General features: G+C 37.8%; 6 protein-coding genes and 2 non-coding genes across 10 annotated transcripts; 7 read left to right on the top strand and 1 right to left on the bottom strand.

Annotated features, from left to right (window-relative positions):
* Positions 1-11,997: 11,997 nt before the first annotated feature.
* Positions 11,998-13,265, top strand: LOC106364003. Of its 2 annotated transcripts, none has more exons than XM_013803652.3 (5): positions 11,998-12,133; positions 12,356-12,427; positions 12,529-12,627; positions 12,716-12,905; positions 13,005-13,265. In XM_013803652.3, exons 1-4 carry the CDS (start codon positions 12,106-12,108, stop codon positions 12,820-12,822), a joined length of 306 nt encoding a protein of 101 aa, XP_013659106.1. In that variant the 5' UTR covers positions 11,998-12,105; the 3' UTR covers positions 12,823-12,905; positions 13,005-13,265. The 2 variants fall into 2 exon arrangements, with proteins under 2 accessions (XP_013659106.1, XP_048603920.1); XM_048747963.1 differs by having other exon boundaries at positions 12,069-12,130.
* A 5,848-nt stretch (positions 13,266-19,113) lies between these two features.
* On the top strand, positions 19,114-21,013 carry LOC106365861 (hypersensitive-induced response protein 2). 2 transcript variants are annotated; one of them, XM_022696083.2, is made up of 6 exons: positions 19,114-19,169; positions 19,648-19,848; positions 19,943-20,063; positions 20,145-20,236; positions 20,324-20,420; positions 20,502-21,013. In XM_022696083.2, the coding sequence occupies exons 2-6, from the start codon at positions 19,660-19,662 to the stop codon at positions 20,858-20,860; spliced, it is 858 nt and encodes a 285-aa protein (XP_022551804.1). In that variant the 5' UTR covers positions 19,114-19,169; positions 19,648-19,659; the 3' UTR covers positions 20,861-21,013. The 2 variants fall into 2 exon arrangements, with proteins under 2 accessions (XP_022551804.1, XP_013660821.1); XM_013805367.3 differs by having other exon boundaries at positions 19,118-19,316.
* A 7,149-nt stretch (positions 21,014-28,162) lies between these two features.
* On the top strand, positions 28,163-31,795 carry LOC106350124. Its single transcript, XM_048748821.1, has 5 exons — positions 28,163-28,339; positions 29,766-30,256; positions 30,417-30,882; positions 31,042-31,139; positions 31,213-31,795. The coding sequence occupies exons 1-5, from the start codon at positions 28,163-28,165 to the stop codon at positions 31,793-31,795; spliced, it is 1,815 nt and encodes a 604-aa protein (XP_048604778.1).
* Positions 31,796-35,976: 4,181 nt separating this feature from the next.
* Positions 35,977-40,285, top strand: LOC106350125. Its single transcript, XM_022696378.2, has 5 exons — positions 35,977-38,489; positions 38,588-39,119; positions 39,193-39,292; positions 39,380-39,769; positions 39,849-40,285. Exons 1-5 carry the CDS (start codon positions 36,368-36,370, stop codon positions 40,053-40,055), a joined length of 3,351 nt encoding a protein of 1,116 aa, XP_022552099.2. The 5' UTR covers positions 35,977-36,367; the 3' UTR covers positions 40,056-40,285.
* Positions 40,286-40,461: 176 nt separating this feature from the next.
* LOC111202355 lies at positions 40,462-43,748 on the top strand. Its single transcript, XM_048747962.1, has 6 exons — positions 40,462-41,277; positions 41,788-42,075; positions 42,153-42,282; positions 42,365-42,661; positions 42,727-42,954; positions 43,044-43,748. Coding segments are annotated over exons 1-6 (1,209 nt in total). The 5' UTR covers positions 40,462-41,275; the 3' UTR covers positions 43,308-43,748.
* Positions 43,749-49,693: 5,945 nt separating this feature from the next.
* Positions 49,694-49,801, top strand: LOC125582651. Its single transcript, XR_007320108.1, has one exon. It is a non-coding gene; the product is annotated as a small nucleolar RNA R71 (small nucleolar RNA).
* A 6,585-nt stretch (positions 49,802-56,386) lies between these two features.
* Positions 56,387-56,493, bottom strand: LOC125582671. Its single transcript, XR_007320127.1, has one exon. It is a non-coding gene; the product is annotated as a small nucleolar RNA R71 (small nucleolar RNA).
* Positions 56,494-67,978: 11,485 nt separating this feature from the next.
* Positions 67,979-70,739, top strand: LOC106436097 (probable WRKY transcription factor 36). Its single transcript, XM_013877052.3, has 4 exons — positions 67,979-68,661; positions 69,214-69,765; positions 69,856-69,969; positions 70,284-70,739. Exons 1-4 carry the CDS (start codon positions 68,596-68,598, stop codon positions 70,662-70,664), a joined length of 1,113 nt encoding a protein of 370 aa, XP_013732506.1. The 5' UTR covers positions 67,979-68,595; the 3' UTR covers positions 70,665-70,739.
* The last annotated feature ends 67 nt before the right edge of the window (positions 70,740-70,806 follow it).

Here is a 70,806-nt window from a genome sequence, read left to right as displayed (position 1 = left end):
GGACTTCTGCGTCGATGAGGTGGCATGCGGAACATGTCTAGAGAGATGGTGAGGTCTTACATCCATCAGACGCAAGAGCGTGGAAACATTTCAACAAGGTATACACAGATTTTGCTACAAATATTCGAATGTCTATCTTGGGTTATGCACCGATGGATTTAGTCCATTTGGAATGTCTGGTAGACAATATTCTTTGTGGCCAGTCATTCTTACGCCGTACAATTTACCGCCGGATATGTGCATGGAACAAGAATTTCTATTTTTGACCATATTAATCCCTGGGCCGAAGCATCCAAAACGGTCTCTTGATGTTTTTCTTCAACCGTTGATAGAAGAGCTAAAGCAATTGTGGTCAGAAGGGGTGAGGACGTACGATTGTTCCTTGAAAAACAATTTTACGATGCGAGCAGTTCTGCTGTGGACGATAAGTGATTTCCCTGCTTATGGGATGTTGTCTGGCTGGACAACACATGGAAGATTATCTTGTCCATATTGTCTTGGATCGACGGATGCTTTTCAACTGAAGAATGGTAGGAAGAGTTGTTGGTTTGATTGTCATCGTCGCTTTCTTCCACTTGCCCATCCGTACAGAAGAAATAAGACATTGTTTCGGCACAAAAAAATTGTCAGAGACGGTCCTCCTCCATATCTCACCGGCCAGCAGATCGAAGCAGACATTGATTATTACGGAGCTCAGGAAATAGTTAAGGTTGGAGGAAATTGGAAATAGTTAAGTTGGAGGAAATTGGCATGTTCCTGGAAATATGTCTGATGGGTATGGTGTCTCTCACAATTGGCATAAGAAGAGTATATTTTGGGAGCTACCCTATTGGAAGGATCTTCTCTTACGCCACAATCTGGATGTCATGCATATTGAGAAGAACTTTTTTGAGAACATCATGAATACATTACTTAACGTCCCTGGGAAGACAAAAGATAACAAAAAGTCAAGGATGGACTTACCTGATATTTGCTCAAGAAGTGAGTTACATATCAAGAGCAATGGAAACGTTCCTGTTCCCATCTTCCGGTTGTCATCAGAAGCCAAAACAACCTTGTTTGACTGGGTTGCATCAGAAGTTAAGTTTCCTGATGGTTATGTTTCAAATCTGTCAAGATGTGTTGAACGAGGTCAAAAGTTCTCCGGAATGAAGAGTCATGATTGTCATGTGTTTATGCAACGACTACTTCCATTTGCTTTTGCCGAGCTCCTTCCAGCAAATGTCCATGAAGCACTTGCAGGTAATTATAATTTTATAATATATATACATATGTTATGAAATGTTATTAATTTGATTACTTTTGCAATATACAGCCATCAGAGCATTTTTCAGAGATCTTAGCACACGTACGTTCAAGGAAGAAGTCATCGAACAACTTCATCAGAACATTCCGATCATATTGTGCAACCTGGAGAAGATATTTCCTCCTTCATTTTTTGACGTCATGGAGCATCTAGTTGTCCACCTACCGTATGAAGCATTGCTTCGTGGACCTGTTCACAACGGATGGATGTATCCGTATGAGCGACAGATGAAACATTTGAAGGGGAAAGCAAGAAATCTTGCAAAGGTGGAAGGTTCAATAGTTGCGGGGAGTTTGACAGCCGAAACATCTAACTTCACATCATACTACTTTGCTCCAACTGTTCGTACGAGAAAAAGAGTTCCTAGAAGATATGATGATGGTGGAGTACCGACATCATATCCAATTGATGGTGTTCCTGACATTTTCTGCGAAATTGCACGGTTTGGTGGTAAAACGAAAGAAGTATGGTGGTCATGTGAAGAGGATAAACATAGTGCCCACACTTATATTCTGCTCAACTGCGAGGATGCAGTGACCCGTTACTTTGAAAGGTAAATATTTTTGTGAATGTTAATTATATGAATTGAAGTTAATTATGTATGACTTGATTATTTGTTTAATTTGCAGCATGTTTGTATCTCAAGTTGAAGAAGCAATACCAGGAATATCTGCAACTGATGTGGACACACGTAAAGATAAGCACTTTGTCAAGTGGTTAAAATCACAGGTACGTAATATATCTCATACATTGATTAATTAAGTAAGTGTTTTGATACTTCAATATTAATTAAGAATATCTGCTTTTTGCAGGTTGATTATGACGATCCTTATTATCCCGTATGGTTTCACGAATTGGTTCAAGGTCCAGTTGCAAAGGTCACCACATCACCTATGTATTTCACACGAGGATTTACCTTTCACACATACGAGTATGGGAGACATCGGGCAACGAGTAACTACGGAATATGTGTGAAAGGTGAAACAGACTTTTACGGGATCTTGCAGGAGATTATTGAAGTGGAATTTCCGGGGTTATTGAAGCTAAAATGCGTCCTCTTCAAATGTGAATGGTTCGATCCTGTTGTGAACCGAGGGATTCGGTATAACAAATTTGGTGTTGTGGATGTCAATTTTGGGAGAAGATACAACAAATTTGAGCCTTTCATTTTAGCTTCACAAGCCGAGCAAGTTAGCTTCCTTCCTTATCCTCGGCTTCGAACTTCCGGGATAAACTGGTTAGCTGCTATCAAAATTACACCTCGTGGACGCATTGTCGCTGGAGAAGAACCGCCCTTGCAAGAAGAAGACGCTATCAATGAAGTTGAGGTACCAGAACAACCAACTGATGAAATCCTTTTGATCGACCCGCAAAACTTTCAATATGAAGATATTCCCGAAGATCCGACAGATAAAGCACGTGAAGACGAGTTCGAGAGAAGCGACGATGATGATTGTAATGATAGTGATGAGAACGAAAACGATTTAGAGTGATGTAATATTGATGAGAACGAAAACGATTTAGAGTGATGTAATATATGTAACAAATGTTGTATTTCTCTATTGTAACGTATGTTTGAAGAAATATTATTTTTTTACCATCTTAATGTATGTGTAACAAATGTTGTTTCATATAATATGTATTTCTTTAGTTTTTTTTAAATTATTTGGAGTTTTAGGGTTTTAGAGTTTAAGTTGGAGAAAGAGCAAGAAGTAGTAGAGAAGAAGATATGATGTTAGATAATATGTGACTTTGGGGTTTAGGGATTTCATTCTCGGTGTTTAAGGTTAACCGTTGTAAAATCGTCGTAAACGGTTAAATCTATTCCACGTAATTTCGTCGTAAATGGAAAAATGCGGGCCTGGTAACTTCGTCGTAAATGGAAAAACGCGAGCCTGGTAACTTCGTCGTAAACGGACGTTTCGACGTAATTTCGTCGTAAACCGAAAAACGCGGGCCTGGTAACTTCGTCGTAAATGGAAAAACGCGGGCCTGGTAACTTCGTCGTAATATTACGTCGCGTTTACGACGAAACGTTTTCTATATATTGAGACGCCGAGAACGAGGCTGTCTCGTTCATTCCTCCCAAACTCCTCTGCGCTCCCTCTAAGGTACACTCCCTTTCCTCTTCTATTTTTTTAAAGTTAGTTTAGGTGATTAATTAGTTAGGTAATTAGTTTAGGTGATTAGTTAGATGACGGAATACTATAGTTTAGGTGATTAGTTAGGTAACGAAATCATTTTTTAATTATGTCGTCATAATTGATTAAATTTATTTTAATTTTTTTTAGATGGCTCCTAGAAGGAAACCAGCAGCACCTACTTATGCCCAGTCGTTTGGCGATGGTTCCGGTACATCTTCTTCCGGTCCATCGTCTTCCGATGCAGTTCCAGACTCTCAGACTTCTCAGAGAGTTTTTTCGAGTCCTCCTCTTCCACCGCAGATGCCTCCACCTCCTCCTCCAGCGGCTGCACCTCAGCCTGTCCCAGAAGGTGCAGTTCATCCGGATTTGCGTGTGCCTTCATATGCTCCATTCGCGAGATAAACGGTGGAGGATTTGCTTGCCCAGCCTGGACGGGAGGGTTTGGATGTTCTAGACCCCGATAGACCCCGAGGAACTTATTGGTAAGTTATTAATTTTTATTACATTAAAATTTAAATTATTTTTATTTTCTAACGGTTAAATTGTTTTTTTTTCAGGTTTGGGGCTAACAACCGTGTTAGCCGGAGCGTTTCGGCGACGATTAAGGGTTACTACGACGGGGCATATCCGAACTGGAGCAAGACACCAAATCACGTTAAGATCACGTGGTTTAAATGTTTTGCGGTAAGATTTTTAAATTTAATTAAATTTTCACTTTTAAATATATATATATATATATATATATATTTTAATATTTATTATTAATTGTAATTTTTTCAAAATTTTTGTGTTTCAGCAAAAGTGGCATTGGTCTTTGGGAATCACCGAGAGGGTAAAGGCGGAATTCGTTGCAAAGGCAAAGATCCGCCTCTGCAACACATTCTCCGATTGGAAGGACAAGTGGGAGATCTACGGGTATGAGGGAAAGCCCATTGAGCTCACGACGGATGCGTGGGATGACCTCATCGCCTATTGGGAGCACCCCTCTTCGATCAAGAAGGCCAATTTGTGCTCGGCTTCTCGAAGATGGTCATTTGCCCATGCTTCACAGAACCGGACAAAATCCTCATGCAGGAGTCCGTCTAGAAGCTGTAAGTTTTGTTTTAAATATATATTTTAAAATATTCAATTAATATAATTTTTACTATTTAATTTAATTTTTTTTTGTAGTTCGAGAAGACGGAAGTCTTACCATCTCTGTCTGACCTATTCAAGATGACTCACGCCACATCCGACAGAGTTTTTGTGGATCCTGCATCTGAGAAACTCTTCCATGCAGTGGCTGGTCGGATTGAAGAACGGGAGACGCAACTAACTCAGGAGTCTCCCGATGGATTACCAGTCACATTTTCCACCGAAGTGGCCGACAGAATCTTCGAAGATGTACAACTTAAAATTTTTGTTTACATTATTTTAAATATTCTAACATAATTAACTATATTAATATATGTTTTGATTTTATTGGTGGCTCCTAAAAAGAAGGGACGGATAGTCGGTATAGGCTCTGTTAACGAAGTTGCAAGGACAACTTCGTCATACACTTCGAGACGGGATGAAGAAACTGCTCAGATGAAGGCTCAAATGGATAGCCAGCAGGTTCGTTTAGACTCTCTTGAGGATTTGCTAGACGTGATGGCCGTGGAAAACCCGGTTATGCAGAGAATGTTGAGTGAGAGACGAGCCGCTCTTGGGTTGCCAGTATGAGATCCCAAGAGTCCGATCCAACCCCTCAACAGCCGAGCAACCCCACCAACTACTTCGAGGATATGTAGTTTGGTTTTATATTTCTGTTTGTATTATGAATTTAAATATTATTGTATGAATTTTAAATGTCTTTTTAAAATATGCTTTTCAATTTCATATTTCGTTTTAAAATTTAAATTATTTTAAATTCTGAATATTAAATATAAATCAAAATTTATTATATACTAATTAATAATAATATAATAAGAATCGATGTAAACTCCTCGTAAACATTACATGGAGTTTACATCGAATGTTTACGAGTGATTAACATCGAAAGATTTACGAGGGTTTTACATCAAAATGTTTACGAGTGATTTACAACTAAATTATTTACGTGTGCTTTACATCAAAATCATTACGTGGGCTTTACCACGAAATCTTATGTGTCGTTTACGACGAATTCTTTCCCTGCGCTTTACGAGGAATATATTTCGTCATAAACGTAACGAGTCGTTTACGACGAAACCTCCGTTACGACGGACGTTTAACAACGAAACGTCTTTCGAGGTTAATTCGTCGTAACACCCCGTTTACGACGAATTTACAACTAATACTGTCCTAGTAAAAAATATGTTTTCTTGTAGTGTATATGTATAAATTAAAAATGTAAAACCCTAGAAAATATAATAAAAATTATCTAAAGATTTATTATTACATTTTTATTAGATAAGATATAATTTTCATTATATTTTCTTGTTTTTTACATTTTAATCTTTTAGCAATTTTATTAAGGGAAATTGCCAAAAATACTATTTTCAAAGTACTACTTTTCATGTTTACACTAACCACTTTTACCCTCATCTTTAATGAAGGGTAAAAGACATTTATAACCTTTTAATTTACTTTGACAAAAAAAAAACATAAGGTTAACTAATCTAAATTTAAAACATCAACTCTAAACCCTAAATCATCAACTCTAAACCCTAAATCATCAACTCTAAATCCTAAATCACGAAACAACAACTCTAAACCCTAAACCTCGAAACATCAATTCTAAACCGTAAACCCTAAACCTTCAAATCTAAACCCTAAAACATCAACTTTAAACCCTAAACGTAAATCCTAAACCCTAAATCTAAACTTAAAACATCAACTTTAAACTCTAAATCATCAACTCTAAACCCTAAACCATTTAATATCAACTCTAAACCCTAAACTCTGAAACATCAACTCTAAACCCTAAACTCTAAACTCTAAACCTTCAAATCGAAACCCTAAAACATCAACTCTAAACCCTAAACGTAAACCCTAAACCCTATATTTTTATGAAATTCGAACCCTAAACCCTAAAACCCTAAACCTTCAAATCTAAACCCTAAAACATCAACTCTAAACCCTAAACGTAAACCCTAAACCCTAAAACCCTAAACCTTCAAATCTAAAACCTAAAACATCAACTCTAGGGTTTTAGGGTTTAGGGTTTAGGGTTTAGGATTTAGGGTTTAGAGTTTAGTGTTTAGAGTTGAAGGTTTAGTGTTTAGGGTTTAGAGTTGATGTTTTAGGGTTTAGGGTTTAGGGTTTAGAGTTTACTTTTTAGGGTTTAGGGTTTAGTGTTGATGGTTTAAGGTTTGGAGTTGAAGTTTAGGGTTTAGGGTTTAGAGTTGATGCTTTAGGGTTTAGGAAGGTTTAGGGTTTAAGGTTTAGAGTTGAGGTTTTGAGGTTTAGGGTTTAGAGTTGATGTTTCAGGGTTTAGGGTTCGTATTTCAAAAAAAATAAGGTTTAGGATTGATGGTTTAGGGTTTAGGGTTCGTATTTCAAAAAAGAGGTTTAGGATTGATGGTTTAGGGTTTAAAGTTGAGTTTTAGGGTTTAGGGTTTTGATTTCGAAATAGTATAATTCGGAAAAAAATTAAAAAAAATATTTTTAATATTTTTAGGTTTTTATTTATATAAATATTTATTTATTATATCTATAAAGAACAAGAGCATAAGAGTCTTTTGCCACTTATTGAAGAATGTATTTTTGAAAATATCCCTTTAGTGGTGGTAAAAATGAAAAGTGGTAGCATAAAAGTGGTAAACATGTAATTTCCCCTTTTATTAAAGGTATATATTTAGATAGTATTTATTATATTTTCTAGTTTTTTATATTTTTAATTTATACATATATAATGTTGATGTTAAAAGCACATCAAACTCATATATTTACAAAAAAAATTAAAAATGGTAATTTTGAAAATTTAAGTTACTAATATTTAGATAATATTATTAAATTTTGATTTTTTTTTTATTTCTTAGATTTTCAATGGTAAAACCCTTCAATTATGTTTACTTAATGTAGAAATTCATAAACTAAAAATTTACCGGTAGTATTAGTAATTATGACCTGTTAGGATTTAATTCATTAAATAAAGTTAGTTTGGGGGGGGGGGGTTTCCGTTAAATACTTAGTTCGAGGGTTTTTACCCAAAACAAATTTAGTTGAGAGGTTTTAACGTTAAAAATTCTTATATATTTAATAAAACTGTTAGTAATAATTAAATGATAGTGGCATGACTTGTCCTCATAATTTGTTTCGATGGGCTTTCAATTTCCTAGAAATGGTCTAAAATTTGAGCATCTAATTGGTTGATTAACAGGTGGTGACAATAATCAAAATATTTCAAATAAGAAAATGGCATAGCACCGTAAATACTTTTAAAAGGTAATGGCAGAGTCCTATTAAGGATTTTGCTTTACTAGTATTATTTTGCTTTAATAGTATAGATTAGGATGAGTTTAAATAATTTTGATTTATGATTTGGAACCAGTTCATTTTCGGTTTAATTAGGTTATCAATTGGTTATTTTCAAATTAAAACAATAAACTAAAATAAATCGACTATGTGTTGGTTTTAGTTTCGACGTTAAATGTTATGTGGTTTTATGGTTCGAGAATTTTGATTGGGGAGTAATAGGATATATAACCTTAAATATGTGGAATTAGGACAAAGTTGAAAGGCCGTGTGTAATTGTTGAAATATGATACTTTTGGTAGCAAAATAAGCATGTTCCCAATTTCTTAAGAATCTTATTTTGCAGTTTTTTTTATCACAACAACAGGTGTTTAACTTTTAGATTTTGAATTTCTGGATAAAAGCTAAACTTTAATAGGATAGAAAGAGACTGGATAAGAAGTTTTCCATGAGAGAGGGCGGTTATGGAGGTTAATGGCGATTGTGTACACGATTGACTCCTCTCTTTTGATCAAAGTGTGACTCTGGTCATTGGAGTAACGTTATTTCCAGTAATGCTCCTCCAATCTATACATCCATATGATGATTTCAGTGTTGACAATGGTCATAGTTTTGGCCTTTTTCCAAAGACACGTTCTTAGTGTTCTTATATTTTTCCTTATTCTAACTAAGGTTGTAAGTGGTCTTGGCTTGACAATGATGATTATTCACGATGTGCGAACGTCTCAAGCATCATCAGGGACAAGTTGGACGCATCAACATTTGGTTTATAACCGGTTATTAAAATTCAATCATGTTGTCGGTGTGGGACAGTTTTACGGCAGTCCCGCTCTAACATCTCCATATCTGTGGTGGTAAAGAACCACTGCAGTGTCAGTTCTATAAGGTATTATCAATTTTTGATTACGCAATTGTTTATTCATCGTTATAGATAGTGCCTTGGTCGAAGTTTTTGGGATCCAAGAAAATTACAAGACTTGTTAAAGAATCTATATGATGAGTTCAAGAGTAGAAGAACAACTTCAGAAATGGCTGAAAAATATTTTAGAATCTATATTTTGATACAATATATTTAGTATTGATGTATAGATAAATATAAAGTATTGTTGAAACCATGGAAATCACTATCGAAAAAACGACAATACAGAAGGGAATATGTATTCTTTTTGTTGTATATGACGATATTTTTACAAGCGTTGAAAGTTGGTCTTTCCAAATTTTAAGTTCTATAGTTAAATTAGCATATTGGATTTTCAACCAAACAAATATCTATAGCTCTAATCTTGGATGAGGTCAATGTAATACATCAAAGGAAATTGTTATTGGTGGTGCGACAAAAATTTAAAGCTCGCAAGTAAATTAATTGAGTTGATACTCCATTAATAAAGAAGACTTCAAAAAATATTATCTTTATATTTTATTTCACTTGATCTATTGTTGTCTTCTAGCCATTTTCATTATGCTATTTGCTTTTTTTTTTTTAAAATTTTCAGATGTATGGTCTATGTATTATCTTTTAACAATTTTTTTTTGTCAAACGGTTACTAGCATTACTTAAATTTAAAGGTGGATCATGTTACAATAAGACGTTCAAGACCTGATCTTGTCAGGGAATCAGCTTGACTGTTTTATAAGCAAGGAATAAAACTAAAAGATAACGGACAGAAGAGAGTGGCAAGGTGTCTAATATCCTTTAGAACAACTGCAATCTCATTCACATCCATCCCTAACCGTAGGGCCGAAATCAGGATTTGAGAGTCCGAGTAGACTTGTATACACAGGAGGTCCATGTTCTCAGCTGAGTTGAGAGCGTCACGCATGGCCAAAGCTTCTGACATTAAAGCAGGGCATACCAGGGGGTGATTAGAGGAACCTCGAATGATAACTTCTCCTGCTGCATTTTTGATGATCCATCCCATTCCTCCTGCTTTTGTAGTTTCCTGCTGGTTCCATCGATCCAACAAGAGGAGACTGAGGCAAGGCGACTGCATTCCATAGCCTTCTTCTGTTGCTTTACTTCTTTGTTGGAGTTTGCCTCCTCACCAACACAGACATATCACCGCTTTGGAGTGATGTCTTCTATCTAAAATAATTTCCCTTCAAACACAAGTTTGTTACGCGCAGTCCAAAGATTCCAGAGTAACCAGGGGATAAGAGGTGAGGAAGATAGTCCTAGCGGAGGAAGGTTTGGAGCCTTTCCAGTTTTAGAAAACCAGTCTCTCATCCCGACATTTGGTGGGTTAACAGTATGTCAGGGTGATACCGGTGCCTTTAACCAGAGCTCTACAGCAGAAGGACACAGGAGGAACATATGAGAAATGGTTTTAAATTCCCCACATCTTATACATGTAAGATCAGAATGAATTCCCCCGAGGCTAGTAGATATCTCACTGGAAGAGCGTCATTTAGCATTCTCCAAAGGAAGTGGTGAATTTTCCACACAAGTCGCATCCAAGCAAAAGAGACAGGGGTTTGTTAAGATTGAACCTTGATTAGAATCTCCAAAGAAGAAGAAGAAAGAAGAGTAGCTTAGAAGAAGCTACAAAGAAGAAGAAGAAGCTTGGAGCGCAAGAAACGAAGGAACAAGAAGAAGACCAGCATGGACAAGAAGAAGTCAAGGGTTAGTGGGTTGTGTAACTAGAAGTTACACAACAAGAAGAATAAAAGAAACTAGTTAGTTAGTAAGCTAACTAAGTTAAGTTGGAGTTGGTAATAGTTGTTAGGAATGTAAGCAAGTTTGCTTGTAAGCAACATGCCTAGAAGTAAGGTGCAAGTGGGAGTTGTTGAGTTAGAGTTGCAAGTAAGCATGTGTGTAGTAGTTAGACTAATAGCTACTATAAATATGTATGTGTTGTTATTGTAAAAGGTATCCAATTCTAATAGAAAGAAGTTGGAGAAAGATAAAATGTAGACAATTAAAGATTACTCTCTTCTCTCTCTACAACGACAAAGACAAACGTGAGTAAGAGAGTAAAGAGAGAAGTGTGTGCTTGTGTTATGATGATGATACACAAGTAACAAAGAGAGTGAACAAAACAGAGAGAAGCTGGCCGTGAGTGATGAAGAGTGAGATAGGCCAAGCCAAAATGTCAACAGGGTTACTACTTTCTTTTCTGCAAAGATCTGCTTTTCTGCAAATGATGATTATTCACGACGTGCAAACGTCTCAAGCGTCATCATGGACAAGTTGGATGCATGACCATTTGGTTTATAACCGGTTATTGAAATTCAATCATGTTGTCGGTGTGGGACAGTTTTACGGCAGTCCCGCTCTAACATACTCCATCTCTGTGGTGGTAAAGAACCGGCAGTCCCGCTCTAACATACTCCATCTCTGTGGTGGTAAAGAACCACTGCGATGTCAGTTCGATAAGGTATTATCAATTTTCGATGACGCAATTGTTTATTCATCATTATAGATGGTGCCTTGTTGAAGAATTTGGGATCCGGGAAAATTACAAGACTTTAGTATATGATGAGTTCAAGAGCAGAAGAACAACTTCAGTATGGCTGAATAATCTTTTAGCATCTATATTTCGTGACAATATATTTGGTATACATAAATCTGAAGTATCGTTGAAACCATGGAAATCCCTGTGGAAAAGAAAACTACAGTACAAAACAGAATATATATTCTCTTTGTTGTATGTGACGATATATTATTGAAATTTGGTCTCTCCAAATTTTAATTCTACAGTTAAATCAGTATATTGGATTTTAAACCGAACAATATCTACAGCTCTAATCTTGGATGATGTCAACGTAATACATCAAAGGAAATTGGTATTGGTGATGAAACGAAAATTTAAATCTAGCAAGTAAATTAATTGAGTTGATATATACTCCTTTGATAAAGAAGACTTCAGAAAAAAAGATTATCTTTATATTTTATTTCACTTAATCTATTGTTGTCTTCTAGCCATTTTTCATTATGCTATTTGTTGTTTTTATTTTCAGATGCATTGTATATGTATTATCTTTTATCAATTTAATTAATAAACTCAGTTGATAAAAAAAGAAAAAAAAAGATATATGTTGTGAAAATCTCGGCTTTTAAATGAGTTGTGAAGAATACAAAAACTTTATTAATTGGTATAATCTTGTTTTGATTATTTCCACCACTCGATAAACCAGCACCTCCGGTTCTTTAGGCTTGGGGGTTACGAATAAGACACTTATAATACCAAAGCCCTCATCTCCAAAAAAGGCATATCATTCGATCCGATTCGAGAATGCATGGGTCGCCGCAAAGGCTTCGGTGGTGGTGAATCTTTAAATCTTTACGTCTCCAAACTTCTTCTTACTTTTGCTTTTTCTTCGTGCAATCGTTCAATCTAGTTGATTTTACGCCTGATTTGCTAAACAGTTTAGCCCTATTTTGATTGAGTTTTAGATTGTTGATTAGTCCCACTAAACTATCATATATATTTCAGACTTAGCCCTAACTATTAGTCTTATGTAAATCCGATTAACATTCTTTATGCAGGAGGACGCAAATCATATTCAACTGGGGCTAAATTTCGATCTTCACCATTGTTTAATAAGAAATCTAAGCCTGGTAAACAAAATTCTTTTTGACTTGAATATAATCCCTTTTGTTTTTATGAATTTTATAGTATATATATTATGATCTGTAAACAAATGTTAATTTATGTGCAGCCAAAGATGAAAAAGATGAAAAAGCGCCTCCTCCTGCTAAAGTTGTGACGCTTCCTGTTGAATCTAGGCGTGAAAGTTTTTTTTCATCCATAGCTGATGGTATAATAAACTTTAATTACAAAGCAATTTTTTTTATATTTTTTTTATATTTATTTTCAATTTAATTTAACATCTTGGAGGAAATTAGGGTTTCATTGGGGAGCTGGAAATGCGATGGGACACAGATTCGTTGAAGCCATTTTTGGTCCTAGAACCATCAAAACAGAAGTTGTTTTACAGAGAAAGTTGAAGTAGCTGCTGTCTCTGCCATTGATGATAACGATAAATTCAAGGATTACACTGAATCATGTAGCATAAGCTATAAAGCATTTGAAGAAGTAAGGCCTACATTTTGATGATTGTTCTTAATTTCAATAATCATTTGCAAAATTCTGTGAATGTTTTTTTTGTTTAAATTGTTTTTCTATGATTCGCAGTGCTTGAATGCGGAAGGAAATAAACTAAGCAAATGTCACATCTTCATGGATTCGCTGTTCGAGTGCAGGAAGAATTCTAGTTCCTTCAACTTCTAAGTTCTTGGACTTTTATAGTTTTTCCTTTTTCTGGTTTGTGTGACCCAATAAATCAAGATTTTAAAACTCTTGTGGTAGTTTTCTTTGTTGATTTAACCACCAAGTCTAAGAATTATCGTATGTCTTGGATAAAATAAAGTCATTTAGTTTTGTGTTTGGCTAGAACTGAAGACCATTGTGTTTGGTTTCATTATTTAACCTGGAAACAGTTTATTCGGATATTGACAACTAACTGAAATTACTGATTTCAAGCATTTTAACAAATATCTTCACTAATCATCCTACATCTATTTAACTCATGGAATCTACTCTCAAATCTCCATGAAAAACCTTAAATCCACGTGAGATTCAAAATAAGTGAGATTCAAAATTAATCATGTTAATGATCAAGAAAATTACAATATAAGATAAATTACTTTTTTAAATTGATAAAAAAAATCAAACTTTTCATAAAAAGAGGTAAAGTCTTGTGAGAAAATGAGATAAATTTAGAGTTTTTAGGTCTAAAACTATTTACAGGAAGCCAAAACGCGAATTGGTTTAACCCAATAAACCAAAGTCAAACCGGACTAAGCCGGGTCCACATTTCAAAAATTGCTATTGTCTTCTACATAACGACTTGTGCATCTAGGGATGGCAATCAAGGACCTTGACCGCGGGCCTGATCCGTAAAGGCTTGCCGCGGGGCGGGATTGGGCCTCCATTTGGTAAGCTCGCAAAATTTCGGGCCTCGCGGGACGAGTTCAGAGCGGGACGGGTCGAAAGCGGGATGGGCTTAACCTGCGGGATTTTGAAGACCCGAACCCTAAGTCCCCATTTTTGCTTTCGCCTAAAACATTGAGAGAGAGAGAGAGAGAGAGAGAGAGAGAGAGAGAGAGAGAGAGAGAGAGAGAGAGAGAGAGAGAGAGAGAGAGAGAGAGAGAGAGAGAGAGAAGGCAATTCGACGTTATGTAGCTCCGGTGATGGTGGTTTCAGGGTCGATGATGCTTCCGGTCTCCCAAGCGCCTTCGATCTGCACCGGTGGATCTTCTTCGAGTCATCATAAGAAGTTTGAAAACTCACTTTCCACCGAAGAAGAAGATCTAGTTTCCGCCATGGGTTCTTCATAGTTTTGCCTATATGTATTTGTTCACATTATCATACATTTTAGAGTTTTAGGTTTCAATATATCTTTAACTGACTTCTATTATTCTTATTTGCAGAAGATGAAGCTGATGGTGAAGAAGAGAAATTTCCATCTTTTTGTCGCTTGTTGGTGATAAAGATGAAGAACATGAAGTGTGATTGGTGTTTTCTTTTTATTTATTTTTGGGATTAGTATCTTTGATTTGGTGTTGGTTTTATTTAATTTTGGTTTCAGAAAACTAAAGCATTTGTTATGAACTTATGAGTTATAATATTTGGATTCAACAACTAAAGTATTGTTTATTTTTAAAATGTTTGGAGTTTAACAAAAGTAAATAAACTAGTGTTTTGATCCAACTAAAATCTTCAACTAACAAGTGTATTGCCTTATCCAGTTCAATCCTCGACTAAACTCACTTACTGATGCGTCATGAAACTGATAAAGCGTCCTGAATCATGTCTTGAAGCGTTCAGGAGCCATATGTCCGTTTGTAATTCTATGTCCCGCGGGCCGATCCGCAAAGGCCTACATGTTTTGCGGTACGGGTTTGGTCAGCCATTTTGAGGACCGCAGCCCGCGCGGACCTGACCCGCCGTGACCCGCTTGAAGACGAGCCTGCTGCGGTACGGGACGGGACGGGACGGATCAACTTGTTTGACATTCCTATGTGCATCCCGCTCCACCAAGCCGCTAGATGCCTCGTTCGGTTCCCAGAGATGCAGAGCTCGCGGCCAAGCAACAACGCTACGTCAAGCCGCTGTGATTGCTCGTCTAAGTTTCAGTCGTCTTCATCCTTCGTCTCCGGCTCATCTCCAAATCAAGGCTGAGTTCGTGCATCTCCGTCATGGTGTGACCAATCCGAGACTGCGCATCCGTCTACTCCAAGCCGCGACCAAACCTCCATGATTCTCCATCTTCGTCAATCTCCGTCACGGCTCCAAGTCGGAGCTCTCCTCAGTTCCACCGTGTGGCCGTGCTGTTCGTCGCCATCGGGATTGCCGTGCTCAAGATCACCGTGAGCAAGTTACAAAAGAAAAAAAAAGATCATCGTGAGCTCCAATGGCCATTTTTGGTCTTTTTGCATGCCTGGTCCTTTATCTTTTGGATATTTACTATTTTACCCCAGAACTATGAAAATTGAGAAACCTCCTCTCGAATCAACCCCTGGACTTTCGATGATGAAACTTAACCCAAGAGAGTATTCAAAATTGCAACCTTGTCCCTGAATTCTCGTGTTATTTCGTTTGGGCTCCATATGTTTCTGAATTGCAAAATATCCTTTCCAATTGACCTCAACCATTCCAACTGTGCACTCCATACCATAATGCACATAAATGAACAAATATATGCAATGTAGACACCTAAATGCAATATAAAGTGATTAAAACTTAAAAAGAACTAAATGAGATGCTAAATGAGATGCTAAATATCATTAAAAACATTAACATATCAGTAACATATTTATTAATATAAATTATATAAACAACACTAATATTTTTACAAATATTATTATTATTAAATAATATAAATTATGTTTACATATAAACTTTAATAGAATCATATAAAAATATATGTAAATGTTATATAAAATATAAGTAAAATATTATTTTTCAAAATTGAGATTTTGTATTAACAATTTATTTTAGTAAATTATGATTGATTATGGTGAAAATGTTGATGATAATATCAACAAATATTGCTGTACAATTAATTTTATAAAATTATATTTAATAACTATTAATGCAGTTGAATTAGTTAAAAAAAATTAATGTGATTTGGGCGCCTTTGAAGTTGCATGTTTTCGGCTTCCCTCCGAAATTCCTAAAGAATTCGTTCATGGCAAACGATGTTCGCTCATAGAGAGACGTCGACGTCACCTCGCAGCACTCATCGTCGCAAGTCTCATGACCACATGCATAATCCAATGCATTTTGGAGGTTTACCGGAGATGTATCAGGTTTTGCACGCACCAGAGGAGGGTTTGATGTGAGGAGTGTTTGATTCTGGCAGATAAGGATGATAAACAACATAACTGAATCTGAATCTGAATCTGAATTTGAATCTGAATCATCATTGCCATCGGTGTGTGTGTTTTTTTTTCCGGTGAGCTCTTTTCCTACACTTTGAAAGCATTAATAAGAAGAAGATAGATTTCTTCAATTATTTGATCTAATTTTTTAGGAGGAGTCGAATTAAAGCAGTGTGTGGTAAGTGAAGTTTTGCAGGTGGTTCTTAGAAAGAAAATGAATTAGGCCAAGGGTAGTATAGTACAGGGGCGGATCCACCGTTGAAGGACCTGTGGCACGTGCCACATACTCATTTTGTATGTTTCTTTATTAGCTAAATAAAATTTTGATTTTCTTTAGTTTAAACCAATGAAAAAGAAGACGTGCCCCACCCAGTTACAATAGAATTGAAATGTATTACAGCCCAATTAAAAAATAAAATATGTGTGTCGCAGCCCAATAAAAATAAAAACCAGTTTTAGATACAATTTTTAATTATACAGCTCAAATAATTATGTCTAATATTTAGAAAACCTAATCTTTCTCAATGAATTACAGTGATTCCTTTCTAAAAAAAGTTTCTGTGGAAAAAGACTTCTTTATTTTAGACTTTTCGTGATAATCAAAGCAAAAAAATCTTATTTATAAAAATTATTTCTTCATCATAAATGAGTTTATACACCATCTTTAATATTTTTTTTCATTATTTATCTCTTGCAAATATAACGTTTTAAAGTAACAGTGGAAATATAATTTAAAAACAGTGTGTATCAACATCGAAAAGCTAATTTAGAGAATTTACTTCAATTCTTTTGGATCAAAATCATTTAGAGATTCTTAATTTCTTATAGAGTTTTATGGTTTTAATGTCATAAAATATTTCAGTTTATTGTTATTTTTAATATTAGATTTCACATATATAATAAATATACTATATCAATTATTTCATCAATTATAGTTAAATATTTGTGTGCCACAGTCTAACTAAATTTCTAGATCCGCCTCTAGTATAGTACACTAGAAGATTTTGATGGTTTAATGGGAGAACGAAATATAAGGGCTCATTTGTCTCCTCTTCACTCCGAGATTGAAGCTTTGCTTTGGGCAATGGAGTGTATAAGGAATTTGCGTCAGTTTCAAGTTACGTTTGCAACATATTGTTTTCAGTTGGTGAAGATGGTTTCAGAATCGGAGGAATGACCAGCCTTTGCAAATTATTTGGAGAACATAAGGACCCTTCAAAAAAGTTTTATCAGCTCAGAGATCATTCATGTACCAAAAACGAAGAATTTAAGGGCAGATAGTCTGGCACGCATTGCCAGGAAGCAATCGTCTTTCGTCATTTACATGGATACAGAGTTACCAGTTTGGTTTACATAGTCAGTTTGAGTCTATAAAAGTTGATGACCAGAAAAAAAAAAAAACAGTGTGCGGTAGTTTAAGTAACTTGAGCCATATATAAAATTCTCGTATTTTTGTCCGGTATTTTTCTCATCTCTTGTTAGTTAGTGTCTTTCTTTAAAGGTTTCCATTGCTAATTTTCTCATATAATACCATTTGTTATTAGAATCATATGCATAGACTAAGAGCCGGGATTACAAAGCTATGGCTTTTTAATTTTACCATTTGTTATAATAGCTATCGCTCTATACGTACATTAAGAGATACTATTTCAAGTCCCCGTTTTGAGCTAACTTTTTTACTTCACTTTCTCTCGACTGTCCTACTAAATTATATAATTTTTCTTATTAAAATCAATTTTTACAATGTTCTGGCTCTTAAAACAAAAAAAACGACAACAAATTATATATAAATGTAAAATTATAAAGATTTTTACCAGTTGTATATTTATTTCAATTTTATTTTAAAATAATTAAGCGGTTTGAAATCTCTAGCTTTATACATTTTTCATAGAATTCACAATATGTATTTTTCTTAGAGATTAGTTACTTTATAATGTGGATAAAAATAAATTTTATATTTTATTAGATAATTTATAATTCTTTAATATTACTCCATTGGTTTTATAAGATGTATGTTTTAGAAAATAATTGTTTAAAGTGGAAAAAGATATGCATTTTTTACTTTTAATGTATTTTTTAACTAATAATGATCAACTGTAAAGTTTTAATAAAGTTAATTGCATTTATTAAATTTTTAGTTTTAAAATAATTAATTTTATTTTTTGGGTCAAAAATGATAATTATATTTTGTAAAGAGAAATTCTCTAGAATATCATTTAATAAGTTTTATTAAAGAGTAAAAATGTATTTTTACCCTAAGGTTAATTAATCTAGATTTAGGGTTTAGAGTTAAGGGATGGAGTTTTGGAGATAGAGTTTCAAATTTTAAAAAGTAAATATTAAAAATTTCAAAATAAAAAAAATTATTTTGATCATTTTATTTCTTGAATGTTATTTTTATGACAAAAACTTAAAAATGACTATTTGAGATAATTGCTTTTAAATTTTTTGTTTTTTTTTTCTTTCTCGCAAGCTTTTTCTCTTAAAATTATTGATTAAATTATCACAAAATAAATTATACAAAACCATTTTCTAGAAAAGTAATGTGTTAAAATTACTTCGAAGAGACTTTAAATACCCTCTTAGCACCGATGCATAAATGATTTAAACTCGTTCTTATCTCTAGCCTATAAAGATTATGAGTTTCCGTTGATAAAATAAAAAGAGTTTCCGTTTGAAATTTCTTCGATAAAAGAACAAATATCTCTTTTAAATAGAAAACAGAAATTATCTAAAAAATCCGAGGAAATTATGTTATTGGTGCAAAATCAAAACAGCATCAGACTTACCCACTTCCACAAAAAACATACACGGTTTCGTTGTGACAACACATTAAATTCGCCAATGATGCAAAATTTGACTAGACATCCTCTTTAAGTAATTTCGCCGTGCCTTCCTTTCTCGTCCTTCCCTTGTAATCTCCTCTCACTCTCCCCTTCTCTTCCTTTTTACAATACGCGTCTCTGGTTCCTATATAACAGTTTTTGTAGTTTCCTTGATTCTATAGGATCTCTTCACTTTCTCGGCAACTAATTTTATTCTCTTACTGTTCACAATTTTGGTATGTTTCTGCTATGTTCTTTTTGGGGTTCGTTTGTTTTCTAGAAGACGAAGGGTTTTGCGGCTGTTTAATTATTAGGTCATCATATCTTATAGAATATGAGTCTGCTTGTCGTACGACAAAAGTGATTTGATTGTCGTAAACAATCTGACAAGTTTTTAATATCTCTTTTGACTTTGTTTGTATTGTACGGTTCATAATTTTTGTTGTCTTGTTCCTTACTTTATTGTTCTTTTTGACTTGGTGATCTCATTTTCTAAAGTTGTAGCTCCTTGCAGCATTGTCATGTTTTGTCTGATGTTCTGCTTACCTTTTTTTTTTATTGATTCAGAAAACAAAAACAATGGGTCAAGTTTTAGGATGTGTCCAAGTTGATCAGTCGACTGTAGCAATCAAAGAGACTTTTGGGAAGTTCGACGATGTTCTCCAGCCAGGCTGTCACTGTTTACCATGGTGCTTGGGTAGTCAAGTCGCTGGTCACCTTTCATTGCGTGTTCAGCAGCTCGATGTTCGCTGCGAGACCAAAACGAAGGTCTCTACTCTTCTTGCCTGTTTCTTCATAGTCTCTAGCTAATGTTCTTGAGACTTTGTTAATGGTTTTTGTGTTCTTCTTTTGTTTGGTTTAGGATAATGTGTTTGTCACCGTTGTTGCTTCCATTCAATACCGTGCGTTAGCTGACAGTGCTCAAGATGCATTTTACAAGCTCAGCAACACTAGGAACCAGATTCAAGCTTATGTCTTTGATGGTTTGTTTCTCAATATCCTGAACATTGTTGTTGTGTTTGCCTTACTTAACCCACCATTGATTTTTTTTTTTAGTTGCATAGTGATCCGAGCAAGTGTTCCGAAGCTGGACCTAGACTCAACCTTTGAGCAGAAGAACGACATTGCCAAAACCGTTGAGAGCGAGCTTGAAAAGGTGAACCAAACTTGAAACTACTCTCAACCAATCTCCCATAAGCTTTACAGAAACATAAGACTAAGTCTGATCTTGTGTGTAACACAGGCTATGTCTCATTATGGGTATGAGATAGTCCAGACGCTTATTGTGGACATTGAGCCAGACGTGCATGTCAAGAAGGCAATGAATGAGATCAATGCCGGTATGCTCACTTCTTGATAAATAGTTAAATACACACAAGTATTAGGACATGACATGTATCTGTTCTGTTCTGTTTCTACAGCTTCGGGAATGAGAGAGGCAGCGAGTGAGAAAGCTGAGGCAGAGAAGATACTGCAGATCAAGAGAGCCGAGGGAGAAGCTGAATCGAAATACCTTTCAGGTCTTGGTATAGCACGTCAGAGACAAGCTATTGTGGATGGTCTGAGAAACAGTGTGCTTGCATTTTCTGAGTCTGTTCCAGGGACTTCTTCCAAAGACGTCATGGACATGGTTCTGGTGACTCAGTACTTTGACACACTTAAGGATATTGGGGCGTCTTCCAAGTCAAACGCGGTGTTCATACCGCACGGTCCAGGCGCTGTTAAGGACATTGCTTCACAGATCAGGGATGGTCTACTTCAGGGGAAAGCTGCTGAGTAAGAAGATGTGAAAGTATAAAACTTTCTTCAGGGTTTAGCTGTTGTGTTGCTACTTTGTTTTTATCTTTGTCTTTCTGTTCTGTAAAGTCCTTGAAATACTTTTTGTGTATCTCACCAATGGAAGTGTCTTATAATATTCTTCAATAGTTGATCATATCTATTCTCTCTATTAACAACAACTATATTCTTACGGCTCTTCGTCTTCACTCTCGCTTCAAACTATCTTGTTCTTCTTCCTTCTGCTGCAAAGTCCACCGTTCCCATTGATGCCAAGTAATAAACATGCTCCCGATGATAACTGAGTCAGTGTCACTGCAAGGACATGTCCCTGAAACATCTAAGAACATGCCTGGTTAGAGGTATGTACTTTGGAAAGATTTTTAATGTTTAGCTTTGAAAAAATCTGGCAACAACCACTTGTTGTGTCTCTCTAAATTATAAGTCTGTTTACAATAGTCCAACCATTTGGCAGGTAGTAGTATATGCCTGGTTAACAACACTATACATTCACTTCTTCATTATTAAAAGCATCTCCACAATAAACTCTATATGTATTCACTTCTTCGTTATTGGTCCTTATAATTAATTATACATCACATTTATGATTCTTATGTATTTTCTCATTTATCATTTTAATCCTTAAAACTTTTATATATCATAAATATTTCAATTTTATTTTTATAAATTCAAATTTTACACATAAAATTAAACAAAAATTTTAAAATAAGATTTATAATATTTTAAAACTAGAATTAGAGAACAAAAATATTACAAAAGAAACTTAATAAATTTTTTTTTTAAAAAATACATAAAAACATAATTATTACGCAAATTTAAATATTACAACAACACTACTAGTCTAGTAAATTTGCTCTGGAACCTCTAAAATATTGTCCAAACAAATTTTGTGTAACTGAAGATAGAGCATTACGTAAATAATTTTATGGAATAATTTGGTATTTTGCTTGTATTTTAATATTTAATTAATTATTTATATTTATAATTTTATATTTTAGTGTAAGATTTTATTAATTAATATTACTGTAATATTTTTATATATGTGCTAGTTATTTATAAAAGTTTTATGGATTTATATTAATTATGACAAATATAAGGACTATAGTGTAAATTACAAATAATTTTGAAATTAGATTTGAAGTTTTCCTTTTGGAGAAAAACATCTTGAAACTTCAAATATAGATTTTTGGAAACTCCAAAACAGAGAGTCTTTTTTAAGATCCTCTAATGCACCATGGTTGACATTTCCTTTGGATTGCGTACTTTCTCTACTTCTAGATATGTTTCTAGGTAGCTAGAGATCGCTTTCATATTGGCAACAAAGAATCTAAATCTTTTATTTACCTTTAAAAATCTTAATATTTTCATATTATTATTTTTTAGGCTCATGATCGATGTAACTTATTGATTTCAGGGTAGAGGAAACAAGAGCGGTGGAGATAATTTCCATGCTGCTCCAAACATAGATCGCTCACAGGACTTTGTTAGGAGGGATATCAAGAATTGGCTACGATGGATGAGGCTGGTTTCCCTTTATTTTGTTTTGTTTTCTTCTCATTTAATTCACTATTTAGATTCACATGCAAAGAAGTTGGGTATGATTGATGGAGGCTTGACTTTTGTAAGAGGGGTTTTGGAAGGTTAGGTCAAAGACTATATGGATGCTAGCAAACCCTTCTTTAAAGTTGGTGAATACTGGGATTCACTAAATTTCACGAATGGAGAAATGATCTACAATCAAGACGCACATCGTTAAAGGATTGTTGACTGGATTAATGCAACCAGTGGAGCTGCAAGTGCATTTGATGTCACAACCAAGCAAGTCTTCATGCGGTACTAGTAATATTCCAACATCTTCTAGCGTTTGATTTGGTTTTTGTTAATGCGAAGTAAGATTTTTCCGTGTGTTGTGTAGGCTCTTAAAAATGTGAATATTGGAGACTTTCAGATCCATAAGGGAAGCTGTACCATCTCGACTGTCCACGGCTAATGAGTCACCCACGCCCGCTCTCTCGGTCCATGGACCCCATCCCATTCCAACGGCCGGTCCGTTAATTTTTACAGAGGCTCAAAATTATTGTTACTGCCACATGACTTTCGGATCTTAGAAAAATTAAGACGGAATGGTGATTGCAGGGTCAGTAAACATGACTTTCGGATCTTAGAAAAATTAACACTCCGACCGTTGGAACGGAATGGGGTCCATGGGTCGAGAGAGCGGGCGTGGGTGTCCTATTAGCCGTGGATGATCGGGAGGTTACAAGTGGTATCAGAGCTAATTAGCCATCTCGGTTCTGACCTGAGAGGCGTCTTGAGACCTGTCGTGGGGCGCAATGAGGACGTTGCGTTCTTTGAGTGGGGATGAATTGTAACATCCTGAGTTGTGATATATGAAAAAGGCTTAAGAGAATTGATTTGGCTACCTATGTCACCAAAGTTGACTTACGTTTTCTGTTACACATTCGTTTAGAACTCTACAGTTAAGCGTGCTTGGGCTGGAGTAGTGAAATGATGGGTGACCTATCGGGAAGTGATTCGCGATACCGCGTGGGTGGGGCCAAAGCACGGGAAAAGGTCATGTGGTGATTGCAGGGTCAGTAAACATGACTTTCGGGTCTTAGAAAAATTAACACACCGACCGTTGGAACGAGATGGGGTCCATGGGGCGAGAGAGCGGGCGTGGGTGGCCCATTAGCTGTGGACGGTCGGGGCGTTACATCACCCATCTTTTCACTACTTAAGCTCAAGCATGCTTAACTATGGAGTTCTAAACGGATGTGTGGCGGAAAAGGTAAATCAACTTTGGTGACATAGGTAGCCAAATCAATTCTCTTTAAGCATTTTCCATATATCACAACTCATGATATTACATAAGCCACTTGGTGTAAACATTCATCGATAAGCATGACTCTGGCTCAAATCAGGTTTTAGTTTCTTACCTTTTTTAATCACCCCAAGCTTGTGTCCAAGTAAACGGTCTTAGCGAACCTTCTTCGTTTTAAAAGGGTTACTTTCTTTCACGAATTTCGTCGGGTCTTAAACCAGCCTCCTTTGTGTGTTATTGATTGGGGTTTACAAAGGTGAATATAGTCAAAAGTGAGAGAGATGTACCTATGTGGCTATAATAGATGAAAAAGTTGCAATGAAGACCGGACGAACTGGTAACTGGTCTCTGGCCGTCGAAGGAAGAGATTACAAGGTGTGGGAAAGTTACTAAATTTAGAAGCAGGTGTTTTAATGTGTTTGTAAATGAAAATCTTTCCTGGAGAAAAAAATGTTTTGCATAATATGTTCTGGAAGAACCAAGTTTAAGATTTTGTCCCAGTTTTACAATACTGAGGAAATACTTATATTGTTGTATCAACACTCTGGAATCTAGTTACAAAAAACACTCTGGAATTTGGATGCTTGTAAAGTTCATCTATTACGATCAGTGGTAGAACCAGACATTTTTTTTAACCAGAAGCACATATATTAAAGTATATACAATTTTAATAAAATATTAGAACTTGACCCGCACAACCGTACGAGTAATTATTTTCATATTTATACATATAATATTTCGTTTACATGATTATTGGTATATAACTTTATTATTTACCATATTAGTAATTGTTTAATATAACATTTTCAACATAACAATTATATAGTTTGCATGCAATAATTTAATTTATTATTTCAAATTTTCAGTGGTATATGAACATTAATTAAAACTTTAACTTTATGTGATATTTATGAAAATGCCACTCAATTTAATATTAAATTAAATATTTGTTTTTTGATGACTCTGGTATCCGGAGCCTCGAGAGGATCCGATTAGCGCCAATGACCGTCCCGAAATTTAGCCGGGGAGCCCCCCGAGGCATCCAGGAGGGCTGGTGATCAACCCATGTAAATCTCACCAGTGGTCACACGTTAGCAGGCTTCTCCGTATTGGGCCCGAAGGTCCCTTAAGATAGTCACCTCCCAGCGGCACTCGAACCCATGACTTCCCAAGGTTAGTTTAACCACTGGACCACTAACACGTGGTTAAATTAAATATTTTATTTAAATTAAGTCTAATTCATAAACACCCGCTTCATTTAAATTATTAAACCCAAAATTATGGTACATCGTATTTTTATTTTTCATTGTAAATATGCATTTTTTTCATTATCTCTTTTTATTGAGGTTTATTATGTTGTCTATTGGTGATTTATATTTTTACTTTTTGATTGTACTACTCCAAAACTCTTGGAGCATTTACAACGAATTTTAAATGTTGATAAATAATATATGAAATAAGCTTAATTACATTTTCATTAATAAAGTAGTTGTATACTCCTATTATTGAAGTATATAATTAAACTGACTACTATATTTAGTAACACAAACCGGTTCCACTTTCAAAATAGCATTTGAAGACAAATTGTTCATATTGATGCAATCTACCAGAAACTATAGATCATTTGTTCTTTCACTGTACTTTTGCGAAACATGTTTGGTTATCTGCCCCTGTTTTCCCAAGTATTGAGTACAATGAATCTATAGCTTTGAGAAGTCTGTGGGGTGATCTGATAACGAGAAAGAACCTACCGCCTACGGGAGTAACAGACGGCCAGCTTGCTCCCTGGATCTTATGGAGTATATGGACTGCAAGAAACAATCTGGTGTTCAATGGGAAACCTCAACCAGCAGATGAAACGCTATCCAAAGCCATAGCACTGGCTCGTGAATGGGGCTCTTGTCAAGCGACTCCTCTTCCGACAAACCACAAGCTGAAGCCCCCAGGCCCTACACCACCGAACCGTGTTCTCATCAAATCTGATGCAGCTTGGAACAAAGCTCAAAAGATTGCAGGCCTTAGATGGACTGTGGAATCACAAAGCAGAGTCACCTATTACTCTGTTCCCGCTCACCACGTGAGATCACCGTTGGTAGCCGAAGCTCTGGCCCTCCGGGAAGCATTAGGAAAGTGCAGAGAGCTAGGACTATCAAGGATTCGGTGCGAGTCGGACTCAGCCACATTGATCAAAGCTCTCAAGATGGAATCATCGCTGATTGGTCTCTATGGGATCTTAGCATATATCCTCTCTTTAGCTTCTTCGTTTGAATGTTTCTCTTTTCATTGGATTTCTCGTATTAAAAATGTTGAGGCTGATAAGTTAGCAAAGTAGGTCTTGTCTGCTGAACTGGCTGTAATGACTACAACTACTCTGGTTTGATCATTTAATATAAGTGTGTTTCAAAAAAAAAAAAAAAAGATAGCATATTTTCAATCATGTGGTACAAATTTCTAAATTGACAAATTTTATTGGTTAGGGATCAAAGATTTAATTGAAAATATTATATTAAATTAATATCACAACTTTAATACAAAATTGTACATGAGTTTAATTATAATTATAAAATTAATGAGATATTTAAAAGATTTTTTTTAGTGAAAAATGAAATATATGTTTATATTAAATAAATATGAAATGAAATATTTAAAAGGTTTCTTTAAGTGAAAATGAAATATATATTTATATTTTAAATAAATACGAAATTATTAAATATTTTAAAAGGTTTATTTTAATGAAAATTGAAATACATATATATATATATATATATTAATATTTTAGAAAAGATATGAATTTATTTTATTTAGATACAATTTCAGGAAAAATAGGAGAATGTCTATTTGATTTTTTTTGTTATAGAATAAGTCAAATATTTATACAAAAATTTATTTAAATAATTTTATAAGGAATAGTCCAACTAAAAAAATCACACATAAAATAAATCATGACTTCTATTTTAATAGTATAGATTTGATATAGATAATAAATAATGTATTATTAAATTGAACTAATTAAATTTAGTTCAAAATAAATTTAAACTTGTATAATGTAATATATATTATAAATAAAACAAATCTTTAGTTCAAAAAACAGTTAGTTGTAAAAAGTAAACAAATAATCTACGTAGAACTGATAACAAATTAAACGTACAAACGGAACTTGTCTTCTGGTTATTATACGGAATGGAACAACCTACAAGTGAAAATAGATTGAAAAAAAAATCTAGAAAATAGTTAAAATTTCTTTTACAAAAAAAAAAAAAATAGTTAAAATTATCAGTTACAAAAAAAAAAAGGGGTTAAAATTAGACAATGAAAACGGGGCATCGAGCCTGTATTCCAAAGTTAACTGAGCGACTTGACATATAACCAGGAATTTTTTTATACATAACCGGGGACGTGCCCCACACCCATTAACGTTGGTCCGCCTCTGTCCACAATAGTAATAAAGTTGTGAATATATTATGTACCGTAGATATGTGGATTTTTTTCATTCAGCTTTATGGTAGTAACTATTAACTATCGACCAAAAATAAGGTTTAATGTTGATTGAGAAAGACTCTAAAAGATTAGTATTAAAAAGTAGTTTCAACATTGTTTTCGAAATTCCAAAGTAATTTATTTAGTGACATCGTAAATACCAAATTTTGTTCTTTAAAACTTTCATTATCCTTTCCTAAATTTTTAGAAATCATTACCAAACTCAAAGTTTTATAGTTTCGTTTGTTAAGTCCGGTATTTTAAAACACTTTCAATATCAATACATTTATTATTTATAAGGAAAATTACAAGAAAACAGATAGTTAGTTCAATTTACAACTAACTGTTTTAAAATGCCCCTAAATTTGGCAATGTCCGAAAACTCAAACCCAAATTCTTTTAAAATATCCATAATTTGGGAACAAAAAATTTCAGATATTTCAAATATTCGATCAGCTCTCAGATAAAATCCGGATCTAAATCGAGACCCGCATATCTAAAAAAACCAATATATATTTTATCATAGACTCAGAGCTGGACTAAACCCGTAATTTGGATCGGCTTTAAGTAAATGTCCTGACCTAAGTCATTGCGTTTTGACTAATCAAATAGGTAACAATTATTGCCAATCTCGATTCTTTAATATTCATGTGTCCTTCAACAAGCAAACTAAAAGGAAGTCTATAGTTAAGACAGAACCAGACTTGAACTAGTTAATTGGTTTAACTGTCATTCATGGCCAACAGCCTTCTGAGTAGAGAGCAGTCAAGCTTGAGGAGAGATAGGGAAGAAGTAAAGAGAAAACTTACGGTTTCACACTCTCCCAAGAGGAAGCACCAACGATGTCAAAAGCGACTGTGGTTCTGCTTCTTCTAGTGGTCGCCGCTGTGGGAAATGCGACGGCTCATAAAAGAAAGCCAAGAATTATCAAGCACAACGGCGTGGTGGCTACGGATGATGAGCGGTGTTCTGAGATAGGGATGCATGTTTTTTCGTCAAGGAGGAAACGCAGTTGATGCGTCAGTGGCTGCTGCTCTCTGTTTAGGAGTTGTGAGTCCAGCGTCTAGCGGTTTAGGCGGTGGAGCGTCTATGGTTGTGAAGTTGGCGGATGGAGATGAGATCGCTTATGACTCTAGAGAAGTCGCCCTTCGCGCAGCCGAGGTAACAAAATATGCGTTTTTAAAATATGCCTTTTCTTTTAAACAAATGAAATCGATAAAGAAATAAGTATTAGAATCAATATATATATATATATATATATATGTATATATAAACACATAGGAAAACTAACACACCGCCATAATACTTTGGATCAAAGGTGTTCTGGTAATCTATCTTTTTCTTCGAGGATTTTGCAAACTTTGGTAACATCCACAAAATTTGGATCCCTAAGGTTTATAATTATGTTTAACTTAATTATATTTAGGTTTACTTATAATTATAATTAGGTTTACTTAAATATAGGTTTACTTAAATATAATTAGGTATACTTAAATATTTTTTATAAAGAAAATATAGGCATTGTATGAGTATATTATCTATGTAGATTTTAGAAATACGGTATTCAACTTTGCAAAAGTATTACTGTTTGTTGTTCATTTCTCAAAGAACTAATTTATATAAAATTTAGACAATTCATAAAATAAACTTACAAACATACATAAACAGGTTTAGAAAGTTTTTATCAGAAATATTATATAATGTTTCTAAGATTTTATTTTTATAATACCGTAGAAGTCTTACAAGGCTGTTTATAAAAATAAAAATTTATAACATGTATAAAGAAGTAAACAAAGTAGTATTTTGAAGAACAGTACATGTTGAAAAAGTGAACAATAAATAATGTTATTTTGAAAACTTGCATCCAAGTTTGTTTCAATTTGGATTATTCAGTATTGTCTTTTATTTAACAAGTGTAATATAGAAATCTAACTTATTAATTTTTCAATACCTTAGTGTTGATATCAAATTAATTATTTTAATTGAATTTTGTTTATTCGATTAATTTATTCGATTAATTTATTTGATATTACTTCTATTTTACTTTTGAATAAGTAGTTTTTTTGGAAATCTGAACATATTTAAGTAAATTAATATATTGTTTTGGCATATTTTGATTAGTGGTTTCAAAAAGTTTTGGACACTTCAATAACTCATAACCTCAACTTTTAAATAATATTTTCAAAATTTTGTCATATTTAAAACTAATAAATTGAAATGTTATTTTTAATATTTTGATTGGTAAATTTAAACTATATGTGAACATTTTCAATAGTTTATAATATCTATTTTTATATAGTATAGATTACTGTTTTGTTCTCGTTTCTATCTATCTTATAGATGGTTTTGTCCGAGTTTGAAAACTCACTTGCGACATAATTTTATAACACTTTTTTATATGTTTTGCTATGCTTAAATCAATTTAACTATTTAGTTGACATATTTTTTATATGTTGCGGAAAGGAACGGTTTACTGAAAGGCATGAGTTTTGATGTGTCCGGGCCATCCATTCATCACCTGTTCTTCGCAGACGATAGCTTATTTCTCTGCCAAGCGTCTGCAGACCAATGTTGTAATCTAAAAAAGATCCTGAGCTTTTATGGTGAAGCTACAGGACAGTGCATCAACTATCAGAAATCGGCGATTACTTTTGGACACTTAATATCTGAGGAGGTGAAAAGTGAGCTGCAGAATATTATGGGGATTTATAATGAGGGAGAGACTAGTAAATACTTAGGACTCCCGGAAGCTTTCTCTGGCTCCAAGATCAACACGCTATCATACCTCAAAGATAAAACGCAAGGCAGACTTGAGACTTGGTTTCTGAGGAAGCTGTCACAAGGTGGGAAAGAGATACTTTTAAAAACTACAGCCTCGGCTCTTCCGGTTTTCCCCATGTCATGTTTCCGATTGCCAAAGACTGTGATCAAGAGACTGGCAAGTATGATGGCCAATTATTGGTGGAACTCTCATTCTCACATGAAGAAGATCCACTGGGTGGCCTGGGATAAAATGTGTCTTCCAAAAGAGCTTGGTGGAATAGGGTTTAAAGATCTTGAGAGCTTTAATCAAGCACTGTTAGCAAAACAAGGATGGAAGCTCATCAACCAACCAGAGGCAACCAGAGAGCCTGCTAGCAAGATTCATTAAAAGTAGATACTATCCTCACTCTGACTTTCTACATGCTCCGGTAGAGTATAGGCCCTCGTTTGCTTGGAGACGCATTCTTTTTGGCAGAGAGCTCCTGCAGAAAGGACTGAAATGGCAGATTGGAAACGGCCGTAATACAAGAGTGTGGTTGGATAAGTGGGTGCAGGACCCGGAGGTTGGTATGAGAGCTGCTTGGATCAAAAATATTACATTTGATGTAAACCTTAAGGTAAGTGCTCTGATTGATGGCGCGACTCGCAGATGGAACCTGCAGGCACTCGAGGAGATCTTTGTTCCTGGAGATGTTCAGTTGATTTCGGCTTCTCAGCCGATTGTCTCTAGAGAGGATTCCTTTACTTGGAAGTTTAACAGAAATGGGCTCATGTCGGTTCAGTCAGCTTATGGCTTAGCTAGAGAAGAGAGGATCAAGGAATGTCACAATGAGGTTTTAGCTCTTCCTTCTCTGAACCCAATAAAAGAGAGAATCTGGAAGATACCGACTGTGCCAAAAATCAGGATATTCCTTTGGAAAGTCTTGAGTGAAGCTATCCCGGTATCCGATCTGATCTTAAAAAGAGACATGAAAGTTGATGAAAGATGTTAGCTGTGTGGACTTGAAGGTGAGACGATTCAACACGTGCTATTTCAATGTGCAGTAGCAAGACAGGTGTGGGCTCTGTCAGGTATACCCCAACCTGAGTTTGAAATGTAGGAAGGTCATCTGTTTTCCAACATCAACTATCTGATGAACCTAAAGACACAGCCGATGGGTTCTATGGAGGAGAAAAGAGCTTGGCCTTGGGTTTTATGGTTTTTATGGAAGAGTAGAAATGACTTTATTTTTAATGGGGTGAGATGGATGCCAATGGAGATTGTGGTGAAGGCAAAATGAAGCTGATGATTGGTTCTTGGCACAAGAAGTAGGCAAAGAAGTGGAACTTGAAGTGACGAGGAACGATGTGCGAGCCAAGAAACGATGGTTGCCTCCAAAGGAGGGTTGGTTAATGTGTAACGTTGCCTTTGAGTGGAACAAGGATACACATAGTCTTGGAGGAGCATGGGTTGTTCGAAATCATAGAGGAGTTGCATTGACTCACAGCAGAAGAGCCTTTTCTCATGTTGTATCCCTAGCTGATGCGAGATTAAAGACGTTGTTATGGGCGTTAGAGAGCATGACGAGCATGCGCTATGACAGAATGGTCTTTCCCGGAGACTTTAAAGAGCTATTCCTTGCTTTCCAAAAACCACATCAATGGCCAGCTCTTAGATTTCAGGTAGAGGAGATGAGGATTTTGCTTTCAAGAATGGAGGAGTTTCAATTGAAGAAAGTATCGATAGAGGAAAACAGAGGGGCGTCGTTCATTGCTCAAAGCATAACGAGACAGAACAGAAGTCAATCTTATGTGGCCAATGATCATCTTTTTTGGCTATTTGAACTCTTTGTTAATGAAAGCCGGTCCCTCTAAACATTCTCTAAGTGTTGCTCGTGTTGCTGTTTATGCCCTGAAAGGGGTTGTTTGGTCAGATCTTTGCGGGATCGATATGTGGTAGTCACTGGAGGTGGTTGGTTGTTAGTTTGTACTAGTTTTTGACTTGTGCAACAATTTAATGAAATTTACTTGATGGAAAAAAAAAAAAACTGACTTCGCCATTATGATAATTGATTATGCGATAGATTCTGGTGCACGACGTGATCGTTGATTGATCAATTTATCTAGGTAAGCAAAAAAAAAAAAAAAGATATAACAATACCACTGGATTACAGTGCACGTATATGGTAGACTAGTTTCCGGATCCTGCGCTATTTTTCTCCTTATTACTGGTCGCCTTATATTATAAACTTAAAAGTATATATTTTTTTTTCAAAAATACTGCATTCATTTCTACAATGGGGAAACATTTTCATAACAATACTATTATGGGTTAATTTGCCAAATGGCTACAATCACAAGTATAATTAAGTGAATCTCATCGATTTTGACGTAATTGAGTTAATAACATTTAAGGTAAAACTGACCCGGTTATACCTCTTATTGCAACAAGTAACCGGTGACAAAGAAATAAAGATGACGTCGATCTTGACTTACATAGCCCATGACATAAGACAAAGATGACATTCAAAGTACTATACCATATTGACTCACAAAGTTCTGTACCGTATCACCAAAATAGTACAAGACATCATTTTCATCGTAACCCCTAAATACTAAACCATATCATAATCCCACCTCCAATTCTTAAATACTAAACTCTAATCACTAAATCATAAATCCAAATCTAAACCCTAAATCCAAATCTAAACCCTAAACCCAAATATAAATCATAAACCTAAATAGAATGGAACAAAATATTGCATGGAAATTCTATGATTGCATGGAATAGAATCAACCATACTATACGACACTGACGCCACAAATTTGCGGTTCCACGGCTTTACAGATACCAATTGCGACATGCAATCTCAATTTTGACTCATCTACTCTTCGACTGGAACATGCAATATCAATCGTTGAATATATCAGAAACAAAAGGATTAACCTCTGCAATTTTATTACTACTACTGTCTGTTGAAAAAATCTTCACCGAACTCACTGACAACAGCCCAGAAATCCCATGACACACACGGCGGACGGTGCGAGTAGAACTTAAACAAAGACGCTTATGACTCTCTGTAAACCCTTCACCGCAACCAGTCGCCGGAAACACTTCTAACTCTCCACAAATCTGAGTAAAACTAATTAATCTTATCTTCCAAAAGTAACATTTACTGTGTGGGTGAAGATGAAGAGGCCACGATGTCAAAGAAGAGAAAATGATTTTTTTTTTTTAAATTCTAACCGGTTGCGAGTGGGGTATAAAGGTATTATTATAGAAAATATACAGTGTATCGTTGTGTTTTAGGGTAAAGAGCTACTGACTTAATTATAATTTCTTTTTGCGCTATAGAGTCTAATTTCTCTACTATTATTGGATAAGTTTTTTTTTGTAGTATCTGTATAACAATACTATTCCATCGAGGCACTGATCAGTTATTGGTTAAGTTTTGTTTTGTCATCGGATGTTCGTACATTTTTAAAAAAATGTTTGTACATGAATAGTTTTTTTTTGCTGACAAATAAATGAGAGACTAACCATATTTCATTTTTAAGTGTTGTAAATGTTAATTGTTAGAAATTAAAGAACATAGTGAAGAACAAGAAAGAGAGAGAGAGAGTAAAGAAGGATAATCTTATTCACTTGATTGATTTGCTTATGAGAACATCCCACATATATATAGTGGTTACAAGTATGGTAAATGGTAGATGAGATATGATAAATTAATAATCCATTGTCTTGAGACCTTAACCAACCATGCATGTTTGTCCCTTGTAGTGGTATCTCCATTGTCTTGAGACCTTAACCCACCACCTTGTTTCTTATTGCTTCATTTTTACACTCCCCCTCAAGCTTGACCATAGGGACTGGTCAAGCTTGGAAACCATGAAGCCTTCCCTCATTAAAACCTTTAGCTTGGAAAAACCTCATGGGATAAAAACCAAGCCAAGGAAAAAGAGTAGAACACTTCATGACTAAGAGGATCAGTGTGATGAAAAATCTACGAGTCCTAACTTGAAATGTATGAACTCGCAAACCTTGGTGCTTGCAGCCTTGGTGAAGATGTCAGCTAGTTGATCCTCGCTTCTTGTGTAGCAGGGTAAGATGATCCTTTGTTCCACTGCTTGCCTAAATTTATGACAATCCACCTCAATGTGTTTAGTCCTCTCATGGAACACATTGTTGGAGGCTATGTGTATTGCCGCTTGATTATCACAATGCATGGTGATTGGAGTTGATGTCTCTATACCAAAGTCTTGAAGTAGGTTTCTGATCCAAATCAACTCACTAGTGAGCTTCCTCATTGCCCTATATTCAGCTTCAGCACTTGAGCATGACATTATCTTCTGTTTCTTGCTCTTCCAAGTGACAAGATTGCCTCCAATGAATGTACAATAACCGGTAGTGGATCTCCTATCCACTATGTCTTCTGCCCAATCAACATCACAATACCCAACTATCTCTGTATTTTTGTTGCATCCCATCCACACTCCTTGCCCTGGCGCCTCTCTTAGGTATCTTAGGATCCTTTCAACCATGTTCCAATGGTGTATCTTGGGAGCTTGCATATTCTGGCTTACTTGGTTAACTGCAAAGCATACATCAGGCCTGGTGATGGTGAGGTATATCAGTTTTCCTACCATTCTTCTATAGTGTTTAACGTCAGCATAAGGCTTATCTTCAATCTCCCCCTCACGCAGCACCTTATACCCATCTTCTAGTGGAGTCTTGGCTACTCTCGCTCCAAGCTTTCCTGCCTCATTCAAAAGATCAAGTGTGTACTTCCTTTGAGATAAGAAAAGCCCCTCTTTAGAGCGGCATATTTCTATCCCTAGAAAGTACTTTAGCTCACCCAAATCTTTAATATCAAAAGTAGACTTAAGAAATACTTTGGTTGAGATATTACCTTCCTTGTCACTTCCTGTGATGATAATATCATCTACATAAATAAGAATCACCACAATTCCTTGCTTGCTTGTGAGTGTGAAGAGTGTATGATCAGCTTCTGATTTTACAAACCTTCTTCCATTGAGAGTTGTACTCAGTTTGTGGTACCAAGCCCTTGGTGACTGTTTTTATCCATAGATTGCTTTCTTCAACCTTAGGACATTCCATGGCTTGACCATGTCTTTCATACCCGGAGGTGGCCTCATGTAAACCTCATCCTCCAGCTCCCCTTGAAGAAAAGCATTTTTGACATCCATCTGCCATAAATCCCATTCCAAGTTCACTGCCAATGAGAGTAGAATCCTTATGGTGTGGAGTTTAGCTACTGGTGGAAATGTATCCAGATAGTCTTCTCCATAGACTTGGGTGTATCCTCTTGCAACTAGCCTTGTTTTCTTTCTTTCTGGTTTCCCATTGGCAAGGTACTTGATGGTGAAGAGTAGACGGCTTGTAACAGCTTTCTTTCCTTTGGGGAGCTCAGTTTCATACCAAGTATCATTCTTGATCATGGCACCAACTTCATCCCCAACTGAATCTCTCCATTCTTTATGCTTCATGGCTTCTTCATAAGTCTTTGGTACATACTCTTGATCCAGGTTGCTGATGAAGACTACATGCTCTTTAGATAGTCTCGCAAAAGAACATGTTGCTTGGATAGGATAAGCTACTGCATTATTGTTGAAGTATACTTTGGTGTCCATCCACTGAGATGGTTTCTTCACCCTTGTACTCCTCCTTAATGGTTGAACTTCTTGTTGCATTCCATCTTGATCATTAACAACTTCTTCTTGGATAGCTTCTTCTTGGATAGCTTCGTCATGGATAGCTTCTTCATGGATAGCTTCCTCATGGATGATAGCTTCTTCATGGATTTGCAAATTAGGTTGATTTCCCCCCTCATGATCAGGATGGACTGCTTCTTCCACTACAAGAAAACACGGACAATACTGACGGAAAAACCGACCGAAAAAAATCTGTCAGGATTTTCCAACGGAATTCCGACGAAAACTTGTCGGAAATATATTTCGGTAAATTCGTCGGAACTGCGTCGGAAAATCCTGACAGAATATATTCGTCGGTATTTCGTCATACGATCCCGACAGAAAACCGACAAAAAACTGACAAATATATGACCGTTGCAAAAAATTGACACATACCGACGAAATACCGACGGCATACCGACCATGAAAGAATTCGGTCATAATTCCGTCGGTTTTTCCGACGGAATACCGACGGATTGAACAGCCGTTATACTTCCCGACTGAAAACCGACGAATTTGCAGCCGTTGCACTTCCCGACGAAATACCGACGGATTATGTAGCCGTTAGTATCCGTTTAAATTACCGACGGAACGCCGACGGGTTTAGGACGTTAATTTAGCCGTTATGATTCCCGACGGAATACCGACGAATATTTTCCGTCGGAAAGATTTCCAATTCATTATAAATACGACCTCTCCTTCATTCATTGAAATCACAACAAAACAATATAAATTATGGGTACTCCTTATAATTTCCGTTCTTGGTTAGATCAACCTCATATGGATCCAAATACAAATTTACTTACGGAGGAATACGCACGTGGTATTCAAGAATTCATGGGGGTGGTTCAAAGTCAACCGGAAGCAAGAACAAGTAAGTATTTATTATGTCCATGTTCTACTTGTAAGAATAATATCCGTGTCAAAAAAATGGAAGTATGGAGTCATTTATATTTGAAAGGATTTACACGTGGTTATAAGATTTGGTATCTTCATGGAGAAAGATTTGAGTATGGTAGTAGTAGCGAACCTCAAACTGCCGATAGGTTAGATGAACCTACCACGGATGTAGATTTTGGGATAGGGACTGTTCAGATGGTATATGATGCATATGGAGAAAATTTACCGTCGGGTGAAGAGGAAGGAGATAGACAAGAACAACCCAATGTAGAAAATTTCCCATGTGAAGAGGAAGGCGAACGAGAACAACCCAATCTAGAAGCCAGAAGATTTTTTGAAATGTTAGATGCAGCTAAGCAGCCATTGTATCAAGGATGTAAAGATGGGCATTCACCTTTATCATCCGCAAGTCGATTGATGGCGCTAAAGACTGACTATAATTTGGCTGAAGAATGTGTGGATGCGATTGCAGATTTTGTTAAAGATGTTCTTCCTGAAGATAATCTTGCACCTGGCTCATATTATGAGGTACAAAAATTGGTCGCTGGTCTTGGCTTACCATATCAGGTGATAGATGTATGCATCGATAACTGCATGATTTACTGGAGAGCAGATGAGAACAGGGAGAGATGTAAATTCTGTCGGAAACCTCGTTATCAGGATACGACTGGAAGAGTTCCGGTGCCATACAAACGAATGTGGTATTTGCCGTTGACTGAAAGATTAAAGAGGTTATATCAGTCTGAACGAACAGCAGAACCAATGAGATGGCATGCTGAGCACTTAACAAATGGTGAGATAACACATCCTTCCGATGCAGAGGCGTGGAAGCATTTTCAATCAACATATCCAGAATTTGCATCTGAGGTAAGAAATGTGTATCTTGCATTATGCACAGATGGTTTCAGTCCATTTGGAAAGCATGGAAGACAATATTCATTGTGGCCGGTAATCTTGACACCTTACAACTTACCACCACATTTGTGTATGCGACGGGAGTTTTTGTTCCTCTCAATTCTCGTTCCCGGGCCAGATCATCCTAAGAGATCACTGGATGTGTTTCTTCAGCCATTGATATATGAGCTGCAATTATTATGGGAGCACGGTGTTCATACATACGATGTTTCGCGGAAAGAGAATTTTCAGATGCGAGCAGTACTTATGTGGACAATAAGTGATTTTCCAGCATATGGTATGTTATCTGGATGGACCACGCATGGGAGGCTATCATGTCCTTATTGCCAAGACAACACAGATGCTTTCCAACTAAAAAATGGTCGGAAATCGTGTTGGTTTGACTGTCACAGGAGATTTCTACCACACGATCATCCATATCGTAAGAGTAAGACATTGTTTACAAAGAACAAGAGGGTGTTTGACAGTCCACCTGAAGAAGTAAGTGGCAAAAAGTTGAAGGAACAATTAAGAGATTTTGGTGCAGATAGAACGGCAGACGTGGGTGGAAACGGACATGAACCGATTTATGGTGTAGGGGAAAATCATAATTGGCATAAGAAGAGTATCTTCTGGGATTTGCCCTATTGGGAGACTCATTTGTTGCGGCACTGTTTAGATGTCATGCATATTGAGAAGAACTTTTTCGACAATTTGATGAACACCATCCTTGATGTCCAAGGCAAGACGAAGGATAACTTGAAGTCAAGACTGGATTTGGTTGATATTTGTGCTCGTCCCGAACTTCATGTTGATGAGCACGGTAAAGGTCCTATTCCCATATATCGACTGGATGCAACTGCAAAAGAAGAGTTTTTTGATTGGATAACACACAGTGTTAAATTTCCAGACGGTTATGCATCAAGTTTGCGTAATTGTGTTGACAAAAGTGAAGGGAAGTTTACTGGCTTGAAGAGCCATGATTGTCATGTAATGATGCAGCGCCTCCTTCCTTTTGCGTTTTCCGCACTATTGCCACGAAATGTCCACGAAGCAATCGCAGGTACTTTAAAATTTAACATAGTTAAATTAATTGTCATATTATTTTTTAATGCTTATATATATATATGCTTATGGAATTTGTTTTCTTCGTGTATGTAGGGATAAGTGCTTTCTTCCGTGATTTATGCTCGAGATCACTCACATCAGATGGTATCCGCAATTTGGAAGTTAAAATACCGGTGATCCTATGCAACCTCGAGAAGATATTTCCTCCATCATTTTTTGATGTTATGGAGCATCTTGCTATTCATCTTGCGAGAGAAGCGGCACTCGGTGGTCCCGTGCAGTACAGGTGGATGTATTTGTACGAACGGTTTATGTTTCATCTGAAGAAGAAGGTCAAGAATTTAAGCAAGGTGGAGGGATCAATAGTGGCTCAGTGCATCAATGAGGAAACCTCAAACTTTGCTGAATACTACTTTCCATCAGAAGTTCGAACAAAAAGTCGAAGACCTGCACGGCATGATGATAGAGGTGAAAGGGCAACTTATTATGTTTATGTGCCAAACATGTTTACACAAATTGGACGACATAGTGGAAAGTCAACGGACCGGATACTTACCGTAGCTGAGCATGCTCATTTGCACACATATTTGCTTACAAACTGCGAAGACATTCTTGAATATGAGAGGTACATAGATTTAAAAATATGAATTATTTGCAATATTTTTGAAACATATCTAACATTTTTGTGTTTTTTACAGTATTTACTTGGCAGAGATGCGCTTAAAGTACCCGGATGCGACAGAAGAACAACTCGAACAACTCAAGCAAAACAACTTTGCAACATGGCTTTCTGATTATGTAAGTGTCTAATCAGTAATTAGTGGTAACTAACCGTTTTACTTATTATCTTTTAATGAACGAAAACATTTTTTTTTGTTTTTATAGGTAAGCCATTGTTTAGCTATTGGGCACCCACCTAAAGATTGGTTACGTGAGATAGTTTGTGGTCCAAAGTTTGTTGCAAAGTCATATCCGAGATATTGCACACGAGGATATGCATTCAGAGTTCTTAAGGAAAATACTGTAAGGAGAACAATTGATTGTGGGGTTTCTTCGTCATCCGGAGACGATGTCTACTACGGTAACGTACGCGAGATTTTGGAAATTCAGTACCCGGGAATGATTGGCATGAGATGTATTGTCTTCAACTGTGAGTGGTACGACAACGTTGTTGGTCGCGGAGTAAGCACTGACGCATTCGGTGTTACATCTGTACATTCGCGACGACGACTGGATTTTTACGATCCATTCATTCTTGCTTCACAAGCTGACCAGGTATGTATGTTGAAATATATTTTCCATCGGAAGTAATCATATATAATTACTTCGACTTATATAATTTATAATTTTTCAGGTTTGCTATATTCGTTATCCGCGGATTAGGCAAAGGAACGATCCTTGGATCGTTGTCATGTCAATAAATCCCAGAAGCCGAGTACAAGGAGTATTTGATCCACTACAACAACAATTAACCGAAGAGGACGGCGAGATTGGAGAGTTTGACGAAGACAATTCAGATTCATCATGTTCATCATCAGATAATTCCTCAGATGGAGAGTAGATACTCTTTTATGAATGTATATGCAAATTACTTTTAAACATTGTAGATTTCTTCTAAAAACAAATTATGGGTTTGAAACGTTGTATACTTTTAAATTACAAAAAATAAATTAGATTTGTTGATTCTAAAATCGAACGGTTTTGATTGATTGATTATATACGGTTTTGATTGAATGGTTATATATATGTCATGTTCAAAGTTAAAAAAAAATCAAACTGAAACTCTAAATTGATAATGTCCGTCGGTTTTCCGTCGGAATTTACCGACGCATTTCCGACGAAACCCTAGAATTTGAGGGTTTCGTCGGAAATGCATCGGTAAATACCGACGGAATACCGATGAACCCCTCAAATTCTAGGGGTTCGTCGGTATTCCGTCGGTATTTACCGACGCATTTCCGACGAACCCCTCAAATCCTAGGGGTTCGTCGGAAATGCGTCGGTATATACCGACAGAATACCGACGGACATTATCAACTTAGAGAGTTTCGGTTTTTTACAAATATGATTTTTTTTGCACTTGTATTAAATATCATATATAACATCAGACAACAAATCTACCCATTGTATTCTCACAGTTTTAAAACTTTGAACATGACATATATATATAATCATTCAATCAAAACCATATATAATAAATGAATCAAAACCGTTCGAACAACATCATACACTTTTAAGTTGGCTTGTGCCAGTTCTCAGAAGTTGTAGCACTCAAACAAATCTAGAACATTTTTTTAGAATGTTTTATGATTATATAACATAATATATTGGTTTTAGAAAGTTTTATAACAAATATAAATAATTTCGACACCCTGTGTAAACTCTAAAACTTAATCCGTCGGTATCTCGTCGGAATATTCCGACAAATTACCGACGGAATTAACTATACCGACGAAGAACAGACGGATAAGGTCGTCGATATTTAAAAAATTACACGGGTCAAGCTGTACCGCGCAAAATTTTGGTAAACCGCCAATATTAAAAAACCGACGGATTTCCGACGGGTAGATAAAATACCGACGGAAAAAACCCGTCGGTTATCCGTCGGTTCATTAAATGAATACATAAGAGAAAATCTCTTCTTTTTCCTCATTTCTTCCCCGTTTTCTCTCTCTCTCCGCCCAGCCCCTCCTCCTCCCTCGCGATTTCCGGCGATTCCCTCCTCCTCCCTCGCGATTTCCGACGTAATCCCCCAAATTCGACCTCCTCTTTCACCCAGTCATGTAAGATTTTCAATTCTTTTATCTTTCTCATGGGATTTCAATGGTTACAATGTTAGTTTTAGGGTTTATGTGATTTTGAGATTGATTAGGGATTTGGAAGTTAGTTTAGGGCCGGGATTGAAGTTTTTATTTACGATTTGTGTGATTGGAGTTATAGATTTTGGATTTCTTTAATTTGAATAAAGTTTTTTAAAATTTTTTTTTTAATTATATAAAAATCGTTTTTAATTATAAAACGTTTCATATTTTTATATTTTTTTCATTATATAATTTCGTTAAATTAATTTAAAAACACTTTTTAATTATTATAAAAAATATTTAATTATAAAAAGTTTCTTTTTTTTTGAAACACAATTATAATACGTTTCTAAATAATAAAAAAAGCTTACTAATGTTTTTAAATAATAAAAAAGCTTACTACGTTTATAATAAAACGTTTTTTTTTTTTGAAACACAATTATAATACGTTTCTAAATAATAAAAAAGCTTACTAATATTTTTTTTTCGTAGGGATGAACCACCTCCTCTTATAGTTAGACGTCGTTTTCGCCGGGGTACTTCTTCAGTCACTCAGAGTACGTCACCCGCTAGTAGCCCAGTTGCAGCTACCACTCCTCCAGCAGCCCCCACCCCTCCAGCAGCCCGCACCCCCCCTTCTGTAGCTTCCGGCCCTTCTCAAAGTTCAAGAGGAGGAGGATTGCCTACTACGATGACTGTTGCGGAGTTAGTTAGGCAACCTGGCCGAGAATCGCTTCAGCGCCTTGATCCAAATTATCTTATTGTCCCAAACACCACTTGGTAAGTATTTGTTTTAAAAGGTTCTTTCATTTTATATTCATCTTTTACATTTAATTGTGTTTGGTTTTATTTCGTAGGTTTGATTTGTCTGGCAATGGTATCACCAACAGCCTTCTTAGGATGGAGTACACGATGCTAAAGCGTGGTTATCCAACTTTCTATGACATGCCTGCAGAAGATCAAGAACTTTGGTTTCGGCAATTTGCGGTATATGTTCTCAATTTTTAATATTATAAATTTTTTCCACCAATTGTAACTTTCTAAAAAAAAATTTATATTTATTTTGCAGCAAGAGTTCACTTGGGAATCAGGGATTACCGAACAAGTGAAAATTGTTTTCCGCCGCAAAGCAGCTTCGCACTACACCAAGCGGATCAATGAGTGGAAGCAAAAATTCGATGTTGGTGAGGTCCCGAAGCACATCAACCCAGACGTTTGGCGGGATTTGTGTGGTCATTGGACGAAAGATGAGACAAAGTCTTTGTCGACAATCAACTCGCAAAATCGGTGTAGCAGCCGTGGCGGGAAAGGGATGTTTGTCCACAACTTAGGGGCAACAAGTTTACAGACCCGAGCACTTCAGCTAGTAAGTTTCTAATCTGATTTTCTTATTCATTTTTAAATATGTGATACTAAATATATTGTTTTTAGATGAAGGAAAACGGTGGAGTTCCCGTAGATGATTTTACCCTGATGAAGAATGCCTATACCAACAAGAAGACTGGCGTGATTCAGGATGGACTTATTCAGGACGTAATCCAGGTCGTGGAAAATCGAAAAGAGGATCTCCTCGCGACTCAAGCTTCTATGTGTGAAGAAGGCGATTCTGCATCTTCCAACTCCTTAACCGTAGAGCAACTCAACAACCTTGTTCTCGAGGTACATTCTAATTTCTTTTTGCTATGTATGTGTGATATGTGTGTGTGCGTGAGTATGTGTGTGATATGTATTTGTTATTTCTCATTCAGGCTGTTCCAAGGAAAAAGGGCCGTTATGTTGGATTGGCTCGTTCGACCGGAGGGGCTTCTTCTTCTTCTTCAGCTCACTATCCACTGGTTCATGAGCTTATGGAGCAGATTAAGACCAAAGATACGGAGATTGAGTTCCTCAAGAATGACAATGCTGAAATCCGGGTTGAGCTGCAGCAAAACCGAACGACTATGGAGCAAAACAATGTTCTCACCCAGACCTTGTTGCAGAAGTTTAGGAGCCGATTCGGTGAAGACTTTTAGTTGTTTTTTTAATTTTCAAAAACTTTTTATTACTTTTCATAACTTTAATGTATAATAATGTTGAATTTATATATCTATAATGTTTTTAAATTCTAAATTATCAATTTTTTCCTGAAATTAAATAAAGAATTATAAAAATTGTTTTTTTTTAATTAAAAAAGGAAAACCGACGGATGAAGTTTTCCGTCGGAATTTCTACATATTTCCGACGAATATGTTCCGTCGGTTTTTTTCTAAAAATTCCGACGACACATATCCGTCGGTTTTTTCAGAAAATTCCGACGAATTCTCTTCGTCGGTATTCTCTATAAATACCGACGAACATATTCCGTCGGAAATTTTAGAAAATTTCCGACGAAACATATCCGTCGGTTTTTTCAGAAAATTCCGACGAATTATCTTCGTCGGTATTCTCTATAAATACCGACGGATGTGTTTCGTCGGAAATTTTATAAAAAACCGACGGAATATGTTCGTCGGTATTTACCGACGATATGTGTTCGTCGGTATTTTGCCGACGAATTGCCGACGAATATCAGTATACCGACGAGATGATACCGACGGACATATTTCGTCGGTATTCCATCGGTATGCTACTTTCCCGACGAGATTATGACGGATTTGTCCATCGGTATCAAGCAGTTTTCTTGTAGTGTTCAACTGATGCAGCTTCATCCACAACTGGAGGTATAAGTGAAGTGCTCGGTACGCCACTTGTTTGAGGCTGGCTGATGCCTAGGTTTTCCAGAATGATTCTCAAGTTGTTTACCCTATCTGAAGATCCTTGTGAGAGATCCTGAAGGCTGTCCCAATTCTTCTCATCATAGTATCCCTTTGATTCCACAAACTTAACATCCCTTGAGACCATAACTCTTCTTGATTCAGGTATGTAGCACTTGTACCCCTTCTGCGCATGAGTATATCCTATGAACATGCCTTTGGCACTCTTGGCTTCAAGCTTGTTTCTCTGTTCCCCTGGTATCAAGACATATCACACACACCCAAAAACACGCAAGTGATCAATTGGAGGTTTTATTTTGTTTAATACCTGAAAGGGAGAGATATCTTGGAGGACTTTGGTGGGGATCCTGTTGATCAAATAACATGCTGAGACCACAACATCTCCCCAGAACCTCTTTGGAACATTGGTATGGAACATCATGCTCCTTGCAACCTCCATAAGATGGCGATTCTTCCTTTCAGCAACTCCATTCTGTTGTGGTGTGTATGGGCAACTTGTTTGATGGATTATGCCATGTTTTGCTAAGTGATGTTTGAAAGCAGTGCTTGTGTATTCCCCACCATTATCAGACCTAAAAATTTTGATCTTGGAATTGAAATGGTTAGATACATAGTTTTGGAAGTTAATAAAAACTTCTAAAACTCTATCTTTAGTTTGAATCAAGGTGATCCATGTATATTTTGATTTTTCATCTATGAATGTAACAAAATATTTATGGTTCTCCCTAGACACACAAGGTGCTGTCCAAACATCAGAGTGCACAAGATCAAAGCAATTTTCATAAATAGTCTTAGAATTAGGGAAAACAGATCTCTGATGTTTACTAAGAATACAAGCCTCACAACTTTCATTCTTTGAAGATAGATTAGGTAACATCAATCCTAATGCACGAGAATGAGGATGACCTAATCTAGCATGCTGATGTTAGGAGTTTTCAAGCTCCTAAGACAAATGTTGTAGTATAGTGATTGTCGAACCAGTTCTGAGGGATATCAAAGCACTGAGAATGCAAGTACTCACTTAATCTAAGTGCAACCAATGATTTAGATGAGTTTTAAACTACTACTAATACTAGAAAGCAATAACAAAATGATACTTTATTGACTAAGGGAAAAGATAACTCATGGGCATAGGGATTAGACCTTGGGTGATCAAGTATCGAACTAAGGATGACAAATGATCAATCAAACTATCAACCTTAAGCCTAGACACAATTCTAAGCAAGCTCTATGTCTAGATAAATGCTCATTTGCTAACATATCTCAAACATCAAATGTCTTTGGTTGAATAATATGAAAGCAATCATTACTAACAAGTCTATTAGCTATCTTAGCACCTTTAACAACAAATGTCTTTGGCAAAGTATACTAAAAGCCTAGGAGAGTTGTCTCAGGCATTTCATCAAACACCTTTCGGGTGGGAAATGCCTATTGATCAACTTTTGAGTGGCGAACTCAGAAGATGCATTAGGAATACTCTACTAGCAAGGAACAAGAATGATCTACACTAAAACATCCTAGAACTAACCTAATCACCCTTAATCTCCCTAACCCATGAATTCAAAAGGAGATTACTCACTAATCTCCATGATTCCTCTTAAACCCATATTGGATTTCAGATTAATCATGTAGAGAAATAGATAAGAAATCAATAAGAACACAAGATGAAAGCAATGAAATCTGAATCAAAAGAGGGTTTTTACTAGTTCTTCTCTAGAAAAAGAAATTGTTTTTTTTTTCTGGTGGCTTACCCAGTACTTAACTTAGGTTTAGGCAATCTAAAAACAATAAAACAAATGACCAAAAGACCCTGAAATAACATAAAAATCGTCTAATCAAACACGCGGAGCGACCTAGCATAGTCGCTCCCAGGAGGTCGCTCCCGACGCGTTTCTTCGTGTCTCGCCCCGTCAAAATGCGAGCGACTTGAGCTGGTCGCTCTGGCTGGTCGCTCTGGTTGGTCGCTCTGGCTGGGAGCGACCTTGGTAGGTCGCTCTGAGGGGTCGCTCCAGGATGCTCGATTTTGGTGTCTCCGGACGAGAGGACGCGAGCGACCTTGGTGTGTCGCTCCAACAAGTCGCTCCGGACTTCGGGAGCGACCTTAGTGGGTCGCTCTGAGAGGTCGCTCCGGGCTTCGTTTTGTGTCATCTCACGATAGAAACGCGAGCGACCTCTCCATGTCGCTCTGGCTGGATCGCTCCGGGATGTGTGTCACAGCGACTTCACGGCGTCGCTTCGGTGAGGTCGCTCTGGTGCGCTGCTCGTCCGTTGATCGCTTTAAACACTTCTTTTGAGCTCCAAATGCACCCAAATGCCTCCAAGAACTCCATGTGGTACTCCAATACCTGATAAAGACTCATGTATGCAAAATGCAACCTAAACATGGCTAAATTCTAGTCTATATGATCAAAATACACATGGGTGAATGGATAAAACAATGTAAATATGCAAGATATCAACTCCCCCAAACTTATTCTTTTACTTGTCCTCAAGTGAACTTTCTAGAACTCATAGGGAGAGAGGTTTGAAGGTGGGAACTCATAGCCAAAAGAAACACACAAAGCAATCAAATCAACATCTAAATTCAGCATTAGTACACCCTCTCTTATTATACTCTCGATTCTCTAGGCCTATTCAACTATTTTCATCCCTACACTCATCATCATGCATTCACACATGCAAATCAGCCAACTCTCAAGTTCATTAAGCATAGCATCAAGTGAATTCTTGCAAATGGTCAATTGGTCCAAAAAGTCAAACCCAACTCCCATCTCTCACCAAAAGATCCCAAGAATACTTTACACATAAAACTCTTTTTCTTTGAAATCTATAAAGGATTTTCTCAACTTCTAAACAAATCTTAGCTCTAAACAACTTTGTTAGCTCCCTTTTCTTTCTTTTGCTCTTTTTTTTTATTTTTTTTTATTTTTTTATTTTTTTATTTTTTTTTTTTTATTTTTTTATTTTTTTATTTTTTTATTTTTTTTATTTTTTTCGGGGGCCAAGACTTTTCATAAACTCGAGCTAGACGTTTATCTATTAATTCCAATAAGATTATCCATTTAAACACAAAGAGTCTATTCTTTTCCTTCGAACTTTTCATGCTTCCAAACCATAGTCACAACAGTCACCCCCACCTATAGCTAGACAATAGAGTGCCTAATCTAGCAAGAATGAAGACCAAGCATTGTCGTTCCCGATACTCTCAACATTATACACATGTAAGGCTTTCCGAAAAAGGCCTCACTCATCAAATAATGAAAGCTCAAAAGGAGGGAAGGGTTTTGGGAATGGTGTACCACTCGAGTTTGTCAAAAAGATTGGCATAAAGGATGTGACAACTCAAGTGTGTATATCCATGACTCAGTACACAAGGGACCATGAGCAAGATGCATTAAGTTCGTTCAGTTCAAATAAGGTTGTAGTTGGCTTCAAAGACTGAGTTTCAGCAATCAACAAGTTTCAGGAAGAGTCTTCAAGGCTCGAAGTATACAAGTGTTTTTGAGAGGTGCATAAGCTACTCAGGTGCAAAGTAATGTTCCTTACAAGACATTTCAAATCATTGCTCCCAATGCAAGTAAATGCAACCTATATGCTCTAGACTCTCCTAGAAATGCAAATGATGCAAACTAAATGATTTTTTTTTTATGCAAAGATATATGTATAATGCAATGCATGAGACTCAAAATCATCAAAGCAAGCGTGATCAAATACTTGGTACCTCCCCCAAACTTAAATGACACAGTCTCTGTGTTGTCAAGGAGAGAGAGATACCCAAAAAGAGAAAACTAATATGCAAAAACGAAATGGTATATACAAGGGAAAGTAGTGGGTTACCTTCTATGGGGAATGAGTAGAGGGAGATGCTCCCTCCTCGTCGTCCTCAGGTGGTAACTCTTCAAGGTGCTCATCAGCCAGAGTGCCCATCTCTTCAATGTAGAAGACTTGCCCGAACACAGTTGATTTCTTCATTTTCTCCTTGATGTCAAAGTGGAGAACATGCCCTTTACCCAAATGGAGATCAATCGCGCCCTCTTTCACCTTAACAATTGCTCCTGCTGTAGCTAAGAATGGCCTTCCGAGAATCAATGGGTCTTGAGCCTCCTCACCCATCTCAAGCACCACAAAATCTGTAGGTATCTCATACCTTCCAATCTTCACAGGTAGGTCCTCTAAGATGCCCACAGGGTACTTCACTGAACGATCAGCTAACACCAGAGAGAGTCTACACTTCTTGTACTGAGTGAATCCAAGCTTCTTTGCAACAGACAAAGGCATCACGCTGACACTAGCTCCCAAATCGCAGAGACATTTCTCAAATACCATAGGTCCAAGAGCACAAGGTAGTGTGAAGCATCCTGGATCCTCTAACTTCTCTGGAACATCAAGCCTTTGGATGATGGCACTGCACTCATGGGTAAGAATCATCATGCTTTCCATTTCCTTCTTCTTTGCAGCTACAACATCTTTCAGGAACTTGTTGTATTGAGGAGTCAACATGAAAGCATCGATGATGGGCATTGCAACCTGAGCTTCACTCATTTGCTTCTCAAACAAAGCCTTGTACTTCTCTAGCAGCTGCCTCTTGAATCTACCAGGGAATGTTAGTTTGGGTTCATAGGGAGGAGGGAACAAAAGAATTCTCACTTGCTGGAGCAAGAACTTCACCATCCTTCACTGTTTTCTTCTCTTCCCCAACCTTTCCTTTACCCTTGGCTTCCACAATCTTCTCCAAGATTTCATCATTGATTTTCTCATCAACAATCACCACTTCATCATCTAAGTTGATGGCCACCTCCTCACCTAGTTTCTCAGCATCCCTGGTAAGGGTTGTAGGAGGTAACTGCTTACCACTCCTAAGGGTGATAGCTTTGGCCTCCTTGGGGTTTTGGTCAGATTTTCCAGGTAGAGATCCTTGCTGGCGAGTCTGGTGAGTGTTCATGGAAGCAAACTGATTCTCTAAATTCTTGACTGTAGAAGCAAGATGTGAGAACTTGTTGTTGAGCTCATTGTAGCTCCCATCAATCTTGGAATGAAGGTTCTTCAACTCATAACCAACATGCTTCTCACTTCTAGTCTGAGACTGCAAGATTTGTTTCAGCAGGGTGTCAGTGCTGCTCTCTTGAGGAGCAGAGGAACCAGATGAGGGGTTTTGCTGAGGTTGATAGCTGCCTTGCTGGTTGTGTCGAGGCGGATAACCACTATGTTGGTTGTTGGGATAGGATTTCTGTTGGTAGTTATTGTACTGAAAGTTGGGCTCTTTTTTGTACCAGCTACCATTGTTGTTGATGAAACACAGCTCTTCCTGACCTTCCAAACCCTCAACCTCATGGACAACAGATGGTGTCTCTTGGCTTGGGTTACCAACAAAGTGCAGCTGCTCTTGTGTGGCTTTATCAGCAAGGAGGATGTCTATCTTATCCTGTAGAGCTTTCAACTCCTTCCTCGTCTGCTAATCATCTGTTCGACTGCCTCTTTCGTGGTCTCCACTGTAGACTGCATCACTCTTTACCATGTTGTCAACCAGCTCCTCTGCATCTACCTCAGTTCTCCCCAAGAAGAACCCATTGCTAGCTGTATCCAGTCTGGCCCTGTACTTAGGAAGAGCACCACGGTAGAATGTGCTCAGCAAGCTCTCCTTAGAGAAACCATGGTGTGGGCATTGAGCTTGGTAGCCCTTGAATCTCTCCCACGCTTCGCTGAAGCCTTCCAAGTTCTTCTGTTGAAAACTGGAGAATCTCATTTCTCAGCTTAGCAGTTCTTGAAGTAGAGAAGAACTTCTCCAAGAATGCTCTCTTGCAATCATCCCAAGTGGTGATAGAGTCGCTGGGTAGAGACTTCTCCCACTGACGTGCCTTATCCCACAAAAAGAAAGGGAATAGCTTGAGCTTTAAGGCATCTTCGGACACACCATTGGTTTTTGACAACCCACAGTAGCTGTCGAACATGTCCAAGTGGTCAAATGGGTCCTATAGAGCTAAGCCATGATACTTGTTGTTCTCGATCACGTTGAGGAGTCCTGACTTGACCTCAAAGTTGTTGGCTGCCACAGCCGATGCTCGGATTCCTAGTCTATGACCATGAATGTTGGGCCGGTCATAAGTACCAATGGGTCGAGCTGCCCGCGGTTGGTGTTCTGCCCCTTGCGGTGGATCTGCCATATCAATATCCAATCTCTGCAAGTGGGCTTGTTGTTCTTCTTCTCTTCTAGCTCTAGCACACTCCCTCTCAAAAGCTCTGATGTCTGCTACTATTGGAACTAGGTTTGATGGACCCCTGCTCCTCAAGTTCATACACCTGAAAGTGAAAGAAGAAGAATCAGTAACAAAACAAAATTAAAATGACTTAGTCTCAAGCAAGTGACTAAATTTCAATGTTTAAATCTACTCAGAATTTGGCAACGGCGCCAATTTGATGTTAGGAGTTTTCAAGCTTCTAAGACAAATGTTGTAGTATAGTGATTGTCGAACCAGTTCTGAGGGATATCAAAGCACTGAGAATGCAAGTACTCACTTAATCTAAGTGCAACCAATGATTTAGATGGGTTTTAAACTACTACTAATACTAGAAAGCAATAACAAAAATGATACTTTCTTGACTAAGGGAAAAGAGAACTCATGGGCATAGGGATTAGACCTTGGGTGATCAAGTATCGAACTAAGGATGGCAAATGATCAATCAAACTATCAACCTTAATCCTAGACACAATTCTAAGCAAGCTCTATGTCAAGATAAATGCTCATTTGCTAACATATCTCAAACATCAAATGTCTTTGGTTGAATAATATGAAAGCAATCATTACTAACAAGTCTATTAGCTATCTTAGCACCTTTAACAACAAATGTCTTTGGCAAAGTATACTAAAAGCCTAAAGAGAGTTGTCTCAGGCATTTCATCAAACACCTTTTCGGGTGGGAAATGCCTATTGATCAACTTTTGAGTGGCCAACTCAGAAGATGCATTAGGAATACTCTACTAGCAAGGAACAAGAATGATCTACACTAAAACATCCTAGAACTAACCTAATCACCCTTAATCTCCCTAACCCATGAATTCAAAAGGTGATTACTCACTAATCTCCATGATTCCGCTTAAACCCATATTGGATTTCAGATTAATCATGTAGAGAAATAGATAAGAAATCAACAAGAACACAAGATGAAAGCAATGAAATCTGAATCAAAAGAGGTTTTTTACTAGTTCTTCTCTAGAAAAAGAAATTGTATTTTTTTCTGGTGGCTTACCCAGTACTTAACTTAGGTTTAGGCAATCTAAAAACAATAAAACAAATGACCAAAAGAACCCTGAAATAACATAAAAATCGCCTAATCAAACACGCGGAGCGACCTAGCATAGTCGCTCCCAGGAGGTCGCTCCCGACGCGTTTCTTCGTGTCTCGCCCCGTCAAAATGCGAGCGACTTGAGCTGGTCGCTCTGGCTGGTCGCTCTGGCTGGGAGCGACCTTGGTAGGTCGCTCTGAGGGGTCGCTCCAGGATGCTCGATTTTGGTGTCTCCGGACGAGAGGACGCGAGCGACCTTGGTGTGTCGCTCCAACAAGTCGCTCTGGACTTCGGGAGCGACCTCAGTGGATCGCTCTGAGAGGTCGGTCCGGGCTTCGTTTTGTGTCATCTCACGATAGAAACGCGAGCGACCTCTCCATGTCGCTCTGGCTGGATCGTTCCGGGATGTGTGTCACAGCGACTTCACGGCGTCGCTCCGGTGAGGTCGCTCTGGTGCGCTGCTCGTCCGTTGATCCCTTTAAACACTTCTTTTGAGCTCCAAATGCACCCAAATGCCTCCAAGAACTCCATGTGGTACTCCAATACCTGATAAAGAATCATGTATGCAAAATACAACCTAAACATGGCTAAATCCTAGTCTATATGATCAAAATGCACATGGGTGAATGGATAAAACAATGTAAATATGCAAGATATCACATGCCATAAAACATCACTAGCTAATACAGAAGCAGAATCGAAAGCACAAGATAAATCTGAAAGCTTGGTGTTTTCAAGCAAGTAAAGCTCTCCCTTGCTCACACCCTTTCCCAGTATCTTCCTGGTCTTAATATCCTGAAAGCACACATCATTAGGACTGAAAATAACATTGCAATTTAAATTATTGGTTGCTCTCTTGACAGATAATAAGTTGGATGTGAAAGTAGGCATATAAAAAGCTTGAGACTCCTTATCAAACAGTTTCAAGTTTCCTACTCCTTCAATTGGAATTCTATCACCATTAGCAATCACTACACTCCCTAGAGCAGGTTTAACATCACTAATCAGTCTAGCATCCCTAATCATATGATGAGAAGCTCCAGAATCAATGATGAAAGGTCTAGTAGTATGTGAAGCACTGTGAATAGAATTTAAAGCATTGACACTGATGTTACCAGAGTTTGCATTGATAGCCTTGATAAGCGCTTCAATGTCTGACTTGCGGATGAAGGCATCATCAGGGGATTGCTGAGACATGGCATGGGATGTGGATCCACCAATCTGTGTGGTTGAGATCATAGCTCTTCCATCTTCTCCTATGTGCATGGAGCCTGATACTGTGGTTTCATGAGCTCTTGCTTCATGTGCTTTGGCCTGGTTGTATCTGTTGGTTGAAAGCAGGTCTGAGGTGAGGATGGAGGATCCAACAATTGGTTTTGGAATGGCCTAGATTCTTGCAGTGCTCACAAGTCACATACTTATCTCCTCCTCTTCTTGATTTGAAGTGTGCTTTGTTGCCAGAAGCACTCTCCATCTTCTCAGCTTTGTTTGCCATAGACAGCTCCTCTTTTCCACCAAAGAGACCATCTGAGCCTAGCTCCTTCCAAAGTTGAGCACACACATCATCATAGTTTGGAAGCTCTTTAGCTCTCAATATGTGTTTAAGTACATCATTGAAGCTTGGGTTGAGTGTGAGAAGCAATCCAAAGACCTTGTCTTGCTCACGCCTCTCTTCTAGTGTACTAGGATCAGTGGTACTTGGTCTCAACATCTCAAGTTCAGACCACAGCTGGCTGTACTTTCCAAGGTGTTTGGTGAAGTCCATCTCCTCTTGCTGCAAGTTGTTGATTGCCCTCTTAACCTCAAATATTCTGGTGAGGTTTGAAGTGTTGTCATATACCTTGTATAAGGTATCCCATAGCTTCTTTGCAGTCTCACAGTGTGAGTAAGACTCCATGATAGGAGTATCAAGTGAGCCTTGCAAGATAGACAGCACCATGAGATCCTCCTGACCCCATTTGCCTTCATCTACCACTAGAACCTCCTTGCCATCTTCTCCTTGGGTGATTTGTCTTGGGGCCTCACTTGTGGCGATGTGCTCCCATAGACCTCTTCCTCCAAGAGCTATCCTGGTCAATCTCGACCAAGTAATGTAGTTAGGACCCTTCAGGGTGACTGGAATCCTCACTAGCTGGTGTTGCTCCATCTTTGCTTGCTATTGTTCAGCGGGTAAAAAAAAATGCACCAAGAAGAAATATGAATTTCTGAGGCTAGACAATAGAGAAAACAAGAGAAGCCAAGATATGTTCTCTAGAAATGAAGCAAGATGGACAGAACAGAGGGAGGTAGAAAAAAAAATTGTCAAGAACAGTTTCTATTACCCACTGGGTAAAAGAAAATGAAAGAGATTCTGAAGAAAGTAAACCAAACAAGTGAAAGAGTAAAGTGAATAGAATAGATTTGCGGAAGCAGTTTGGTGTTCAAGAGCTTTGGGGCTCTGATACCATGTTAGAAATCAAAGAACATAGTGAAGAACAAGAAAGAGAGAGAGAGAGAGAGAGAGTAAAGAAGGATAATCTTATTCACTTGATTGATTTGCTTATGAGAACATCCCACATATATATAGTGGTTACAAGTATGGTAAATGGTAGATGAGATATGATAAATTAATAATCCATTGTTTTGAGACCTTAACCCACCATGCATGCTTTTTCCTTGTAGTGGCATCTCCATTGTCTTGAGACCTTAACCAACCATGCATGTTTGTCCCTTGTATTGGTATCTCCATTGTCTTGAGACCTTAACCCACCATCTTGTTTCTTATTGCTTCATTTTTACATCAATAGTTTTTTTGCTGACAAATGATATCTTGCATATTTCTAATGTTTTATCCATTCACCCATGTGCATTTTGATCATATAGATTAGGATTTAGCCATGTTTAGGTTGCATTTTGCATACATGAGTCCTTATCAGGTATTGGAGTACCACATGGAGTTCTTGGAGACATTTGGGTGCAATTGGAGTCCAAAAGAAGTGTTTAAAGTGATCATTGGGCAATCACCTTACCGGAGCGACACCGTCAAGTCGCTCTGATCTCCCCATCAGAGCGACCTTACCAGAGCGACAAGGAAGAGTCGCTCGCGTTTTGGTCACCCGGAGATGCGAGAACGAGTCCGGAGCGACCTCTCGCAGCGACACAGCGAGGTCGCTCCCGAAGCATGGAGCGACTACTCGGAGCGACGAGCGGAGGTCGCTCGCGTTTTCATGTCCGGAGCGACCTCTCGCAGCGACACAGCGAGGTCGCTCCCGAAGCATGGAGCGACTACTCGGAGCGACGAGCGGAGGTCGCTCGCGTTTTCATCACTTGGGAACGCGAGAACGAGTCCGGAGCGACCTCTCGCAGCGACACAGCGAGGTCGCTCCCGAAGTATGGAGCGACTACTCGGAGCGACGAGCGGAGGTCGCTCCGCGTCTTATTTCTGCTCGAACTTATGATTTCTCAAGGACCTTTTGGTCATTTCATGATGCACGTTTTTATTTTCTAAACCTATGTTTTAATACTCTGTAAGCCACCAGGAGGCATATCATCTTTGTTCTAAAGAAAAACCACCAAAAACTCTTGGAAAGTCATCTCTTGAATCAATTGATCAGTTTTGTTATTGAAATTCTGTGTTCTTATATTTATTTTCTTTGTGTTTCTCGACATGATTAATCTGAAATCCAGCATGGGTTTAAGAGGAATCATGGAGATTAGTGAGTAATCCCCCTTTGAATTCATGGGTTAGGGAGATTAAGGGTGATTAGGTTAGAGCTAGAATGTTTTAGTGTAGATCATTCATATTTCCTTGCTAGCAGAGTGAACCTAATGCATCTTCTGAGTTGGCCACTCAGTTGTTGATTCTTAGGCATTTCTCACCCGAAAGGTGTTAGAGGAAATGCCCGAGACAACTCTTCCTAGCTTTTAGCATACTTTGCCAAAGACATTTGTTGTTAGAGGTGCTAAGATAGCCATTGGACTTGCTAGTTATGATTACTTTCATATCGTTCAACCAAAGACATTTGATGCTTGGATTGTGTTAGTAAATGAACATTCATCTAGACATAGAGTTTGTTTAGGATTGTGTCTAAGCTTAAGGTTGATAGTTTGATTGATCGTTTGCCATCCTTAGTTCGAAACTTGATCACCCGATGTCTAATCCCTATATCCATGAGTTCTCTTTTCCCATAGTTAAGAGAGTATCATTTAGTTATCCCTTTTAGTTAGTTATAGTTTAAAAACCCTTTTTAAAAACCATTGGTTGCACCTAGATTAAGTGATTACTTGCATTCTCGGTGCTTTCACATCTCTCAGAACTGGTCCGACAATCATTTATACTACAACATTTGTCTTAGGAGCCTTGAAAACTCCTAACATCAAATTGGCGCCGTTGCCAAATTCTGAGTAGATTTAAACATTGAGATTTAGTCAATTGCTTGAGACTAAGTCATTTTTATTTTCTTTTGTTACTGACTCTTTTTCACCTCCTCTTATTCTACAGGTGTATGAACTTGCGGAGCAACGGTCCATCAAACCTAGTTCCACGAGCTGCAGACATCAGAGCTTTAGAGAGAGAGTGTGCTAGAAAGAAAAGAGAAGAAGAGCAACAGGCTCAACTGCAAGGACTGAACACTGATATGGGAGACGTTCATCAGCATGATGCAGGCGTCAATGGCGCTAATAACAATGCTCCAGCTAACCAACAACGAGCAGCTCGCCCCATTGGCACTTACGATCGCCCCAACATTCATGGTCATAGATTGGGAATCCGAGCACCCGCTGTGGCAGCAAACAACTTTGAGATCAAATCAGGACTCCTCAACGTGATCGAGAACAACAAGTATCATGGCTTGGCTCTAGAGGATCCATTTGATCACTTGGACAGGTTCGACAGCTACTGTGGGTTGTCAAAAACCAATGGTGTGTCCGAAGACGCCTTGAAGCTCAAGCTATTCCCTTTCTCTTTGGGGGATAATGCACGTCAGTGGGAGAAGTCTCTACCCAGCGACTCTATCACCACTTGGGATGATTGCAAGAGAGCATTCTTGGAGAAGTTCTTCTCTACTTCAAGAACTGCTAAGCTGAGAAATGAGATTTCCAGCTTTCAACAGAAGGGCTTGGAAGGATTCAGTGAAGCCTGAGAGAGATTCAAGGGCTATCAAGCTCAATGCCCACACCATGGTTTCTCTAAGGAGAGTTTGCTGAGCACATTCTACCGTGGTGCTCTTCCTAAGTACAGAGCCAGACTGGATACAGCTAGCAATGGGTTCTTCTTGGGGAGAACTGAGGAGGATGCAGAGGAGCTGGTTGACAACATGGTTAAAAGTGATGCAGTCTACAGTGGAGACCACGACAGAGGTAGTAGAACAGATGATAAGCAGACGAGGAAGGAGTTGAAGGCTCTACAAGATAAGATAGACATCCTCATTGCTGACAAAGCTACCCAAGAGCAGCTGCACTTTGTTGGCAACCCAAGCCAAGAGACACCAGTTGTTGTCCATGAAGTTGAGGGTTTGGAAGGTCAGGAAGAGCTGTGTTTCATCAACAACAATGGTAGCTGGTACAAGAAAGAGCCCAACTTTCAGTACAACAACTACCAACAGAAATCCTATTCCAACAACCAACAGAGTGGTTATCAGCCTCGGAATAATCAGCAAGGCAGCTATCAACCTCAGCAAAACCCTCCTCCTGGTTTCAACAACAAGGGCAACCATTCTTCCCAACAGCAATCTAATCCCTCTACCTCAACTCCTCAGGTCAACACCACTGAAGCTCTACTGAAACAAATCCTGGAGTCTCAAACAAGAAGTGAGAAGCATGTTGGCTATGAGTTGAAGAACCTTCACTCAAAGATTGATGGGAGCTACAATGAGCTCAACAACAAGTTCAGAGCTTTGGAGAACCAGTTTGCTGCCATGAACACTCAACAAAATCGCCAACAAGGTTCTCTACCTGGAAAATCTGAGCAAAACCCAAAGGAAACCATGAAATCTATCACTCTCAGGAGTGGTAAGGAGTTACCTCAGAGAACTCTCACCAAGGATGCTGAGAAACAAAGTGAGGGGGTTGCCATCAACATAGATGATGAAGTGGTGATTGTTGATGAGAAGATCAATGACGAGATCTTAGAGAAGATAGTGGAAGCCAAAGGAAAAGGAAAGGTTGGAGAAGAGAAGAAAACAGTTAAGGATGGTGAAGTTGTCACTCCTGCCAGTGAAAGTTCTTTTGTTCCTCCTGCCTATGAGCCCAAGCTCCCATTCCCAGGTCGATTCAAGAGGCAGCTGCTAGAGAAGTACCAAGCTCTATTTGAAAAGCAAATGAGTGAAGTCCAGATCACAATGCCCATTATTGATGCTTTCATGCTGATTCCTCAATACAGCAAGTTCCTGAAAGATGCTGTAGCTGCAAAGAAGAAAGAGATGGAGGGCATGGTGATTCTCACTCATGAGTGCAGTGCTATCATTCAGAGGCTTGTCATTCCAAAGAAGCTAGAAGATCCAGGATGCTTCACATTACCTTGTGCTCTTGGACCTATGGTATTTGATAGATGTCTCTGCGATTTGGGAGCTAGTGTCAGCTTGATGCCTCTATCTGTTGCTAAGAAGCCCGGCTTCACTCAGTACAAGAAGTGTAGACTTTCTCTGGTATTGGCTGATCGTTCAGTGAAGTACCCTGTGGGTATCTTAGAGGACCTCCCAGTGATGGTTGGAAATTATGAGATCCCTACAGACTTTGTGATGCTTGAAATGGGTGAAGAAGCTCAAGACCCTTTAATCCTTGGAAGGCCTTTCTTAGCAACAGCAGGAGCTATTGTTAATGTGAAAGAAGGCAAGATTGATCTCCATCTGGGTAAAGGGTACATTCTCCATTTTGACATCAAAGAGGTAATGAGGAGGCCAACAGTTCAAGGGCAAGTATTCTACATTGAAGAGATGGACGCCCTTGCTGATGAACTCCTTGAAGAATTGTCACTAAAGGACCCTCTACAGCATGCTTTGACTGTAGAGAGAGAGGCTGTGGTGATTGAGAACCTGGAGAGTACTGCCTACGGGATGATGTTGGATTCACACCAGGGGTTTGTCAGTAAGGATCAGTACGAGGAGTTTCCACAGATGGTTCACCAAGAAGTCTCAGCCACTCAGCAAGATGACACCCAGCAGAATGACTGGAGTGAGCTTAAGGCACCTAAAGTGGAGCTTAAACCTCTACCCCATGGTGTAAGGTATGCATTCCTTGGTCCTAATGAAACTTATCCTGTCATTGTGAGTAGTGAACTTACTGAAACTGAGCTGTCTGAACTTTTGAAAACGCTTAAAAGATTTAGAAAGGCAATAGGTTACTCACTGGATGACATCAAGGGAATATCACCCTCTTTGTGCATGCATAGGATACATCTTGAGGATGAATCAATGACTTCTATCGAGCATCAAAGAAGGTTAAACCCTAACCTGAAGGATGTTGTAAAGAAAGAGATTCTTAAACTCTTAGATGCTGGTGTTATTTACCCTATCTCAGATTCTAAATGGGTATCACCTGTGCATGTTGTACCAAAGAAAGGTGGTATCACTGTGATTAAAAATGACAAGGATGAATTGATACCAACAAGAACCATCACAGGTCATAGAATGTGCATTGATTACCAAAACTAAACTCCGCATCTAGAAAAGATCATTTCCCATTACCATTTATTGATCAGAAGCTTGAGAGACTTGCAAATCACCCATTCTACTGCTTTCTTGATGGGTACTCAGGATTTTTCCAAATCCCCATACACCCCAATGATCAAGAGAAAACGACATTCACATGTCTCTATGGTACCTTTGCATATCGAAGGATGCCATTTGGTCTATGTAATGCTCCAGCCACCTTTCAAAGGTGTATGATGTCAATTTTCTCTGATCTGATTGAGGATGTTGTGGAGGTATTTATGGATGATTTCTCTGTCTACGGATCTTCGTTTTCTGCTTGTTTGTCAAACTTGTACAGGGTCCTACAGAGATGTGAAGACACCAACCTTGTGCTGAATTGGGAGAAGTGTCACTTCATGGTCAAAGAAGGGATTGTGCTGGGACACAAGATTTCAGAGAAGGGGATTGAAATGGATAAAGCCAAGATCGATGTTATGGTTGGTTTGCCCCCACCAAAGACAGTGAAAGACATCCAGAGTTTTCTTGGTCATGCTGGGTTCTACAGGAGGTTCATCAAGGACTTCTCCATGATCACTAGACCTTTGACCAGGCTGCTGTGCAAGGACGCCACTTTCAGTTTTGATGTGGAATGCCTACAAGCTTTCAAGAAGCTGAAAGGTGAACTCATTAGTGCTCCAATTGTCCAGCCACCTGATTGGGATCTCCCTTTTGAGATCATGTGTGACGCTAGTGACTATGCTGTGGGAGCTGTTTTGGGGCAGAAGAAAGATGGCAAAACCCATGTGATCTACTATGCCAGCCAAACCCTCAATGATGCTCAGATACGGTATGCCACAACAGAGAAGGAGATGCTGGCAATTGTTTTTGCCTTTGAGAAATTTAGGAGCTACTTGGTTGGGTCTAAAGTCATTGTCTACACAGATCATGCTGCTTTGAGACACCTTTTGGCCAAGAAGGATGCAAAACCCAGGCTTTTGAGGTGGATCCTTTTGCTTCAAGAGTTTGATATGGAGATTAAAGACAAGCCCGGAGTTGAGAATGGTGTAGCTGATCATTTGTCCAGGTTGAGGGTAGAGTCTGGTATTCCTATTGACGAAGGACTTCCTGAGGAGCAGATCATGTCTATTGAAGCAGTGATAGCAGTTTGTGAGACTGGTAGGAAGCTGGAAGAAGTCAAAGCAACAGAAGAGAAGGAACCTTGGTATGCTGATTTGGTGAACTACATAGCCACAGGAAGAGAACCTTTGAATCTTGTGGGCTATGCCAAGAAGAAGTTCTACAAGGATGTGAAGAGATACTACTGGGATGAACCATATCTCTACATTCTCTGCAAGGATCAGCTTTATAGAAGAGTGGTTGCAAATGAGGAGATTGATGGGATCCTTACACAGTGTCATGGATCATCTTATGGAGGCCACTTTGCCACCTTCAAGACAGTTGCGAAAGTACTACAAGCTGGATTCTGGTGGCCACATATGTTCAAGGATACACAAGACTTTGTCTCAAAGTGTGATTCTTGCCAAAGAAGAGGAAACATCACAAAGAGGAATGAGATGCCTCAGAATCCAATCCTTGAAGTTGAAGTGTTTGATGTGTGGGGTATTGATTTCATGGAACCGTTTCCATCATCTTTTGGAAACAAATACATCCTTGTGGCTGTCGATTATGTCTCCAAATGGGTGGAAGCTATTGCAAGCCCCACCAATGATGCTAGAGTTGTAACCAAGATGTTCAAGAGCAACATTTTTCCACCAATGGCGCTCTGGTAATGTTTAAGAAACTTCCGGCAGATGCACCAAATTTGATGTTAGGAGTTTTCAAGGCTCCTAAGACAAATGTTGTAGTATAAATGATTGTCGAACCAGTTCTGAGAGATGTGAAAGCACCGAGAATGCAAGTAATCACTTAATCTAAGTGCAACAAATGGTTTTTAAAAAGGGTTTTTAAACTATAACTAACTAAAAGGGATAACTAAATGATACTCTCTTAACTATGGGAAAAGAGAACTCATGGATATAGGGATTAGACATCGGGTGATCAAGTTTCGAACTAAGGATGGCAAACGATCAATCAAACTATCAACCTTAAGCTTAGACACAATCCTAAACAAACTCTATGTCTAGATGAATGTTCATTTACTAACACAATCCAAGCATCAAATGTCTTTGGTTGAACGATATGAAAGTAATCATAACTAGCAAGTCCAATGGCTATCTTAGCACCTCTAACAACAAATGTCTTTGGCAAAGTATGCTAAAAGCTAGGAAGAGTTGTCTCGGGCATTTCCTCGAACACCTTTCGGGTGAGAAATGCCTAAGAATCAACAACTGAGTGGCCAACTCAGAAGATGCATTAGGTTCACTCTGCTAGCAAGGAAATATGAATGATATACACTAAAACATCCTAGCTCTAACCTAATCACCCTTAATCTCCCTAACCCATGAATTCAAAGGGGGATTACTCACTAATCTCCATGATTCCTCTTAAACCCATGCTGGATTTCAGATTAATCATGTAGAGAAACACAAAGAAAATAAATATAAGAACACAGAATTTCAATAACAAAACTGATCAATTGATTCAAGAGATGACTTTCCAAGAGTTTTTGGTGGTTTTTCTTTAGAACAAAGATGATCTGCCTCCTGGTGGCTTACAGAGTATTAAAACATAGGTTTAGAAAATAAAAACGTGCATCATGAAATGACCAAAAGGCCCTTGAGAAATCATAAGTTCGAGCAGAAATAAGACGCGGAGCGACCTCCGCTCGTCGCTCCGAGTAGTCGCTCCATACTTCGGGAGCGACCTCGCTGTGTCGCTGCGAGAGGTCGCTCCGGACTCGTTCTCGCGTTCGAGTGATGAAAACGCGAGCGACCTCCGCTCGTCACTCCGAGTAGTCGCTCCATGCTTCGGGAGCGACCTCGCTGTGTCGCTGCGAGAGGTCGCTCCGGACATGAAAACGCGAGCGACCTCCGCTCGTCGCTCCGAGTAGTCGCTCCATGCTTCGGGAGCGACCTCGCTGTGTCGCTGCGAGAGGTCGCTCCGGACTCGTTCTCGCATCTCCGGGTGACCAAAACGCGAGCGACTCTTCCTTGTCGCTCTGGTAAGGTCGCTCTGATGGGGAGATCAGAGCGACTTGACGGTGTCGCTCCGGACTGGTCGCTCCGGTAAGGTGCTCGCCCAATGATCACTTTAAACACTTCTTTTGGACTCCAATTGCACCCAAATGTCTCCAAGAACTCCATGTGGTACTCTAATACCTGATATGGACTCATGTATGCAAAATGCAACCTAAACATGGCTAAATCCTAATCTATATGATCAAAATGCATATGGGTGAATGGATAAAACATTAGAAATATGCAAGATATCAACTCCTCCAAACTTGTTCTTTACTTGTCCACAAGTGAACTTTCTAGAACTCATAGGGAGAGAGGTTTGAAGGTGGAAGCTCATAGCCAAAAGAAACACAACTAGCAAACACGATTAGCACACTCTCTTATTACACTCTAGCTTCTCTAGGCCTATCTCAACTCCTTTTGTCTCTACACTCGTCATCAAGCATCCACACATTCAAATCAACCAACTCTCACATTCATTAAGCACAAAACATCTAGTGAATTCTTGCAAATGGTCAGTCGGTCCAAGTCATTTGGGTAAGGGAAGGCTTTTATTCAGGTGAATCAAAAGGAGGTGAATCAAAAGGTTCGAAACATAAAATCTTTACGGTGGTTTACTCTCGAAACAAGTAGCCTTGACATTGCACATAATATATCTAAGAAAGGGACCAACTCATGCATACAATGCTCAATCTCCATTGTTCTACCATTTTCCCAAACATACAATTACACAATTTTTCCCAAATGTCAAGCCCAACTCACATCTCTCACCAAAAGATCTCAAGAACACCTTGCACGACAAAACTCTTTTCTTTGAAATCTCATAAGGATTTTTCTCAACTTCAAAACAAAACTTAGCTCTAAACAGTTTTGCTAGCCCCCTTTCTTTCTTGTTTTTTTTTATTTATTTTTTTTTTTTTACTACAACATTTTTTTTACTAATAAACTCTTGTTGGTGCATCAAATTTATTACTACAACATTTTTTTTTCGGGGGCCAAGACTTTTCATAAACTGAGCTAGAAATTTGTCTACTTATCCCATAAAGACTAGCCAATTAAGCACAAGAGTTCACTCTTTTCCTTCCATTTTCTCAAACTCCCAAATCAAACTTTACAACACTCACCCCCATCTATGGCTAGACAATGATGTGCCTAATCTAGCAAGAATGAAGATCAAGCATTGTCGTTCCCGATACTCTCAACATTATGCACATGTAAGACTTTCCTAAGAAGGCCTCACTCATCAAACAATGAAAGCTTAAAAGGAGGGAAAGGTTTTTGGGAGTGGTCTACCACTAGAGTTTGTCAAAAAAGATTGGCATAGAAGATGTGACAACTCAAGTGTGTATAGCCATGACTCGGTACACAAGGGACCCTAAGCAAGAAGCATTAAGTTCGTTTAGTTCAAATAGGGTTGTAGTTGGCTTCAAAGAGTAGGTTTCAGCAATCAACAAGTTTCAAGAAGAGTTTTCAAGGCACGAAACATACAAGTATTTTCGAGAGGTGCATAGCTTTTCAGGTGAAACGTAGTGTTCTTTATAAGGCATTTAAAATCATTGCTCCCAGTGCAAGTGAATGCAACCTATATGCCCTAGACTCTCCTAGAAATGCAAAATGATGCAAACTGAATGAATTTGTTTTTTTTTTTATGCAAATAGGTATGCAATGCATGACTCATGAAACAACATCAAAGCAAACATGATCAAATGCTTGGTACCTCCCCCAAACTTGAGTTACACAGTCTCTGTGTTGTCAAGTAAAGAGAGAGATACCGAAATGAAAACTAATATGCAAAAAGGGAATGGTATATACAAGGGAGAGAAAGAAGTACCTCCTATGGATAGTAGGTGGGGGCTGATGCCCCAACATCGTCGTCGTCAGGTGGGAAGGTGGTATAGTAACCACCGGATGCTGAACCGGAGCCTCCATACCAAGGGTGGCTCTCAACCTCGTCAATCTCGTCCTCACTATCAGAAGAAGCGAGGGATGGGGACTTGTTACCGGAAATGGAAGGTTGAGTGGGTGGGTTCCTCCGCTTACGCTAAAGCTGCGCAGCAGTGAGGGGGAAGCCAAGAGCATCAGGCGGAGGTGGAGGCTGGGGGTTCGAGGTGTTCGCGAAAGCGAAGTCTGCTGAGCTACATCCAGCTATCCCCCCCTGGTTAAGACATCAGCTACTTTCTTCATGAATTTGGCTGAGGTCTTTGCCTGCTTCTTTACCGTCTTGCTTAGCGCCTTGCACTTATCCTTCAGCTTTTCTATCGTTCTGTCCTGAGCCTTGTTCCACCTCTGAAGGCGACTAATGTGGTCATGAGCATCACGAAGAGCTCCAGGGGGAAGAACTCCGTCATGTGGCTTGAAGTAGTAGCGCGGAGGTCCATAGATATGCTCAGAAGGGTCTGCAACAGGCGAGTCATGTCGCGTAGGAACACTTCTTCTCCTTGATGGAGCAGCATTAACTGGATCGAGAGGCCCGTGTTCTCCAAGAAAGTACTCCTGGGTATGTTGAAGCTAATAGCTTCAGGTATCTCTAAACTCGTCAGGTTCCAGTTTGGAAGAAGCACTTCGACTGGCTTGCCCTGCAAATAGTAGTGATAGACGTAGTCCTTCCCATACATCCCACTAAAATAGGTAGCAATCCTCAAGTAGGTGCCATCAATGAACTTCGGTCCCACTGCGTCCTTTCCCAAGGGAACATTCAGAAACTGGAGCAGTGGTGTGATCATTCCACCTATCCCCATCTTTGGGCGCGAGTCAGTGGTGGACCACGCCCAGTCTCTGTAGTGCTGGAGACGACCCACAAAGAAACTGACCATCCCGAAGGTAGCATAGATGTCGGTGTTGGGAAGGGGTAAAACTCCAGGTTGGGTGTAGGGACGGATAGCCGGACAGAGCAATCGCATGTCTTCCTCAGTAACCGTACCAGCTTGCTTCTGTGGGTAGAATGCATGGGCTAGCATCCTGTGGAGGTAACGTACGGACGGGTGTCGGATGTGTGAATTCTTGTCAGCCCCGGTAGTGTGTTTGTTTCCAGTGATCAACTTCCAAAGCTCCGTGGGAAGGTTCTCACACTTGGGTAGGGAGTGGTCTTCTAGGTCTTGGAACCCCATGACTCTTCCAATGTCCTTGAAGTTCATGTTGTAGTCTCGTCCATTGACCTTAAAACTGATTTTTTCCCATCTTTGCCTCACATGCGCGGTGTCGTGGTAAGTGACCGCAAGAGAAGATAAGAACTGACAAGTGACATCCTTGTAGAAAGGATATGCCATGGTGAGGAGTTTAGGCATCTTCAAATGTCCTAGCATCTTTTCAATGTCAGAGTCAAGACCCAACTCCTTCAGCAGATCAAGGTCGGCGAACCTGGTTGGAGTCCAAGTGACCTCATTCTTCAAGTGATCATACAGCTCCTCCACAGATGGAGTCTTCGCCCTATCTCGATCAACCGCAACCCCTTTGCCTTTGGACATCTTGGCTTTCTTCGTAGGTGCCTGCTCATCAGCACTCTCAGTTTCACTTTCCTCATGGATGGGAACTGCTACACTTTTCCCTGCCCTTTTCTCCTGTTCTTTCGATTTCCTTGCAGCCAAGGTCTGCTGTCGAACAGTCTTCTGCGTCCCTGAGCCAGTTGGCTCGGAGGGCAAAGCTTTTCCTCTTAGTGCAAACTCTTGTCTTTCAGCTTCTTGCCTCTCAGCTTCCAACTTTCCCTTTGTCTTCTTAACCATTTTCACCTGAAATATTAAAAACTTGAAAAGGGATAAGTAGATGGAAGTAAAGAAGGACAAGACTTTGCAAGTGAAAATTTGCAAAAGTGAACTTAACAAATGAATTAGCAATTTAAACTCAAGTTCAACACAATGCAATGAATCCCACTCTTGACACCAAGGTACCAAGCATTTGATCATGTTTGCTTTGATGTTGTTTCATGAGTCATGCATTGCATACCTATTTGCATAAAAAAAAAACAAATTCATTCAGTTTGCATCATTTTGCATTTCTAGGAGAGTCTAGGGCATATAGGTTGCATTCACTTGCACTGGGAGCAATGATTTTAAATGCCTTATAAAGAACACTACGTTTCACCTGAAAAGCTATGCACCTTTCGAAAAGACTTGTATGTTTCGTGCCTTGAAAACTCTTCTTGAAACTTGTTGATTGCTGAAACCTACTCTTTGAAGCCAACTACAACCCTATTTGAACTAAACGAACTTAATGCTTCTTGCTTAGGGTCCCTTGTGTACCGAGTCATGGCTATACACACTTGAGTTTTCACATCTTTTATGCCAATCTTTTTTGACAAACTCTAGTGGTAGACCACTCCCAAAAACCTTTCCCTCCTTTTAAGCTTTCATTGTTTGATGAGTGAGGCCTTCTTAGGAAAGTCTTACATGTGCATAATGTTGAGAGTATCGGGAACGACAATGCTTGATCTTCATTCTTGCTAGATTAGGCACATCATTGTCTAGCCATAGATGGGGGTGAGTGTTGTAAAGTTTGATTTGGGAGTTTGAGAAAATGGAAGGAAAAGAGTGAACTCTTGTGCTTAATTGGCTAGTCTTTATGGGATAAGTAGAGAAACTTCTAGCTCAGTTTATGAAAAGTCTTGGCCCCCGAAAAAAAAAATTATAAAAAAAAATAATAATTGAAAAAAAAAGAAAGAATAAAAAATAAAAAAAAAAAAAAAAAAAAGAAAAAAAATATTTTTTTATATAAATAGGTATGCAATGCATGACTCATGAAACAACATCAAAGCAAACATGATGAAATGCTTGGTAACAAATAAATGAGAGACTAACCATATTTCATTTTTAAGTCTCGTAAATGTTAATAACACTCAATAAATGAGTTTGAGTTCTTATAATAATACAATAATACAAAACCAACAACGAATTGTTCTAATGGTTTAAAACTCCTGCGAGTATATAATCAATTAGGAATTTGAGGTGATTTGTATTAAAATGATAAATTCACTATTATTCAAATGTAAATTTTAAAATATATTTTTAAATCCCGTTTTATTGAACTTCTCATTTTATAAACTACTTTAAAATCCTATATTATTTAACAATATATCAAAAATCAAATCATTTCAAATTTCAGATTGAATACACCCCAAATTGATTTAACATGGATTTTTGGGATCACATAAGTGATATGGATTTACTTTGTAACAAAAAGTTAAAGTATATGGTTTATCCTAAAATGTACCTGCTCAATGTCGCATGGACTCGGTGCTTACGCGAACGATATTCCAGACAGTGCTCAGTTCTGTTTGGAAAGAAGAGGAATTCAAGACGCCATGGAGAAGCTTGGGTCACAGTGGATAAACTCATTCGAAACATTGTAAAGCTATTTCGAAATCGTATTTCCTCTCTTTACTAAATCAGAGGCCATCCGTAGGAGGGGCTGCTCAGAACATGGTTTGAAGTTACCAAAAAATCTTGTTAAGAATCTTTCGTTCTTTTATTTGTTCTTTAGTAGGATAGCTTACACATCCATTTTCTTGTAAATGAGCTAATTTTGATCAATAAATTTGATATTTTATCAAAAACAATTATGTCGAATAAGAAGCCTAAACAATAAAATTATAGAGTTACATAATATATAACACTAAAATATAAATTATATATTTAAAATATTTTTAATAATATCAAATTATATATTTAAAAATGAAAAAAATACTCGCATAAACACGCATGTCAAAATATAGTTTTAATATTCCCTCCTTTTTTTATAAATATAAGTCGTTTTAGAGAATTTTTTATGTTTCAAATTATATGACGTTTTCAGTTTTCTATGTAAAATTTATTAACACTTAATGTTATATGACCAATGATAATATACTTTCTATTTCATTATTGGTTTATTTGTGGTTAGGTAAATAATTAATGATGTTTTTGTTTAGAAAATATAAAAAATTAATGATTTTTTAATTTATGTGCACAATTCTAAAACGAATTATATTAAAAATCAGAGGAAGTATACAATAAACAAAGGTTTGATTGATCTAAAAGATTTGACTTTCAGATGTATATAAACAGAAATATAAATTATAAAGTTTCAGATATACTAGATCCAAAATTTATATATCTAGATCCAAACACTTTTAGCTATGACGCAAATGTAGAAAATTATTAATGAATAGTAAAAGTATTATCATACATGATTCACGATTTGAATTGCAAGGCAATTTGAACCATTTTCGTTATTTGATAACAATTATAATGCTGAGTCGCCGGTTCGGGATTATTCAAGAATCGAGACGGAGTTAATTATTATTCTAAACAGAGCTGGTAACATGGTGATGAATCTGATGATCGTCAATATTTAAACTCAATATTTTAGTTTGTCTTTCATCTTATTAAAATGCAAAGTCAATGTATGTAGGCACCGGAGCTCTCTATAAGAAGCTACAATACTTTACATATAAATATAGAGAATATAATACATTTTTTCTTGCAAAGAAGAAAAACCCAAAATAACAGATCCAATTGTTTTCAAGATCGCATCTAAATCATAATATATAGCATGATCAAAGAAGAGATCGATTCATGTGTTCATCCTTTAGATGGTGGTATGGCAGAATCCGATAAGGTAAACAAACAAGCAAACTATTTCTTGATTCTAAACCACAATATTCTCTTATTGGTTTGATTATACCTGTTTTGAATCTCACTCTGGTACTTTTGATCGGTAAAAGTTTCGGATTTTTAGATACGTATGTTTATATAATACCTGTATTTGCATATCTACATGTATATAGTTCCTACGCTTTTGTTTTAAGCCTGGAATTATTACATTTTTCTGCATCTTATAAAAGTCAACAAAGTTTCTTATTCTTGAGAAATAAATACTCCATTCAACTTTCATGTTTTCGCATAAATGTAAGTTAATACATGTTTCTTTTTAGCTATATGAATTGATTCGGTCCGTTATTCGGATGGAATACACGTAATTACAATCAGTTTGATATAGGTACAAATTCTTGATTTCTTGGTATTCAATCTCTGGTCAGCTTGTGTCTTGGTTTATGAAGAACTGATTCTCGTATTGCTCATAAAACAAGAGGATAAAAAATAAATATATGTAATGAAACTGTATATATTGCAAGTATAATATAATGTGTTCTGATATTTACACTTACAGGAAGTGGAGCTTGATGCAACAAAAGCAAAGGTGGATAAAGTAAGAGAAGAAAACGAGAAGTTAAAGCTCTTACTCTCTACGTTCCTTACAGAATACAACTCCCTTCAAATGCATGTCTCCAATGTTATCCGACAACAACATGAAGCTTCTATGAAGCTAGACGATAATGGTCACGAGGATTTGGATGTAGATATATCTCTTACGCTTGGTAGATCAGAGCAGAAAATATCCAAGAAAGAGGAACAAGTAAAGAAAATTATTGCGGAAAATAATTCTATTAATAACAAGGAAGGGTCGGAGAAGAAAATATGGGCGCATGGATTAGGATTTCGGATTCAAAGTTTTGAAGATCTGGATACTAATCAAACCATGATGTTAGATGATGTTTCTAGAGAGGTTAAGAATAAGAACGTGGAAAATAAATGTTTATCTTCCAGGAAAGATGTCAAAACAGCTAGAAATGAAGATCAGCATGAGCTTTTGGAAGAACATGAGCAACCAGGTTTAAAGAAAACTAGGGTTTGTGTAAAAGCCCCATGTGAAGATCCATCAGTACGTACCAAATTAGATGATGATACATCATATGTATATATTCTTTTATTTAGATGTAACATATTAATATTGACGTACATGAATGTATAGATAAACGACGGTTGCCAATGGAGGAAATACGGTCAAAAGACTGCAAAAACGAATCCTCTTCCACGAGCCTATTACCGCTGCTCCATGTCCTCAAATTGTCCCGTAAGGAAACAGGTACGAAACATTTACAATATTCACAACCCAGAAAATTCAAACAAACAGAAAAATCCAAACTTAATTATTTCTTTGTAACATCCGGAATCTTTAACCAATTAAACCAGTTTAGGTAACTTGGTTTTAATCTTACAAAAAAATGTGACTGTGTAGACCATTTCATGGTGATCCAGTGATTGGAGGGTTCACCCTAAAATTAAGGGACTAGAGAGTCCTCCCACTGCGATTTTGATCATGGTCGGTTACTACATCTGTGTTAAATGACAAGGAGTTATATCCTGAATATTAATATGAATAAGAATGTATTTATGTAGGTGCAAAGATGCGGAGAAGATGATACATCCGCTTATATGACGACGTACGAAGGAAATCACGACCATCCTCTTCCTATGGAAGCAACTCATATGGCAGCTGGAACTTCTGCTGCCGCCTCCTTACTACAATCTGGCGCCTCTTCTTCAGCGAGCTTAAGCCATTTCTTCCCTTTTCACCACTTCTCTGTCTCCACCACCAACTCCCACCCCACTGTGACACTCGACCTCACACAACCAAACTATGATCCCAATCAATTACCAAACTACCCTCTTTCTTCTTCCTCTCTCAGCTTCTCCTCCTCTGGTCGTCCATCTCCGTCAAAGAGTCACACATTGAGCTTCAGTGGTTTGAGATCACAAGCTCCTATGAATACATATTAACATTTATCACATCAAACCAGACTTTTTGGACGGCAGTAACTATGTATATTGGTATAGATACATTTTTTTTTGCTTTTTTTTTTTGTCATTTATTTTTTCAAATTGTTTTAGGCATGATGGAATAAATAGCTAACATGTAAAG

This window comes from Brassica napus, chromosome C2, assembly GCF_020379485.1.
Source record: "Brassica napus cultivar Da-Ae chromosome C2, Da-Ae, whole genome shotgun sequence".
Taxonomy (NCBI): domain Eukaryota; kingdom Viridiplantae; phylum Streptophyta; class Magnoliopsida; order Brassicales; family Brassicaceae; genus Brassica; species Brassica napus.
Note: the sequence above shows the minus strand (reverse complement) of the source record. Positions and strands in the feature narration are given on the sequence as shown.

Coding starts and splice junctions, on each gene's coding strand:
- LOC106350125 (XM_022696378.2), top strand. CDS start 36,368: ATGGGTACTCCTTATAATTTCCGTTCTTGGTTAGATCAACCTCATATG. Junction 39,120..39,192: donor GACATTCTTGAATATGAGAG/GTACATAGATTT, acceptor TGTTTTTTACAG/TATTTACTTGGCAGAGATGC. Junction 39,770..39,848: donor TTGCTTCACAAGCTGACCAG/GTATGTATGTTG, acceptor ATAATTTTTCAG/GTTTGCTATATTCGTTATCC.
- LOC111202355 (XM_048747962.1), top strand. Junction 42,283..42,364: donor TTTGGTTTCGGCAATTTGCG/GTATATGTTCTC, acceptor TTTATTTTGCAG/CAAGAGTTCACTTGGGAATC. Junction 42,955..43,043: donor TCAACAACCTTGTTCTCGAG/GTACATTCTAAT, acceptor TTTCTCATTCAG/GCTGTTCCAAGGAAAAAGGG.
- LOC106350124 (XM_048748821.1), top strand. CDS start 28,163: ATGTTTTTTCGTCAAGGAGGAAACGCAGTTGATGCGTCAGTGGCTGCT. Junction 30,883..31,041: donor TCTTGAGTGAAGCTATCCCG/GTATCCGATCTG, acceptor TTTGAAATGTAG/GAAGGTCATCTGTTTTCCAA. Junction 31,140..31,212: donor GCTTGGCCTTGGGTTTTATG/GTTTTTATGGAA, acceptor ATTGTGGTGAAG/GCAAAATGAAGCTGATGATT.
- LOC106364003 (XM_013803652.3), top strand. CDS start 12,106: ATGGGTCGCCGCAAAGGCTTCGGTGGTG. Junction 12,134..12,355: donor CCGCAAAGGCTTCGGTGGTG/GTGAATCTTTAA, acceptor TTCTTTATGCAG/GAGGACGCAAATCATATTCA. Junction 12,428..12,528: donor TAATAAGAAATCTAAGCCTG/GTAAACAAAATT, acceptor ATTTATGTGCAG/CCAAAGATGAAAAAGATGAA.
- LOC106365861 (XM_022696083.2), top strand. CDS start 19,660: ATGGGTCAAGTTTTAGGATGTGTCCAAGTTGATCAGTCGACTGTAGCA. Junction 20,237..20,323: donor TTGAGAGCGAGCTTGAAAAG/GTGAACCAAACT, acceptor TGTGTAACACAG/GCTATGTCTCATTATGGGTA. Junction 20,421..20,501: donor AATGAATGAGATCAATGCCG/GTATGCTCACTT, acceptor CTGTTTCTACAG/CTTCGGGAATGAGAGAGGCA.
- LOC106436097 (XM_013877052.3), top strand. CDS start 68,596: ATGATCAAAGAAGAGATCGATTCATGTGTTCATCCTTTAGATGGTGGT. Junction 68,662..69,213: donor GTATGGCAGAATCCGATAAG/GTAAACAAACAA, acceptor TTACACTTACAG/GAAGTGGAGCTTGATGCAAC. Junction 69,766..69,855: donor CCCCATGTGAAGATCCATCA/GTACGTACCAAA, acceptor ATGAATGTATAG/ATAAACGACGGTTGCCAATG.